The sequence below is a fragment of the Alosa alosa genome, chromosome 13 (genome assembly GCF_017589495.1).
Source record: "Alosa alosa isolate M-15738 ecotype Scorff River chromosome 13, AALO_Geno_1.1, whole genome shotgun sequence".
Taxonomy (NCBI): Eukaryota; Metazoa; Chordata; class Actinopteri; order Clupeiformes; family Clupeidae; genus Alosa; species Alosa alosa.
In genome coordinates, this window is record NC_063201.1 from 3,006,911 (window position 1) to 3,073,402 (window position 66,492).

Consider the following 66,492-nt stretch of genomic DNA (forward strand, 5'->3'; position numbering starts at 1 on the left):
CGAGTAATTTTTGTAATCGAGTTATTCGAGTAACTCGATGAATCGTTTCAGCCCTATTGGAGTCCCATGTGAGAGATGATTAGATGATGCTGGTTGACTTGGGATGTCAAGTATTGTTTAGTTGTACCTTATATAGCCATATGATTTCAGTTTATTGTTCAAATGTCAGTTGGTTTTGTTTGTGAGTTGGGACCCCATTTCACTGATTACCTCTTTTTCTGTTTGTTTCCTCTTTGATGCAGCACACATACAAGTAAAGAACAGATGAATTGAAACTCAAATAAAGTTCACTTGTGTTGCACCGAAAGCTGCCATCTCCGTGTCATCACTCCATACCATTGAGCCTTCTGACCGAGTCTCTGCCTGCTCGCCACACTCACTCTACCTCAACCCACATCGCCCCCTACAGTTCCTTCAGTTGGGTTGTGGAGGTTAGCATACTAGAATAGAATACTGTCAGAATACTGTTAGGTTGTGGAGGTTAGCACACTATAACGTTACGAGGATACAAGGAAGTTTATTGTCACATGCATATAGTTACTGGAAGTAAGAAATGCAGTGAAATTATGTCTGGTGTCAGCCTATTTGTGCATTTATGGGGTGTGTAAAAAGGGCAGTAGAAGGGGTTTAGTAGATTAAGTGGCAAGGGCTGCATAAGAAAGTTGGGGGAGGATTGGGATAGGGCGGGGGGCACCAACAAGGAGCACCCTAAGAGCAACAGGGCAAGGAAAACTCCCCTTACCAAGGAATAAAACCTTGGGCAGATCCACGGCTCAAGGGGGCAACCCAACTGCCAGGGGTCTTGGTGTGTGTGTTGGGGGATGACAGGGGAGATGGGATAGTGTGCTGTGTATGTGGGGAGAGGGCAGTGTGCAACATGTGTGTTGGAGAAGCTTCCCATGAGACAATGTGCTGTGTATTGGGGTCAGTGTGCTGTAAGTATGTTGGGGATGTGTTGGAGAAGCTTCCCTGATGAAATAATGTGCTGTGTATAGGGGGGGGGTGTACTGCAAGTATGGTGAAGGGACTTACTATTGCAGAGTACTGTATGTATGATGTATGTGAGTGATGACAGTGAAGATGTGTGTGTGGGCGGAAGGGGAGTGGAGCAGTGACTGTGTGTGTGTAGTGTGTGCAGTGTGTGTGTGGGTAGGTGGGGGCAGTGTCCTGTAAGTATGTAGAGGATGTGTGTTGGAAGATCCTGAAGACAATGTGCTTTGTATGTAGGGAGGGGGGCAGTGTGCAGCAAGTATGTAGAGGAGGCTTACTGCAGCAAGCAGGGTGTGCTGTATGTATGTGAGGTGATGACAGTGATGATGTAAGTGTGTGTGTTTTTTTGTGTGTGTGTTGGGGATGGGGGTGGGGTGGGGGCAGAAAGGCTAGACAATCAAGGACATGGGTAGATAGATGGAGGAGAAATAAAAATAATAAACAAAAAAGTTCTATGGAGATGTGCAAAAGTTGGAGAAAGTCAGATATATGTGTGTGTGTGTTTTGACGTGTGATGAAATAAGAAAATAATAAAAGGTCTGTAGCATAGGGAGAGGGATGCAAAAGTGCTAAAAAGTCATGTAGGTGTGTGTGTGTGTGTGGGGGTTATGAGTGCTGAGAGTGAATGAGTGCAAAGTCAGTATAGTGTGAGTTCAGAGTTGGGAAATGTTTGAGAGTGCTGAGGAGTGAATGTGTGCAAAGTCAGTATAGTGTGAGTTCAGAGTCCGGATGGCCTGGGGATAAAGCTTCTCCTGAGTCCTCTCAGTTCTGGCTTTGTGACTACATAGGCGTCTTCTTGATTTCAGCGGTAGGAATAATCCATTGTTAGGATGAGAAGAGTCCTTCAGAATCTTTTGGGCTCTTAGGAGTACTCTTCTGGAATAGATATCTTGTAGAGCAGGGAGTTGAGTTCTTATAGTAATGCCTCAGCTGAGCCCACTACTCTCTGCAGAGTACTACAATCTCTAACTGTGGAGTTCCCATACCAGGTGATGATGCTACCAGTTAGAACACTCTCAACCAGCTGAAGTGTAGAAGGCCTTCATGATGGATGTAGAAACTTTGAATTTCCTTAGCTGACGAAGGAAGTAGAGTCGTTGCCTGGACTTCTTCAGAACATATTGAGTGTTAACAGTCCATGCTAAGTCTTCAGTAATGTGGACACCAAGGTATTTAAACTTGTGACTCTCTACAGGTTGCCCGCTGATCATTAGTGGGGTGTAACTGTAGTTCTGCTGCTGCCTTCTGTAATCCACTACCATTTCCTTGGTTTTAGTGATATTCAGTGTCAAGCTGTTAGATTGACACCACTGTGCCACCTCATCAACCTGATCCAAGTAGAGCTGTTCATTGTTGTTACTAATCAGGCCCAAGATCACTGTGTCATCTGCAAACTTGATGATGGAGGTATGACTACTGTTGGCTTTGCAGTCATGTGTGTAGATGTTGTACAGCAGTGGACACAAAACACAGCCTTGGGGAGCACCAGTGCTGATGGTTAATGAGTCAGATGTCAGACCCCCACTCTAACCACTTATGAAGCGGTTGGTGAGGAAGTCAAATATCCAGTGACACAGGGTGGTGTTCAGTCCTAAGGCCTTCATCTTTGTGACCAAGGTGAGAGGTACTATATAAGTGTTGAATGCTGAACTAAAGTCAATGAACAGCATCCTCACATAATTCCCATTCCCTCCTCCAGGTGAGTTAAGGTGGTGTGCATGAGGTTTGAGATGGCATCCCTCTGTAGACCTGTTGGCTCTGTAAGCAAACCTGGGGGGTAAAAGGAGGCAGGAGGATGAGCAGATAATGTTTTCACAAGCTTCTCAAAACACTTTATCACTGTAGACATCAGGGCTACTACGGTAGTCATTCAGACATGATGGACTTTTTGTTTTTCGGTACTGGAACAATAACAGACTGCTTGAGGCAAGTAGGAACTGTCTCTTTGAGACAATGATGTGTTAAAGATATAAGTGAACACATGAGCTAACTGAGCAGCAGGATTTCAAAACCCTGTTAGAAATTCCATCCGTCCAGCAGCTTTTCTACAATTAACCCTCCTAAAGGCATTGCTCACATCGACCTCAGAGACACAGAAAGGTGCATCCTCATTTGCTTCACCTGCTGCAGCTAGTGCAAAGATAGTCTGTGTTTTTCATGTCAAAGCTTGAGCATAAAAGCATTAAGTTCATCAGGGAGGGCTTTACTCACATTCATCATAGGAGGGGACTTTCTTTCAAAGCCAGTGATGGTTCGAGTCTTTTTCCACACTCGTGCTGGATCACCCTCCAAGAAATCAGCTTTAACTTTGTCTCTATATAGCCGCTTAGCATCTTTAATAGCTCTATGTGAAACTATAAGATGCTGCTTTGTAATCCCGGCCATATCCCCTGAAATAAGCCCAGCATTATAAGTCATGGTGCATGTCTTTAATGCCGTTCGCACTTCTCTATCCACCCATGGCTTCTGGTTAGGGAAGCCGGATCTTTACAGTTGGGATGATGGAATCAGTTAGCATATTGATGTAACTCAATGATACTTCCGTAAACTCATTGATGTCAGCAGAGTTCGTCTTTGAACATCTCCCAGTCAACGCTGCTAAGGGCGCCCTGTAGCCTGGCTTCCATTGGTCAGTCCAGCTTGACCTCCTTCAAGTCACTGGGGGTCCGACTGACTTCTCTGCTTGTACATAGGCAGTAGGAAGACAGCGGCATGATCTGATTTTGTCTATTTAACACTACTTACAGATACTTGTCAGAACTTGTCGTGCAAGGCAAGTATAACTGTATAATTATAGGCTGTTCATCTTATTGACTCTGACACAGAACCCCCTTCACCTACCACTACAAATACAATTAAATTCTGTGGGAAACACTGCATTCCATTATCAGACCCTTCATCTTATCCCACATACAAATAAAGTCCTGTAGAATAGAGTATTGTTAGAATACTATTGGGTTGTGGAGATTAGCACAATAGAATAGAGTACTGTTAGAATACTGTTGGGTTGTGGAGGTTAGCACACTAGAATAGAGTATTGTTAGAATACTATTGAGTTGTGGAGATTAGCACACTAGAATAGAGTACTGTTAGAATACTGTTGGGTTGTGAAGGTTGGCACACTATAATGTTACAGCACAGGGTAATCCTAATTTTATGGATCAAATTTTATTCCAAATCCAACTCAAAAGTTTTGAACAACACAAAGTGAAGGTTTTATCCAGATAAAAACCAAGAATAGATTATGTGATCTAATCCAATTTCAGGATCCTTGTTTCCCTTTGAATAACCCATTTTCAAGATTTGATCCAATCTGATAGCCGAAATCCGGTAACTGAAATCCGATAACCAAAATTAGAATTTCAACCCAAAGTTGGATAACGTGTAGAATTTTTGCTGCAATTTCAATATCCTTGTAATCAGTAAGGTCTGCTGTTTATTTAGATTTATGGTTTGCTATGTGTTGATCAAGGTGTTTGTGAGATATACCACTGAGAGTAATGGGTGTGGAGATAGACGAAGCGCTGTGTGCACAATGGAAATATGATTAAATGCCACGTACATCCAACGTTAATTTTCACGCATACGTTTACCACAACACCTAGCCAACACTCAACACACACAACACCGCTAATATCATGGGAAATCTCAGGTTCTACGTGTAATTTATGTGTGATAAGTACTCCGTGAGCAATTCAACAGAGAATAATGGGTGTGAATTTGGACACATTTTGTGTCTGTTGGCCACATAGCCAGGGGTGGCCAGAGTTTATGTCGATGACAAGGCATGTGTGTGAGCTTTTGATGGGGAGGATTTGACCTTGTTGTGTACAATGGCCTTTCCCCATTATATTGAATTCACTAAATGAATTCATTCTGTTTTTGCTTTCTAAATGCACATTAGGTGGCCAGAAAGTAAGACATATATGTTTTACTTTACATAAAGCACTGTTATGTAGTTGATGCAACTATTGTCCAGTTGTCTATGCTTGGTTAATGAAATCAAACTAAATGAAACTGCAGCCACACACTCAAATCTCTGCAAATAATCTTTTATTTTGCAAGCGTTCAGTCAGAGATTTTCACTAAAGCTCAACTGTGGCAAGGGTTGAGAGGAATGGCTTTGAGTGGTGTGCAGGAATCATGGATACACCAACACACAAATCCTTCAATTATAATTCAGGTATATACAGGAGAGGTGTTACATTCTTTGTGCTATAGGTAGGGGATTTCCCACAGCGGCCAATCAACATCCGACCTGCAAATTAAAGGCACTCTAAGTGATGTTACTCACTCTGTAAGCAAAAACATTTTTTGTCACATATGTAACCCTCATGAAATTAGGGCTACTATAGATGCAATTACATGTATCTTACTATGGAGGGCGCTCTATGTGTTAGAAGACTAGAGCGTCCTACTAGCAACAGTGTTGCCAACTTAGCGACTTTGTCACCATATTTAGCGAGATTTCAGACCCCCCAAGCGACTTTTTTTTGTAAAAAGCGACTAGCTTACAAATCAAGTTTACTTTTTTTGGCGTTCTTGGAGACTTTTTGAGACTCTGATGTGATGGCATGTAACGTCCCTTTTTACTCTTATGAGTGAGCAGTGAGTTCGGCTGTGCTGTGTAAGAGTCTCAGCGCTGTTTCGTTTGTGAATTACCCTACATCGAGTTCGCCCAAAGCGTTGCCCCATGATTATAAAAGTAATGACTGGCCATATGTAGTATCAGCCCATGTTATCCACGGAAGTAGATGTTCTATAGATCTAACAACTCAGACAACGTTTTTGGAAGGTGCAGCAACTTCGGGTGAGATGACAACTAGAGTCAACGAGACGAGAGCAATGATGACAGGGAAACAGGGACATGCTTTCCAGCACCGTTCAACAAAGTTAAGTAGGCTACAACTTCATTCACAGATAGTTCAAAATCGAGCATACAAGTTAGAAAAACCTAAAGCATTCGTTTAGGCTATGTAGCCTCAATGTTGTCAAAGCAGGACAGACTGTCGGCTGAGGGAAAAACAATTCTGTCAGTCTGACCGAGTGACACTAAATAAATCCAAAATATAGCCATTGTCGTAAGGTTAAATTATGTGTAGCCTATGGTGAACTATGGTGAAGTTGTAATCAGACTTCAAGCTGTGCAAAGCAAATGCAGCAGTTGGGAATAGGTTGGAAATTACTGATTTTCAGCCACTTAATGCTCATTCTGGTGTAGCCTATACTATGACAAGATGTACAGAAGTGTAGGAAGTGTATCAATTACCCTAATATACAAGTATAGTCAGGGGGCCTATGTGGTTTCTGTGGGTTTGAAATGTTAATTTTTGGAGAGTGGTTGGACTGTCTTTAGAGGTCATTGAACATGGAGAAAAATGATGTCTCCATTTTTTTGGCCTGTTTCAACCCTGTTTTTTTTAAATGGTATATTTCAGTTGTAATTAACACCATACATTTTGCCTAAATCACTGGCTATGTTGAATAAATTTCACAAAACAGTATGATTGTATGTTAGTATTATGATTGTATGTCAAACAATTAGAGAGAAGATCAATAACCAATTAGTTTCACCAAATACACTTACTCCATTGCTGAAAGATAGCGAAAACATAACAGAGTCACAGAAGAGACCTCAAACAACATTTAATTAATTTACATATACACAACATATTAGATCTCACCTCCACAATGTCCTCATCAAAATCTACAACTAGTCTAGACCCTATTCCTACTCACCTTCTTAAGACTGCTCGCCCCTTCCTGGATAATGTTTTGCTCTAGATTATAAATAATTCAATGCTAACAGGGTGTGATCGGGATGGCGTTGCGGTGATGGAAATAGGAGACAGTGGTGATGTTTCTCAAAAATAGCCAGGTTTTATTTCCACCTTAGCAGAGCATGCATGTACCAGTATGGAGAAATCGGAAAAACAAAAATCTCAAATCAATCACTAAACTTTCAAAACATATCAAAATTAACTTTGACCACCCTCTTCAATTATAGGGTAAACTGCTGCAGATCACAAAACAAGTTTTAGGCCTATAAGCAGGGGCAATCACTTGCTCACCTCAGACCATTCTACCTCCTTCTGCTCTCAACAATAGTCCCTCCAGAGAATTTAACTCTGCCGACTAAACCAATGCACAATCAATCAATCAACTAACAAAACGCATCTTCTCTATATAAATATCCAATAATACATTCCATACCATAAAACCCACTGTTTCATATCAAGGCAATCCTATTGTATCATTTCATAACCTTAAACACATCATAGATAACCAGAACGTCCCAAACACCCCTCTTGTCCTGCACACTTGACCTCTGCTTGTGCAGTACGTCACACTCCACTAACTTATAATGTTCCTTTGCGACTTTTCGCCGGGTCTTTTTCTCAGTCCCCAGACCAGGAAGCTATTGTCCCGGTTACAATTAAAAGTTTGCTGAATGTCCATGTTCCCTCAACCTTCAGTTGGCCACCCTGAAAGTAAGGCTGATAATTAATATTGTCCCGTATGTGTTTGTGTTTTGCAGTTGCCGTTGCAACCATGCTGGATGCCGTTCGTGTTTGTGTGTGCAAATAAAGTAGCACGTAAATAGATGATGGACAAGTGGCTTATTCAATCATATGCAAGCATTTTTTGATTAGGCCCAGCCTTCTGAAGCAACACTCCAATGGATTGGTCCCAGATGGATGACTGGAGCTAGGCGGAACGAAATTCATCTGGCGAGAGTCAGGTTAGCGATTTGTAGGATTGTTACCGAACATTCTGTAGGCCAAAATCAAAACACTGGTGAACGTTCTCAAGACTACCAGACGTGAGACTCTTCTGGGTTGCCAGATGTAATGAAGACTTAGCTAACGTTAGTTGACCTGCAGCTGTTTTAACGTTTCTCCAACCATGGCCCAGCTACACATTACGGAAACAGTGAAAACAAAAAATACCTCTCTAACCAACGTAACATATTGTAACGTCGGCGCACAAGACATTGCGTAGCGTTCTCCCACGCAGGGCATGCTGGGATACGAGAGCGAACATTTGGGGGTTTATGTCGTTATTTCTCCTAAGTTATAAGTGTAAAGTTAGCGTCTTTGTTGTAACATGTTCCCCTTTTAGTTCTCCCTCGTGTGTGACCCTTTTTGTGTGGGGGGCTGCGTCCTGTATGTGTAGTGTGTGTGTCTACTTGACCTGCTCCGTGTGTATTGTGTTCTGTGTCTGAGTCCGTGCCCTCGTACTCGCAATAAAGCTTGCATTGAACAACGCTTGGTGTCCTGAAACCTTCAAACGTTACAATATTTAGCTGAAGTTAGCGATGCAGATGAAGTTTAGCCTAGGCTACCTGTTGTGGAGAAATATGGCCAGCTCTGCGTCAGACTTGATATTCTTTTGTTTGACGAAGACGTCACCATTTCAGGAAGCTCCTCCAATGTCCACTGAATTTGTTTCTTGTTTTAATTTTGGAAATTTGCCTGCCTCTTGTAGGCGTTCATGACTACAACTGACAGCTGTTGACAGTTGGCCTTTGCTAATTTAGGCTAGTGACAAATGGTCAGAAAGGGCTTTAGTTTTTGAGATACCCCTACCAGAGGTAGAACTAAACCCAACAATGTTTTTCCTCATGTCTAAGGTCTCCCATATATGAAATGGATTCTTGGCTAAAAATATTTTACTGCTAAGATTGATAAATTAACAGATATTGTTATACACCTCAAAACCAAAAAAGGACTAAAATATAGCCTGTCTGTATGGGAGTTAATGCATATAAACTAGTGCAGATCCATCACACAAGCTCTGAGAACTTTGAAACTTGCCATGTTTATAGTCAGGACGTTGCTTTACCTACTAGAAAAGACTGGATGTGAATATCTTGATGTATGGAATGAATAGAGACATGTAAACACATACCTAAAATAAGCGGACATGCAAAAATGAATATCTATGCAGAATGTTTTCATTTACTTTGTGGCTGCTTTACCAGGGATTATCATAGAAACACATATGATGGCTTGTTGGAAAGGTGGGGTTGTACTGAATCCAACAATACCAAATTAGGGTGTTCTGTCACTCAATGTATGAGGTGTCCAAAATGAAAGAAAACAGAACACTGGCAAAATACAGTCTCAAGTCCAAATCACATTATCAGTGGTGAGAAGAATGTTGACAAATTCATTGTTACTGCAAGGTAAGTGCTGATCTATATTTACATTTAATAAGAAACACAGATCCAATTGAATCAGGTTAACAGACCAGCAGTGGACAGTTGAGCCTACACTGCTTACTTCACCCTAAGTAGCTAAACAGTTGTAAAAACTACTTTCCTAGCTAAGAAAGTATTTAGCCCTCTGACTATTGTTATTATGTAATTCAACTTGATTTGCATTTCAATGAAAATTTGAAATGTATATAATTTTTCCTTTTCACTAGTCTCTTGAATTATGGAGAATGTCTTACAGACATTGATCCAAAGCTTGTGGGGAAACATTTTGAAAAGGGCAAAAAAAAAGATCCCTATGTCCAAAACCCCACAGTAGAAGGCCTCCAACGCATACTTACCCTTACTCAGCAGAGAGAGAGAGATGGTGATGTCCATAAAACTCTGGCTCCATATACAGATGATATTTCCTCCAAAATCAAGTTTCATATCATGTTATTATTAACGGTATTTGTTATAGAGGGACAGTGTACACTAATGTGTGTGTGTTATGATTATTATTATTATTAAAGGAGAATTCGTGTGATATTGACCTAAAGTGTATTGAAACATGATACCAGTGTGAACGTGATGTCTCATAGCCCATCTCGGCTTGTCCCCTGCACTCCAAAATCTGGCGCTAGTTAGCCGATGCTACCAACAGCTTTTTCAATAGTGGTGCTTTCGCATCGGGCTAGCCATGCAAATAAATCACTGTTTTACACCCATTTACGAGGGCTCAATGTATCTCCACACTTCATTGGTAGACTTCCGAGGGCCCTGACATTTAAAACGAGACATTGAGAACTTTGAAAAAGCACTGGTAGTTTACTTACAAGACGATTTATACAGACAGTATCTTCACGAAGTTTAGCGTTTTGCAGCCATCTTGAATTTAGTCATGATAAGTCGAAAGCAACGAAAGTAAGAATGAACAGGTATGATAAGGGATCAGATTCAAAAAATAATTCAGTGGAAATGCATGGATTCCAGTTTCTTCCAGTAGCAGCAACTGGAATCCATGCATTTCCACTGAATTATTTTCTCCCAAGTCTCCCAAGCCATCCGGCAGAATAACGATGAGAGGCAGAGAGAGTGAAATTAGAAAAGTTATCAGAGATGTAAATAAAAGGGGGAGGGGAAGAAGGGGATGCTATTTATTTGCTATTAATAATAATAGTAATAATAATAATAATAATAACAACTAGAAAAGCATTTCCTGAAGGAAATACAGTGCATGAAAATGCAAAAATATGATGTAAAATATCATACAGAGTAAAAACAAACTATATTGGTTGCTAAGTAGATGAGGTTTAATATAGTTGGAATGACTGAATAGTTAAATAGGTGGATAGTTTAAATGGTTAAATTATTTAGGTAGATAGTTGACGATAACTGACAGTTGGAATGGCTCTAATGTTTGCTAGCAGTTATGCTAACTATAATAATGTTAACCAAGTTACTTAACTTAGTTAATTTAGCTAATGTTTTCTAGCAGATTTTTTATGTTAATAATGCTAATGTTGTTAACTATGTTAACAATACTAACTATGTGACTTAGCTAATAATTTATAGCAATTATGCTAAAATATTAAGAATGCTAACATGCTAACCATGTGACTTAGCTAACTTAGCTATTCGTTTTTAGAAGTTATGCTAACTATGTTAACCATGTTATTTAGCTAATACTTTATAATAGTTTTGTCAAAAATGATAACTATGCTAACAATGTTAACTAGCATGCTAACTATGTTAACCATGTAACTTAGCTAATCATTTTTAGCAGTTATGCTAACTATACTAGCCATATGACTTAGCTAACTTAGCTAATCATTTTTATCATTAATCATTACGATGTTAATTAGCATGCTAGCAATGCTAACCATGCTAACCAGCTACAGTGGGTAGGAGTCATAGTTGATGACAAGTAACAGTTACAATGGCTGAACAGTTAAAAAGTTCAGTAGTTTAAAGGGTTAAATTGTTTAACAGTGAAATATTATATAGTGAGGACTTTTATTTTGAAACAGTTTTTGGCAGAGGAAGCAGTTGAACAGGGTGTGTAGTCTTAATAGGCCTTTATCACGGCAGCCGAAGTAGGAAGTGAACAGCCCTGTTCCTGTGTGAGCACAGGTGTTTCTAATTAAGTGTCACCAAAAAATCTGGGTCGTGAAAAATCACCACAATAGGCTACTAGTATTAATAACAAATAAAATATATCTAAAGCATGTTAATATGCAAAAGCAACACAAAAGTAATATAGGCCTAGACCAAATTAGTCGAGAAAAAGGTGAATCTCCTGTGCAGCCCTCTCTCCAGTCTCCCTCTGGTGCCCCCCTCCCCCACCTCCCAGTGGTCTGTTCGATTATTAATCCCAAATTTGGCAGACAGTAGACATGTGGCCTTGAAAAGGCACTAAGAGTCGGGCGGAAAAAGAAGAGACAGCGGGATGATGCTCGCGCTTCACTTGCAGTTAAGACAATATTTTAAATAAATAAATAAAAGGTTTGTAGCCCTTGCGTGTATGCATGTCTATGCTTATGCCAGGTAATACTACTACCGTCAATACACTTTGTAACGTAAGCTCCTACTAGCCATGTTCATGTTCAAGTGTTAGGCCTACATTGCAAATTATTTGATGCTGGCTAGCTAGTTATTTTACGTTATGGATATGGATTATGAGTTATTGAATGCAATTCAACACTTTCCTTTAACGTTAGCAATCGGTGCATAAGACTAGCAGTCCTTCCTCTGGTTGCTAGCTAGCAATGCTATTTCTGATTATGCTTAATCTGGGTTTGCTATTTCTTTGAGCCATCAGAGATATAGTCAGGTAACGTTAGCCTATTAGCCTAGTTTGCTTTGCATTTCAGGACGCTTTTTTGGCGTTTGTTATTAATTATGATCAAACGATCTAATTGTGTAGTGATTAAAGTAACCCCCGACAGCATTTACATCTGTGCCAGATCAGTTTTTGAATCAGCAGATTCGCGCAGCAGTCGCACTCACTATGCAGATCTGCACCAACTTTGCGCCAGACTTGTCTGTAGCTTCTGACTGTGACAGTCCATCCAGCTGGTGCGGGGCCTTATCGGGGCAGCTTCGCAGACCAGATCCGCAGGAGCTGCGCAGACCTGACGCCACAACTAACGGAACTAATTATGCAGAGTGGAAGACTACAGGCTGCACCGTCTTTGTGATTATTGGTAAGTACATTATACAAGTATCATTTTAAATGTAAACTGGTGTTGATGTCATTTTAGTATGCTACTGTATTAAACATGAAAGTTTACAAACTTGGTTTACTCTGAAATTCTGACAACCTGAAACGTGCCAGACAAGCTGGGTAGTAGCTACTGTTAGCTTGTAGTCTAGGTTCTTTTAAACATGCATCCACAACTGAGCTATAAGGCTAAATTGGTGAGCTTTGCTTATTATTCACCAAAATTTAATATCGCGGTCCATTGTGTGTTAGCTGCAAAATTCGTAGCCATTAGCTTAACGTTACTCCGCTTTGTCTGTAGCTAGCCTTGCTGCTAGTAGCACTGCAGGTATTGCATAGATGGCCAGCGTTTTTTAAGCCTGTTTAAAATGGATTTAGAGTGGAAAAACTTGGCTGTATAGGCTTTTTATCGAAGGTCCACAAGAATTGTCGCTGTCCTCCAGTTTATCCGGTTTGGGATGCAATGCGTTGTTGGCGACTATACCGTTATAAAATAAATAATCTTTGGATGTTGAATCTAATATTTACTCTTTGTTTCTTTGCTTTGTGTGCTTTTTGTACGTCTCACAGGAGCAGTGAGGAAGAATTGCAGGTTGACGCCTAACTTTAACGTTAGTCCATTGGGCTAGTGTTTGCCCTGGTCCTCTGACATTCATCCGTGAACGGCGCTGCTATTCACCGTCTGAAAAATTTCTAAAATATTTCTCAGGACAGCGACTAGCCTCTGCGAGAGATCTGCCGCGACCAACGAACTGCTGCTGACCTGCGAGCTGCCATGATAGCAGCCTGCCCTGCAGTCTGGATTGAGTAGCCTAGCTAACGTCGAAGAACTCTCACGAAACAACAGTCGCTGTCAAAGTCCACCGACCCGCTGATCTGCAGGATTGCCCAACTGTTCTGTGCTTTCAGTGCTCCCCAGACTGTCAGTATCTTCCTCCGACACAGCTGAGCGCCGTCGTCATCATCGGGACATCAGCCGGTTAGATGCAACGGACTATGTTAACATGACATTTTCTTTCAGGTTGTTTAGCGGAATTTGTTTATCAACATAAGCCTTATATTTCACATATTGGTTTGTGTTATGTTGTAGGCCTAGGCCTAAGCTTAGGCTAGCGGACACAGTGTTCTCTTTTGCCTTTTTTTGCCTCTTTTGCCTATTAAGGATGACCCAAAGTTTATGTAGAGATTAAATGTTTATATCTAATTTGCATATTATGACGTCATATGGTGGCGGCCATCTTGGATTATAGAATTTTCATGAAAAGTCGCATGTTTGAATGATAAATGCACCACTTCTTTCTTAAAAAATGTCCCTCACCTTCTGTATGCTATATTGCACAATACTGAATGCTCAGGTAAATAGTAAATAGTGAACAAACTGTGTAAATCATTACTAATAAATGGCAGAAACAAACCAAATGCATGTAGCGGTAGACTGGCCTTTTGCTGTAGAGATTTTCCATTTACTACATACAGTAGGCACTCTGATTCCATGTATGGGGCACATATATATTATTCAGATGACACACAAACACAAGTAGACAAGACCTGTTTAATTCAAAAGCTCATTTGCCACGGCAAGGCACAGATCAGGAGTGAGATGCCCGAGACAAGACAAGAGACAATGTTAGTATTGTTTTTTTTTTTTTGTTGTTTTTGTTGATGTTTTTTTTGTTTTTTCTTAGCTGACAAAGACACACACATCACAAGGACATGAACACACAAAAAGGAACACATAGTGTACTGTATGTCCTGAATGATCAGGGAAGTAGATAGCAAATCAACACTAAATGGCTGACATTTTTTTTTATGTAGCAGGCCTTTTAGATAATGATAATGAATATCCCTATCCATACAGGGCCGGCATTCCCATCATCTTGTGATAGACTATGCATGACCTAATGTGTGTGTGTATGTGTGGGAGAGGGAGAGGAGAGAGCGGTCACCACCTCCACCATGCGAGCAGCATGGCCAGATCTGCCTCTGCGCGGCCGAGTGGAGAGAATTTGCGCAGCTCGGACAGGGCCTACTGTCATTCTCATTGCGACTCTCCACACTGCCACTACGTTACCCCCTAACTGTCCTATGAGCACTTCGACCTCGTCTAACATACCCAGTGGCATTAGACAAAGGCTCCACCACGTTACTGTCGCCATTGACCGCGGAGAGGCACACGCTCATAAAACAGATGCTAAGCTATGGACATTATGCTACCTCCAGCCTCGCTCGCCACACCACTAACACCCTGCTAACTTCCCGGATGAACACCAAACCGCGGAAACATTATTCCCACCAGTGACATTGGGCAAACGATTCAACGCTTGTGCTTGGTGTAAGCTAAACTATGGAGTACTTTGTCCAGCTGCATCATTGCAAGGCAGGGACGATCTGAAGCCTCACTAAAATTTAATCACCGCCATTTTCTGAAGGCAGATATTCCCCTTCAGAATCAGGGTCCGCGAATAGAAGACCCAACACTTCATTTCAGGTAAACTTTTTTGATGCCATTAGACGATAATCTAATGCAAATACTGCTGACGCTTGACAATATCGCCTCTGACAAAGTGGCTCACACGCGACACCAGTTCGTATTTCACGACTGATTCAATGCGCCTGTAGCTAGAAAGTTTTGTTTAAAGCGTGCCCTTTTTTTCGAGGATGACGTATGACATGTCTGCCATCTAGTGGAGTGGAAGTCGAACGAAATATGACGCCGTTTTATTCAGTACCGCATCTTGTCGACTGTGGCGCCTAGAGGGTTAATTGTCTGATAGTTTAAATATGAATCACAGACCAGGGCCAGATGAGCCCCAGATGTAGAATATGAGTCTGGGCCAGATCCGCACCAAATGCCATGGCAATAGTTCTGGCAGTTCTGGCCCAGATCTGTCTCTGATCCGTAATTCCAACCTGTTCCGGTATTGGCCCGTTGGAAGAAATGACCCCGGGGCAGGTCCGTTTAGAGGATCTGCGCCAAATGCTAATGAAGATCTGGACCAAATATATTTTGCTGTCTGGGACGCTACAAGTGACACTTTCACAACGTAATGAAATGATGATTGGGAACAACTCTTGGTAAGGTGAACTTTGGAAAAACCCTGCAACTGAACATTATATCATTTTGCCAAATTAGACAGCTTTAGGTAAATTTACTAGTTGTTGTTCTATGCGGTCATTTCCAAGAGGTTCATACTAGGCCAAGGGCGACATCTGTTGGTGAAACTGCAATTAGAAAAACAACTAACTAATAAATTCTGAATGGTTTTTATTCCTTTGGTGGTGGTGGTGGTTGGTTGGGGTATGTGTGTGTGTGTGTGTGTGGGGGCACCACCAAGCATTGTGCCAGCCCTGCGAATATAAGATACTTGCCTATCCCATTTCAATTAGGTAGTACTACACCACCACGAACAAGCTGTCATTAAGTTTTTGCGTTTAGTAGGCCTACAACTTGACGTGACGTTTCTTGGGCATTTAGCTTCACCATCACGTCAAGTTGTAACGTATGCGCAATGCTCATCTAGGCTATGGATCTAAGTGGCTTAAAGGCAGCAAAAGTGGGATATAGTGCAACTGCTTCCCCAAAACAATTCCTCCATAACTGTGTATTTAATCGTTTGATATGTGGAAAACTTTCAGTGGACTAAACAAAAGGTAAAGATTTTGTTATCACAAGGCTAGCTGGTTCGTTATATGGCGAAGCATATAGCCAACTTTGTTTGCAGCAGTGAAGCTGAGTTTGTTGTTAACATTGTTGGTAACTGTCAGGGAATTTAACCCCAACATACAAGAACCACAACTCTGGTACCAAGAGGAGAGCCTGCTAATGTAAGGAAGAATTCCTCACACCATCAGTCTCTGACTCTGCAGCCCAAAAGCTGTGTCTTTTATTGTACAGATGCACACAGAAAATAGAAAGCAAGACATAGCGACTTCATTGTGACATACTCTTATCTCACCCACCCACACACAGACAGGGTGCAGTTCCTGTCTGTCTGGGTGCACACTTAACTTGTACTCTTTGTTCTTAGAACTCAGCACAACAACATTTAACTTGAACTCTCTGTTCTTAGAACTCAGCACAAGAATATTTCTGCTTACACAAATGGTTATACAATGATAATAATAATTTCCTTACAGTAACCTAAACGTTTCTTCAGTTAGGAGCAGTAGCCTACTGTTTTTTTTTTATGTTGCATTCATTTTCATTGGCAAAAGCTAGCCTAATGTGCATGAAAACCTATATAGATTTGAGGGAGCTGCAGCTTAGCATCAGCACGGTCATATTAACACAGCAGGCACTAGCCCAGTGAAGGATCGTGTAAACCCCATCCCCAGAAACCAGTTTCAAACGAAGCTTGCGCCGATATGATGCATGATCACTGATCAAATTGCTATTTTCTGACAGGATGAGCACAACCATGCAAGTTCTCTGAATCTCAATTCTTTAGCCTAGCATCTTAATGCTGTATTCACAGCACGGTGAATGACAAACGGTGACAAAATGCTGTTGTTTAGGAGTTCATAGCTGGTTCTTTATCAAGGACTATATCACGTTTATATGTTATTATGATCACTCGCATCGCATTACCATGGGTGTTACGTGTGATTACGTGTAGGTAATGCTACGGTTAACTTAACATGCCCACCATTACACTGGAGAGATGTTGGAAAACTTTAAACTTTTTTTTTTTTATTCTCCCGAGACGCCAGCTACTTAAGGTAGTTCGCTCATTATCTCAGATCAGTGAAGAACTACCAGAGAAAACGTTGGGGAGAAAACTCAAACAAGTTAATGTTAGACTTAGACTAGCTCTGTTACAGTTTCTCGTTGCAAAATTAAAATCTCCATGCGCTTTTGTAGGCTACACGCAGTCTCAAAAACACTGTTTACAGCTCTGGAGTCACGCATAGGTCATTTTTTTATAACGATAATTTAGATAGGCCTAGGCTACACTTATGGGGTGGGTGCTACTGCGTTTTCTAAAGAATCTCCCGTCTTGGTTTTGTACAGAAATTAATATTAAGTGACACATACGTAAAAGCGAGAAAAAAAGGTCACCTTCCGATATTTAGCAGGATACGGTCTGGGATTTAATTTAATATTGTTGTAATGGTAGGATAACACCGTTTACACAATAATTACACTATGTTATACATATTGTATATCAATGCATTTATTGTCTGTCAATTACCCAAAATTGTGGCTCTGTCTCTCATTGAACAGTAGCTTATTTAATGCATTCTAATCCATTGTCAATCACTTCCAGGAACTTTTTGAAGTTATAACGAATTTTGAACACCCATTGTCGCAACTGTACCTTTATATGGCTCTGGCCTGGCCACCTGGCAGAAGATTCTAATTGCTGTGATGTCATAAAGGGCAATGTTAAGTCAATGGGGAAATTTTGATTCGTTTTTAATTAATAGTTTAAAAAGTATAAAAGTTACAAAGATGAAAAATATAAAGCCCCCATGTCCTAAGTAAGACCTACGCAACATAGTTTGAATGAAGTTTCTACGTTAAACTGTTGAAGCTGCATTAACTGCGTTAGAAGAAGAAGAAGAATCAGAAGAACTAGAAAAGCATTTCCTGAAGGAAATACAGTGCATGAAAATGCAAAAAATATGATGTAAAATATCATACAGAGTAAAAACAAACTATATTGGTTGCTAGGTAGATGAGGTTTAATATAGTTGGAATGACTGAACAGTTAAATAAGTGGATAGTTTAAATGGTTAAATTATTTAGGTAGATAGTTGACGATAACTGACACTTGGAATGGCTCTAATGTTTGCTAGCAGTTATGCTAACTATGTTAACAAAGATAATAATGCTAACCAAGTTACTATGCTAACTAGCATGCTAACAATGTTAAAATGCTAAGTATGCTAACCATGTGACTTAGCTAACTTAGCTAATCATTTTTAGCACTTTTGTTAAAAATGCTAACTAGCATGCTAACCATGTTACTTAGCTAACTTAGTTAATCATTTTTAGCAGTTATGCTAACTAGCATGTTAACATGCTAACTATGCTAACCATGTTACTTAGCTAATCATTTTTAGCAGTTTTGTTAAAAATGCTAACAATGTTAGCAATGCTAACTATGCTAACCATGCTAACTAGCTACAGTGGGTAGGAGTCATAGTTGATGATAAGTAACAGTTACAATGGCTGAACAGTTAAAAAGTTCAGTAGTTTAAAGGGTTAAATTGTTTAACAGTGAAATATTGTAGTGAGGATTTTTATTTTGAAACAGTTTTTGGCAGAGGAAGCAGTTGAACAGGATGTGTAGTCTTAATAGGGCCAGTTTGTATGCTTAAAGCCTGAGACTGGCAGTTGATCCAGGTGGCCTGAACACCTGCCATAGGATTCTAATTGCTTAACGGCCGATTGGATGTCATAATCATAATGTTAAGTCAATGGGACATTTTGATTAGTTTTTAATTAATAGTTTAAAAGGTATAAAAGTTACAAAGCTGAAAAATACATAGCACCCATGTCCTAAGTAAGACCTACGTAACATAGTTTGAATGAAGTTTCTACGTTAAACGGTTGAAGCTGCATTAAGTGCGTTAGAAGAAGAATAAGCATAAGAATAAGAAGCCTAGGAAGAACAGTACAGTGCATTTTCATGCACTGTAATAAGAAGCCTAGGAAGAACAGTACAGTGCATTTTCATGCACTGTAACTAGAAAACGCAATTCCAGGGAATTACCAGTGCATGAAAATGCAAAACATATGGTGTGAAATATATTGTTAAAACAGATGATGTGCTAATTGGCAACAAACATGATGAGGTCTAATATAGCTCAAATGACTGAACTAGGTAGATGAGGTTTAATATAGTTGGAATGACTGAACAGTTAAATAGGTGGATAGTTTAAAAGGTTAAATTATTTGCTAGGTAGACAAAGTTTAATATAGTTGGAATGACTGGACAGTTAAATAGGTGGATAGTTTAAATGGTTAAATTATTTGCTAGGTAGATGAGGTTTAATATAGTTGGAATGACTGAACTAGGTAGATGAGGTTTAATATAGTTGGACTGACTGAACAGTCAAATAGGTGGATAGTTTAAAAGGTTAGCCTGAGAGTGGCCTGCACCCTATAATTGCTTAACGGCAGTCTTAATAGAGCTATATTGTATGCTTAAAGCCTGAGACAGAGTATATAGTTTAAAAGTTAAATGTAGATAGTGTAATGGATGTTGATAGACAGAAAGTTGAATGGATGTTGATAGGCAGATTGTTTAATGGATGTTGATGGATAGTTTAATGGGTGGATGAGTGAATGGTTTGAAGAGGATGAATGGATAGAAAGTTGGATGAAATGTGTCTTATATCCTTGTAGAATGGAGAAACACAGAGAGAGTTGGTCTAGTTCAGTAGAAAGCAGTTGATACAGGTGCAATCAGTTGAACTGATTCTTTGATGGGGCCTAGATGAGCAGCTGGAAGATGATACAGGTGCAAATCAAGTTAATTAGTCCATTGTGATGTCATCAGCCCATGTTAAGTCTATGGGGAAATTTTGAGTAGTTTTTAATTAATAGTTTAAAAAGTATAAAAGTTACAAAAGAAAAAAATACAAAGCCCCCATGTCCTAAGTAAGACCTACGCTAACATAGTTTGAATGAAGTTTCTATGTTAAACGGTTGAAGCTGCATTAACCATCGTTAGAAGAAGAAAATAATAAGAACTAGAAAAGCATTTCCTGAAGGAAATACAGTGCATGAAAATGCAAAAATATGATGTAAAAAATATCATCATACAGAGTAAAAACAAACTATATTGGTTGCTAGGTAGATGAGGTTTAATATAGTTGGAATGACTGAACAGTTAAATAAAGTTTAAATGGTTAAATTATTTAGGTAGATAGTTTATATAGTTAAATGCTAACTATTTGCTTGGTAGATAAGGTTTAAGTTATAGTTTGGAATGATGTTTGAACAGTTAAATAGGTGGATAATTGAAATGGTTAAATTATTTAGGGTAGATAATGGCTGAACAGTTAAAAAGTTCAGTAGTTTAAAGGGTTAAATTGTTTAACAGTGAAATATTGTAGTGAGGACTTTTATTTTGAAACAGTTTTTGGCAGAGGAAGCAGTTGAACAGGATGTGTAGTCTTAATAGGGCCAGTTTGTATGCTTAAAGCCTGAGACTGGCAGTTGATCCAGGTGGCCTGAACACCTGCCATAGGATTCTAATTGCTTAACGGCCGTATTGTGATGTCATAATCATAATGTTAAGTCAATGGGACATTTTGATTAGTTTTTAATTAATAGTTTAAAAGGTATAAAAGTTACAAAGCTGAAAAATACATAGCACCCATGTCCTAAGTAAGACCCTACATTAACATAGTTTGAATGAAGTTTCTCGTTAAACGGTTGAAGCTGCATTAAGTGCGTTAGAAGAAGAATAAGCATAAGAATAAGAAGCCTAGGAAGAACAGTACAGTGCATTTTCATGCATTGTAATAAGAAGCCTAGGAAGAACAGTACAGTGCATTTTCATGCACTGTAACTAGAAAACGTAATTCCAGGGAATTACCAGTGCATGAAAATGCAAAACATATGGTGTGAAATATTGTTAAAACAGATGATGTGCTAATTGGCAACAAACATGATGAGGTTTAATATAGTTCAAATGACTGAACTAGGTAGATGAGGTTTAATATAGTTGGAATGACTGAACTAGGTAGATGAGGTTTAATATAGTTGGAATGACTGAACTAGGTAGATGAGGTTTAATATAGTTGGAATGACTGAACAGTTAAATAGGTGGATAGTTTAAAAGGTTAAATTATTTGCTAGGTAGACAAAGTTTAATATAGTTGGAATTACTGGACAGTTAAATAGGTGGATAGTTTAAATGGTTAAATTATTTGCTAGGTAGATGAGGTTTGATATAGTTGGAATGACTGAACTAGGTAGATGAGGTTTAATATAGTTGGACTGACTGAACAGTCAAATAGGTGGATAGTTTAAAAGGTTAGCCTGAGAGTGGCCTGCACCCTATAATTGCTTAACGGCAGTCTTAATAGAGCCATATTGTATGCTTAAAGCCTGAGACAGAGTATATAGTTTTAAAAGTTTAAATGTAGATAGTGTAATGGATGTTGATAGACAGAAAGTTGAATGGATGTTGATAGGCAGATTGTTTAATGGATGTTGATGGATAGTTTAATGGGTGGATGAGTGAATGGTTTGAAGAGGATGAATGGATAGAAAGTTGGATGAAATGTGTCTTATATCCTTGTAGAATGGAGAAACACAGAGAGAGTTGGTCTAGTTCAGTAGAAAGCAGTTGATACAGGTGCAATCAGTTGAACTGATTCTTTGATGGGGCCCTAGATGAGCAGCTGGAAGATGATACAGGTGCAAATCAAGTTAATTAGTCCATTGTGATGTCATCAGCCCATGTTAAGTCTATGGGGAAATTTTGAGTAGTTTTTAATTAACAGTTTAAAAAGTATAAAAGTTACAAAGATGAAAAATACAAAGCCCACATGTCCTAAGTAAGACCTACAAGCGCATAGTTTGAATGAAGTTTCTATGTTAATACGGTTGAAGCTGCATTAACTCGTTAGAAGAAGAAAAATAATAAGAACTAGAAAAGCATTTCCTGAAGGAAATACAGTGCATGAAAATGCAAAAAAATATGATGTAAAATATCATCATACAGAGTAAAAACAAACTATATTGGTTGCTAGGTAGATGAGGTTTAATATAGTTGGAATGACTGAACAGTTAAATAGGTGGATAGTTTATATAGTTAAATGATTTGCTTGGTAGATAAGGTTTAATATAGTTGGAATGATTGAACAGTTAAATAGGTGGATAATTGAAATGGTTAAATTATTTAGGTAGATAATTGACGATAACTGATAGTCGGAATCGCTCTAATGTTTGCTAGCAGTTATGCTAACTATGTTATCAAAGATAATAATGTTAACCAAGTTACTTAACTTAGCTAATGTTTTCATTTTTTTAGTTATGCTTATGTTAGCAATGTTAACTATGTTAACCATGTGACTTAGCTAACCTAGCTAATAATTTTTAGTAGGTATGCTAATTAGCATGCTAACATGTTAAGTATGCTAACCATGTGACTTAGATAACTTAGCTAATCATTTTTAGCAGTTTTGCTAAAAATGCTAACTAACATGCTAACTATGCTAACCATGTTACTTAGCTAACTTAGCTAATCATTTTTAGCAGTTATGCTAACTAGCATGCTAACATGCTAGCATGTTAACTATGCTAACCATGTTACTTAGCTAACCTAGCTATTCATTTTTAGCAGTTTTGCTAAAAATGTTAACTAGCATGTTAACTATGTTAACCATGCTAATCTGTGACTTAATCATTTTTAGCTAATCATTTTAAAATGAAAAGTGTTAACATGCTAACTAGCTACAGTGGGTAGGAGTCATAGTTGATGAAAGCGTGTTGACAGTTGATGACGAGTTAAAAGTTGTTGATAGACAGCCAGTGAATGTATATAGTTTAAAAGTTGTTGATAGACAGCTAGTTTAATAGATAGATAGTTTAATGATAGTTTAAAAGTAGACTGTTTAAAAGTTGAATGTAAAAAGTTCAGTAGTTTAATGGGTTACATTTTTTAACAGTGGATTATTGTAGTGAGGACTTTTATTTTGAAACAGTTTTGGGCAGAGGAAACAGTTGAATAGGATGTGTAGTCTTAATTGACCCAGATTGTATGCTTAAAGCCTGAGGCTGCAGGTGGCCTGAACACCTGCCATAGGATTCTAATTGCTTAACGGCCGTATTATGATGTCACAATCAGCAATGTTAAGTGGGGATTTTAAAAAATGGGGTTTTTCTTCAATAGTTTAAAAAGTATAAAAGTTTCAAAGTTGAAAAGACATAGCAGCTTGGCCCGTTTGAATACCTACAGTACGTTACAAAGTTTGAATGAAGTTTCTAAGTTAACTGTTCAAGAGAAATAGCGTACGGAAAAAGTGGTAAGCGGAATAATAATAAGAAGTTGTTGACTAGGAAGAACAGTACAGTGCATTTTCATGCACTGTAATAATGACTGGAGCCAGAGCCCTCAATAGCCACCCTGTTTTGAAAATAATATTGAAGATATTCAATATTATGGAAGATAGTATTGAAGATAACGCACAGAACGGTCAGCCTGAGCGGACAATTCCGTCCCCAACTCATCTAAAATGTGGTGTCTTTACTTTGAGTTGTACACCGCAGATGGTAAAGTAACGGTTAAAGAGAATGTTGTCTGCGGACTCAGCAAAAAACAGTTTACTTACGCATCCACGACATCCAATCTTCGCGCTCACCTGTGGAGTTACCATCCAAATGAGGCAGCGGTGTCAGAGGCACAGTAGACGGCCAGAGCATCGCCAGGCGTCCAGCATCGTATGATTGCATACTTTCCGTAAATCCTAAATTATGTCCAGGGTCTGCTATTTACTTAGGCTGCAAAGCACAGGTATTTATTTGAGGTAGGCTTATTCGAGGCAGACCTTTATTTCTTACATTGTACATTATTGTAAGACATGCGTTTTGTTTGTAGCGGCATACCAGGCTATCAAACGCAGACGATTTTCGGTTTTGGTATGGGATTTAATTAACTTTTTGACTTTTATTATATAGTTAAATGTTGAGACTGATGGGCATTTAAATCTAGAGAGTATTTGATGATCCCTGTAAAGTTTCGTGTAGTTGAAAAAGTGTTGGAATTTCCAGCTGTTTATTGCGAGACAAGGCCTTTCCTTCATTCATTTCAACGTGCGCTGTGCTCTAATGGAAACCTTATTGCATAGCGAAGTAGCCTAAATTGAGTTTTTTTTTTTTAATTATGCATGGTTTACTTTTTATTAAATTTGTAGGCTGGAATGCCTCGCGGCAATAATTGTGTTTAAATGTAGTAGCCTAGTGCTTCAGCCTCTGGCAAGCTCCAAAGGGGGCGGCTATACTGTAGGTTGAGAGCAACGTGTTGGAGACCCATGGTGTAACGAGACAAGGTCTTTATGCCGCTGTTGTGTAATTTATTGTCTTTAATCATGTTTAGGCTATGTTTCTTCGGGACAAACAACAATGAAACAAGATCAATACAATTTTCTTTATTTGTTTATTTGTCATATGATGGATAAACAACCATAATATGCACGTCTTCTCATAGGATCCTCAAGAAATACGCACTGAATAATGTTTGGCCGCCGGATAGGTACCCGCCCACCAACATGTACGCGCATGAGAGCTCGTGCCCAACACAGATTTTTCGTGCATGGAGCTGGTTCCAAATGCTCCATGCAGCGCCATATTTGAAAATGGCGTATGCTAACATGCCGAAGCTAATCTGCACGCTCTTGACCCCCTGGTCCAGACCCAACAGTACAGACAATAAATAAACAAACACACATGCACACAGACACACGTCTACACACACACACGCACACACACACCATCAGCCCACATGGCAGACATATAGCAAAGCCTGAAGCCTAAATAAATAGTACCCCCATAATGGAGGAGCAATAAATAAATCAAAAATAAAAAGAATCCAGTGTTAAAAGTTAGCATGCCGCACATCATGCCGGCTTGTCATTTGTGTAAATTAATGCTCACTAGAAATTAACACTTATCCTATTAGGCTATCTTTTCGGTGATCCAAGAAAGATTATCTTTGATTTGTTTGCTTTTTCAACATTTATTTTAACTAATGAAATAGAAAATACATATAAGAAAAAAATATATATTTAACACATTACCCATTATATATATATATATATATATATATATATATATTTTTTTTTTATTTATTTATTATTATTTTTTTTTTTTTACCACATTTGCCATGTACTGTACCTTTCCACATATTGTAAAGAATGATTCCCTCTTCCTTAAAGGAGGGGTGGCTCAGCTTACCCCTATGCTCAACTTAGCCCGTTCTCCCATACTGGGCCCAAGGCCCCATATCACAGGGTATGTTATTCACCCCTGATATCGGGCTCCTTACCCAGGGCAGATAAAAGAGAGAAGAATGTCCACTTCATTTTTGATTGATTACTGGGCCAGGATGGACATTCTCTTTGTCATAGTGACAGGCGGTCATCTGCCACACATCCAGGATGTAAACTCCCACGTCACGGAACACTTCTCGCAGGATTCGATCCAGCTGCAGGGATAGCCAGTCAACGCTACCGAAATCCTGTAATATACACACATAAACACATTGGATGGACATTTCAGGCCAACAGCCGACCAGATTATGCTCCTCTGTTCCAAGCGCCTGACCTTAAAGCAATATGTTGACTGGCTCAGTGTCAGGTACTCCAAGCCACTAAAGAGCCAGAACTGTATACGAACACAGAAAGACAGCTAGAGTGGTGAATTTGACAATGTGTCCGATTAGAACCACAGACTGCATCTTTGAGATGAAAGATTAAAAGTAGTTGGGATTTAGACTGAGACATATGATCTGGGGCCTATAATAGAGAATGTCTATCTTTATAGAGAATAGAGAGTCTTAATGTCTGTCTGACATAAGAACATTGAGTGTTTGGTAGTTTATTCATCTGAAAACTCTCTCTCTCTCACACACACACACACACATACATGTACATCAGTCTAAACCAGGGGTGGGCAAACTTTTTGACCCCCCTCCCCAACAACACACAAAAAAAAAACATTTTTTATATCCTATCATATCCTATCATTTAATCATTTCATCATTCAATCAATAAAAAGTCATTTTGTTTTTACATATTAATTGCTTAAAAAACATACTGCTAATTTAGTGCTGTTTAACACATTTATAAATTGTGCACTGTCGCTTTAAGAACAATTCACGTTTAGTTCTCAATGATCTTGTGCCAGCTCCGCTCCCTATGGCTAGTGCTGTGCCTATGGCTGTGCCCTCTCACAGTTTATAAATGGTCAGTAGTGGGAACCACTGTTGCGTTCATGATTTTCCTTTTAAACGTTTCTTATAAGAAGGAGATATCAATTATCAACATGACAAGCCAGCTGGAACCTGCCGCTCTCTCTCTCCCTCTCGTGAGCGCTCAGACGCGTTCCCAATTAAATGGAGGAGCATAACGTTCAAGTTAGATCTGCTGCGAAGGAGATAACAAAGAGTAGGCATCATCTATCATCGCTATAACATGAAGGAGATAACAAAGAGTAGGTATCATCGCTATAACATGTTTTGACATTGACATTGTAAACATTCTCTAAGAAGAGTGAAAAGCAGTTTGCTGTAAAGCTAACCAACGTCGTCTCAATCGCAGGAAAAAATAGCGAGCAGCGTGATGACCAAATTAAATGCTCGGCGGGCCGAATCCGGCCCGCGGGCCGCAGTTTGCCCACCCCTGGTCTAAACTGATCCCTGCATTCCAGTGTATGTGGTTAGAGAAGGGAACTTGAAATATTCACCGGGAAGCCTGTATTAGCCGTCTTGATGATGACCTTGGTCGCTGGCTCACGTCTCAAGAGGTCCACGACTGCACGGCGGATCTGAGACACCCGGTGGGCAAAGTAGGAGTGTGGGAATAGTTTGAAGTGCGCCCAAATGTTGAAGACGATAACAATGTGTGGGCCACCAGCAATGCCATCGATCTCGTTACTAATGTAGTGCATATCCGCAAACTTAGCCCTGGGGTTGCGTCGGGGGACACCATGCGTGCGGTAGTTCAGGTCGATGTTGTTCCCCAAGTCCACAGCCAAAAAAGGCCCATTGTGGGAGTGTGAATGCATCTCCATGCGCCTGAAACCTGTGAGGGGACAGTGTGATAACATGCTTTAGTGTGATGGACAATTTATGTAATGTTAGAAGTTCTCTTGAGTACTATGACACTAAAGAAAAGGAGCAAGATTTACCCAAAAAACCTCCTGGTATTGGGTTCTGGTGGTGGATGTTGTTGACACATAAGAGTACTTTAGCTCTTAATGTTTGTGGGTGTTTTTGTAGGAATGTGGATTTTTCAGATCATTTCCAGTTTTTCCCACAGAATTGGATTCAATTTGTGGTGGTAGCTGATTGTCTTTTACATTGTCTTGGTAGTGTGTAGTAGGTCTAATTGAATGTATGTCACTTTAAGAAATTCGTGAGGGAGGAACTCTTTAGTTTTAACACACTTAAAGGTGCCATGTGTAATGTCTGCCAAAAATCAATTCATACTTCACATTCCATAAAAGATGGGGGCAGTATACCTCCAGAAAGTGAGTTGGTCTACCCTAGAGTAACAACCAAGAAACGTGTATTGCAGTTTGGCTGGCGGTTATGTTGCCCGCATGCCGCCTCCCATGGCCGAAACTGGTATTATGACACCTGTCGGGCTGTGGCTAGTAATTTAGCATGCTAATTCAGGTTGATATCTCTGCAGCACTATACATTGTCATTTTTTTAATGACATCATCACCCTTATTTCTTCTCATTCTTTTGATGTGTGTAGCTCATTTTTTTGGATATTCTTACCTCAATTCTTACACATGGCACCTTTAAAAGGCTACTGATATGTGTGGATGCAATTCATAATTCATTCGTTTAAGTTAAAATAAAGGTTTGTAGTTCTTCTCCTTGAGACTAGCTCTTTTGAATTCTGGAAAACACTTTTTCCATTTACATCGGGATTTTGCAAACATTCAGTTAATTAAATGAATAGTCCTGCACCTAGTCGAAATTGATAAGCAGCTGTCCATATTGTGGGTCCATTACGAGAGAGAGCAGGGCGGGGCAAGGAAAGGCTGCGTGCGTAAAAAGCGCAGCTCAATGAAACAATTTAATCTAATTTAAATAGTACAACATAAAACATTATTGTGCGGCAGCCAATGTTGATCTTGTGGCGACCGCCACAGATTAGTCAATGTATGGGAAACACTGATTTCAGAGAATCATAGAAATTCCTATGGCTCACACCTATGGTAGCCTCTGTTTGTTGTTGTTTCATCCTAAGTCATGCAGTGTCAGGCTTCCACTGATCTTGACTCAGTTTTGCCCTGCCTTGGTCTTGGCCTTGTCTCAGTTCAGGTGGTCTTGAATACAACACTAGTGGCAGTATTATAGACAAATGTGACCCTGCAAGGCGAAACCAGTCGTCTTGCACACAGTGCTATTTTGAGAAAATCCACGATAAACAAACGTACGGGTTAAAATGTTGAATTTGACGTTTTTGCATAATTCGACAGTATACAGTCTACACTTTCATATTGTGAACAAATTTCACGGATAAACATATGTTTTGACTGTTAAACCCTGACTTTATTTAGGTGAAGATTAAACACATTAGCAGTCATTCCATTTGTCCACGCCGCTATAAGGTTTTACGGAAGGGCTAAAATGTAGCCTACTCATTAGGCTACTCGTTACTCAATGTGCAAGCTCTCTATCGTTCTTGGCTGATGTAACCGAATATGAATGTGAAAGACTTGCCTTTCAGGGCACGAACGGTCAAAAGCATGAACTTTCAGAAATATCCTGGCGTCATTTTACGGACCAGGAGAAGTTTTCCATTGACGTAGCAGTAGCACATTTTAAAAGTGGGCCTATAGCCTACACAATCTGTGTACATAGAACTTCTTCTCCCCTTACTCCCCCCGAAATACATTAATTATATTCTATAGTGACACATTATGACCGTCCCTGGTATTAACTAGGGGGCAGAAAAAAGACACTCATTTCGGTTGATAAATTGGACATAGTTAGTCATCCACTTCAAAGTCACGCTACCGTAAGGCTAATAATAGCTGTGTCCTCACACTATCGCACGTGACAATTTACTTAAAAGGGTGATTTTCTCCTCTTCTAGCGTATCGTGACAGGAGAACCATGCCAACTTTGGATGCGGTTAACTTAGCGATACTTTTTGCAATACCCTCGATATACATATCATTGGAAAGCTTAGTCAATGGCCGTTCATGTGAGCAATTTTTAAATTTGTAAATTTTACCAAAACGGTCACAAATGGTAAATGTAGTATATGAGTTTTATGAGAAAAACATAACATCATGAAGGCATGATGCAGATCTCCTAGGCAGTTATTGACTTTGGACTATACTGAGGCGAAGCACTGCTATCACGCAACACTACTCATGTGTTGCGTGATATCTCTGCACCCAAGTAGCAGCACTGCAAAAAATGAATTCTAACCAAGTGTTATTGATCTTATATTAAGATTAAAAATCTATTTGGTATTGTTTTTAGTATGAAAAGACTTACCTAGCGCCCTCTCAAAAGATCATTTTGACTTAATTTAAGAAGACTTATTTTAAGGAGTCTTATCAAGACAAATTTGCTCAACGCACTGGCAGACAAATTTGCTTGTTTTTAGGATAAATTTGCTTAACGCACTGGCAGACAAATTTGCTTGTTTTCAAGATGAGATGTCTTACTTGGTACGGAATTGATGATAAAGTTGTACCACTGTAAGAGAGTGGAGTCTCCCATCATGTAGATGTGTTTGTCCTTCAAACATTGAGTTTTGTCATTGGCAGTGTTGAAATGACGGGTGGCACACACAAATGACGTCCAAACGTCATTCATGTAGAATCCTGCTGGGATCGGTGTGGGCATTCCAGGTTTACATTTCTCTCTCTGTCCTAAAGGTGAGACAGTATGAGGAAGTATGATGAGTGGAGGTAGGATTTATCTGGGGTCTCCTCCCACTCACTCACATGCTCTCATAATGCTCCCACTCACTCGCATGCTCTCATAATGCTCCCACTCACTTACATGCTCTAATAATGCTCCCACTCACTCACATGCTCCCACTCACTCGCATGCTCTCATAATGCTCCCACTCACTCACATGCTCTGATAATGCTCTCATAATGCTCCCACTCACTCACATGCTCTCATAATGCTCCCACTCACTCACATGCTCTCATAATGCTCATAACTGTAGATAGTTCTTAAATTACCTTTAACATCTGTCAAATCACTAAATTACACTGAATAAAATACTTCTAAGGATGTGAAAGAAAAATAGACAGTGACTGTGTCAGTTTTCATATGAGTGCATAGTGTGTGTGTGTGTGCACGTGTGTATGTTTGTCTGTGTGTGTGTGTGTGTGTATGCTTGACACTGATACACACAGATCCAAAGCAAGAACATACCAATAGTTGAAATAGAGGCAAGGACTTTAATTACTCGTGAATCACCCTTGATCCAACGCTGCACATATTGTCTGAGGAAACATAAAGTGGCATGACCTCTCACAATTTTTTTCCTGTAGCTTAAATCTCACAGCACCAATAAAATGGGTTACAGGTTTGAGTCCAAGTGAACATTTGTATCCATTTTAAAAAGCATTTTTAGTTGCCGACTGTGAAACCAGACCAAAATCATACAATGTTAGGCCGCCATAAGACGGGATGTGAGAGTGCCACGGCCATCGATCACCAGACTCAGGGGCACCTGCAGGAATTAATGCTATGGTATGCAATGGACAGAAACAGAAGGCTGAAGACAGGCAAGCTGCACGGTCTGGCTCATCCAAACCACACACTACATATGTGAAACAAACACTATCATGGAAATTGGACATCACAATAAATGAGGATACCCATAAATAATCTGCACTGATAAGAGGTTTAATTGACAGAAATGCATTTTGTGTGTGTAGGCTATCATCTAGAAACTACAACAGAGCCTTTCTTAGCAGCCCATCGGTGGTTCTCAAGTCTAAGTCTGTCTGGTGATGCGGGTGGCACTCTCACCTCCTGTCTTACCTGCTGATCCAGTAACAGGAGACCTTTAGCTTCGTTTCTGGTCAAAACGTGTCATACTGTATTCTTAGCATGTAAGCCTGTCTGCATTAGACTGTAACACGAATGAGAAAAGGCTAACCATGTCAGCTAAAATGACATCTTGACATGACGAGTATAGCCTAGTCTGGATGTTATGAAATGTTTCAACGTGATCGCTCGCACTCACTCACTGACTGACGGCAGGCGGCATTTGTGCAGGCAGCTACACACACTGTTTTTGACGTAATTTAACATAATATTTTGATTGAACAGGTTGCACAATCTGCGTATGATTAGGGAAGTGAGTACTGCGTTTGTAACGTAATCGAAAGTAATATTTTGACAGGAAACAAGCATGTGGGTCTACCGTGGGGCAGCCGTGGCCTACTGGTTAGCACTTCGGACCTGTAACCGGAGGGTTGCCGGTTCGAACCCCGACCAGTAGGCACGGCTGAAGTGCCCTTGAGCAAGGCACCTAACCCCTCACTGCTCCCCGAGCACCGCTGTTGATGCAGGCAGCTCACTGTGCCGTGGTTAGTGTGTGCTTCACCTCACTGTGTGTACACTGTGTGCTGTGTGTGTTTCAGTAATTCACGGATTGGGATAAATGCAGCGACCAAATTTCCTTCATGGGATCAAAAGAGTACATATATTTATACTTATACTCATACCTTTGTTGTAAATACATTTCTGCATTTTTCGACGTTTGCAGGCGTTGCTACTTCTGTTTATCACAATAAGTTTTGGTTTCGTCTTCGCACAACCTCATCGTCATCATTCTCAGTCATTGGACAGGTAAAGATTGGCCGGGAGAAAACCCGCAAATATACCGCAGACCCAGACGACGTACTGAAGGGAAATTAAAATTGAGCGGAAGTACGAAGGAGGGCAGGGCCAGGCTAAGTATAGGCTACAGCACCAATATTACGATCCATAGATACACATAATCAATTCTAACCACTAAATTTATATTCAAAGTGTACCAAATTGATACATTTAAATGTTAAAATATACAAAATTGTCTTACGGGGGAGCATGCCCCCGTACCCCTCTAGGGGGTCTTCTGTCCCAGTGCAGCTCGAGATCTAGTGATGCCCCTGTTAGGGGCTGAGCCCCCCAAAAGGTCTGATCCTATAATTGACCATTTGTGTTATTTCTCACAGATAAGCTGTTTGTAACTGTGAACCACTACGCTTTTAAGAAATACCCAATTGTTAAACCACAATTGCAATGATGGACACAATGTTGTGACGATGGTTAGACAATGTTTTTAAGAAATGTACTTTGGGCCAAAATATATGACTACAAGAATAAATAGAAATATAGCTGCAAGCAGCAACGTGGGGGCCTAGCAGTGCGCTAACAGGAATGGCGTTGCCATGGCATGAGCAAGCACTCACAGCAAGTTTGATGGCAGTTGGATAAAGAACGGCTGAGAAATAAGCTTATTTACTTTGTTACAGTGCCCCTAGAGGCCAAATTACACCAATGTCCTTGAGCGTTCTCACAATCAGCTACCATGTCCGTCTACCAAGTTTGGACTTCATACACCAAAGAGTTGCTGAGATGTGAGCTCACTTTCTTTATTACAGCACCCCCAGAGGCCAAATGAGACCACGTTCCTTGCATGTCCTCACAATCAGCTACTTTGTCCCTGTATTAAGTTTGAGATAGATAGAGGTTAAATTATGCCAATTTCCTAGTGCGTCCTCACATTCAGGTCAACCAACCAAGTTTGGACTTCATACATCAAAGTGTTGTTGAGATATGAGCTCACTTCCTGTATTGTAGCACCCCCTATAGAGGCCAAATGATGCCAATTTCCTAGTGCATCATCACAATCAGTTAACAACTGCTCTTACCAAGTTTGGACTTCATACATCAACGCCTTACTGAGATAAGAGCTCACTTCCTGTTTGGTGGCTTCATCGCCATATTTAATTGGCTGTTAAAGGCAAATAAACTTGAAATTGAAAAATCAGACAAGTTTCGTTTGTCCTTGGTCCAAGATCATCTCCGCCAAGTTCTGTGAAAATCGGATGAAATTTGTAACCGCTGAAACTTTTCGTAGAGTTTGGACTAAATACAATATGACGGAGGTCCAAAATGGCGGAAAGTGACGCGATAGGGCTTGATGAACTCGGGATGGTCCAAGGATTGAGACGCTACCTCAATTGTGAAAATCAGACAAAAGAGTCAAAGATCACGTGCATGAATGTATGCAAGGATTCCAACGGTGCCTGATGCATGCAAGGATTCCAACGGTGCCTGATTTGTGAATATCGGATGCACCACTCAATGGTCACATGTGTGAATGCGAGTCCAGTTTTGACCCATTGGTGGCGCTAGAGTGTTGGGCATAGAGTTCTGTAAATTAGCAAGAGTGATCATGGAATGGTCCTGAATCAGTGCACCGAATTTCATACTGTAACTTTCGACCCAGCGGTTCAATTTTCGGCCAAATTTTACCTGGTGGTGGCGCTAGACGGCTGGGTTTAGAGAGTAGTAAATGAGCGTGAGTGGTCAGTGCAGTGTCCCGAAACTTTCTGCCAAATTTCAGCACTTTTTAGCCAGGCATCTATGGGCTGCCATAGACTCCAATGGCAGATATATAATAATAGGAAAAGCTAGTAACTCAATGGGTGCCTTTGCAGCTTCGCTAGGCCCCCAATAAATAGAATAGAATAAATTGTCCTTACAGAGTCACAGTTTGTATATGTTTATGGTTATTGCTGATGATTTGTTAATTTCTGTTATTACACACGGCTTTTCATAATGCTGCAGAATGCTCCATTCATTTGAATGGGCCTTCCCAACGTTCGGTGGTCTGATTTTTCTCGATAACAGACCGTTGCTAAGTATAACAGACCGCTGTCAAGGAAAATGGGTTTTGTGCTTCTTATTCACGTCTTTCATATCACTCCGCAAGTATTGGAACTTCATTCAAAAGTGAAAGCAGATGGTTGATCAGCTGTATTCTAAAGAATGTTTGGTAACACTTTACGGTAAGGGTACATGAGGTACATGCATGAATTAATTCATGATTTATGCATTACTTCATTCCTTTATCTTATGAATCATCAGGAATTTACATGAGTTCATTAATGCTCATTAATGACCTCATGAATGAACAACACATCAACTAAAGCATTAGGTACGGTTAGTCCATCATTATGATTTCTTAAGCATTATTATCATGATATGTCAGGTTAAATACTCATGAGTTCATCATGTTTGTGGCCCCTCAACTAAAGTGTGAACAATGTCATGTGTTTAGAGAACTGCACAAGTTGTGTTCAAATCAGAATTTGAGTAGTGATGACATTTTTGGCAGAAAAAGAAATCATCATGATCATTCTTAATAACTCATAAATCCTAATATGGGAAGAGCACTGCAGCGAGACGCTCTTGCATCCCTTTCCCCACTTCCTACAGACACCTGCTGATTGTGGACTCTGTCTGGGACATGACCAAAGCTGTCTCCATAGCAACTTGCCAACTTTGACAATCCTGCGGACTGAGGCACTAAGATTGTGGTACCAGGCGGAGCGACTCACCAGGCCTACACATACATCTAACACATATACAGACATGCAGTCACCCCCCCACCACCCCCATCCATCGCCTTCGCCGCTTTGTACCCCCAGTCTGTCAAGCGGGTCTGTGACCAGCGCCGCAAATGGCTGCAGGACCGGATGGCTGCCTGCCTGCACTGGTATATCCCTCCACCCCACCCCCCCCGTTGCAAGCCGTGTGTCTTTCACGTTGTTGCAAAGTGTATGTGCTAATGTTGCTGAGGTGTTTTTTTCCTGTTCCCACACTGTTCCCCACAGGAGCATAGTCTGAGGGTTTCTTTTTTCTCTTCATGTTATGCTGTATTCTTCCTCAATGCCCTGTCTTCCTGTCCTGTCTACCCCCCTTGTCATATTATATGTATGTTTGTGTAATGTATGTTTTTCCTCACCCGTTCATGATTGCCTTCTCAAGGTCTGTCCAGTGATTGATGTAATAGGTACCCATACCATGGTGCACCAGGGTATTGCATGGGAGAGTGGGGGGTTTACGGCAGCGCCACGTCAGCTTTGCGTTTAAATCTGGGTATTCACAGCAGCAGGGCTCCTCGCCTGGCAGTGCCACCCCTTCCCATTTGACATTGCAGGCCGCCTTCTCCTCCACTATAGCACCCTGAGAGTTCTGGCCATAAAAGTAGCCATAGTAGAACCCACGGTCAGGGTCTGTTTCCCGGTGTCGCTTGAGGACCTGCACAGCCTCACTGGAGTGAACCAGAAGGACCGCCACCGATGCCTCCCCCACCCATGGTAGAGTAAACCGGGCCAAGTAGGTGCCATTCTGATGATCCAGTACCTCTCCAAACACACTAGCCTACCAAGCAGGGGAAAGAGGAAATATTTAGCAAAAATTCACTGGACAGACCTGTTTTCAGATGGAGTCACCTTACATTCAGTAAAAATAAAAAAGTGTGTTTTTCCAGAACCATGACCATATACCAAGGTGTTGTTAGCAACTTGCTCTACCAGTTGAATTAAAGGCAAGAGTTAATTTGTGCCGGGGCACACTCTGTGACCTAGATTTGGACCTATTGGATTGAACCTAGCTCTGAGCTCTGTCACTTCACAACTGAACAATAATGATGTCAGGAAAAAACTAGGAAATGAACACTGAATCTAAATGATCCTACTATGTGCCTTCTAATGGCTTTCAATGAAAGCATCCAGTCAGAGAATATCAAATAGGAGATCCTGCTCATGAAAAAATGTCAGGTGAAAGGGAACATTGGGTAGATGTCAGGCAGTGGCCAAAACTTACCAATGAAGGTAATTTATTGACAACATAATGTATTAAGACGTGTATTAATTAATGACAACAATAAGCCGAATGCTATCATTAGTAGCTGTGTTGCTAATATCACAAGCTTCAGAAGTTGCAAATAACTATTAGCCACGACCACTTGTAGCAGTTAAATACATGTTCTTACAGGTATTCAGGATTATTTTATTAATCGTATGTATTTCATCCACTTTTAACGCACATCTTGGTCCTCCACTCGACAAGGAACTCTGTGTAATCCGTAAGCCTGTAAACATGGGCACTCAATGTGCAACAAAGGTTTGTGAATTTCACAAACGGTTTAATTCTAGGTCTGTATATTCTTACTGTTGTTAAAACAGCTGACCACACAACACGCTTTTCCTGGCATCACTGGACAGCATACGTACTAAATAAAAATTAAGAAAAAGAAGATTTCGCATCTACAGCTAACGTCTGCTACAGCCGCCTACAGGACCAACACATTACTTCGCTACTTCCTTAGCAGCAAGGCAACGCAATAATGGCGGCGCTGCTTTACTTCCGTGTTTCGCCGGATTTGTGTATAGGTCAGCTTTAGGTGTCTGTGATAATGGCATGTGAGGCTAATTAGTAGGACATTATTTTCCTTCAATTGCCCATCTGTGTCAAATAAAATATTTGGGCAATTGCATGTCTATTCGCATTCGGGGTACCAATAGCACACATGGCTTTTAACACCCATGGCAACAAACTCAGTGCACATGAACAAAAAAAACCCATGACATTCGTTTTGTTCTCTGTGGAAGAAAAATATGTTTTTCACTTGCTTCTCTTTTTGCAAATTTGGAACATGAACTAAAGTCTGTATGAAGATCATGAAAAGAAAACACATATTTTCCACTACAGGTGTCTGACTGGGGGGCAGTTTCTGGGAGTGAATGATTGTGGATTACATCATATCTGTCTACACGCGATGTGAGTGAGCGATCAGTTTAATTACATTGTTTTCAATTGGAATGTTCTAACTGTGGGCAACGCAAAGCTGTGCTATGCAGGGCAATGCAACACAATATTTTGAGCAGGACGTTTGTCGAAGGCCCCATCTCTATTTTCTTCCTTTCAGCCACTTTGCTCTGATATTTTGAACAAGATATATAATGCTTTATAAACAACTAAATGCATATAAATGTGTTATAAACAACTAACCTAGTTAAGTGTTATCCCCTCATTAACACAGTGGAAATTATACAAAGCAAAATTATTAAATCATGAATTATGAACTGAATGGGTGGGGAAAATATGAAATTACCTTTAAATTGTCTGAAAAAACCTTTACTTTGAAGAAATCTCCTCCATAGCGTTTTGGCTTTCCGGTGAAGTCCTTGGCAACAATGGTGACATGGAGCTCCTCTCCCACATAGTAACTGTCCTTAACGTTATTAATAACAAAGGTGGTGTGGTCCGGACTGGTGCACATGTTTACAGTGGTAATCTCCTGGTCCGGTCCACCCCATTGAACTGCTCTCTGTATCTGGTCCCACTCCTCCGCGCTTAGGTCCTCTGGGGTTTTGAATGTTTGTGTTTGTACTTTTGCTTTGTTATCGAGTCTCTCAACTCTGTCGTTGGCCTGCGGCAGGAGAGGCTCAAAGCCTTTAGTGTTTCCAATAATGTAAAACCACCACAACACCTGAGAAGAGATAAACAAACAAAAACATTACCATAGTCGTACAACCCCCATGTCAGCTATCGTGTAATAAAGCATTATGTAGGATGATCGCCATAATTTGGGCCAGTAGTTACACAATCAACAGATTTCTTAACTGTTTTTATATTGAAATATAGTGTCACATATTCTACATCTTACATGTCAATTATATTACAAGGGCCACTGTCTCCAGAGCAACTTGGGGTTAAGTGCCTTGCTCAAGGGCACAACGGTGGAAGTCAGTAATTGAACCCACAACTTTTCAGGCTACTGCATGCTAGCCCAGCTCCTTAACCACTACACTACACTACATGCTATTCTAATGCTTACTTGAGTGCTCACAGTTAGTGCTACTTAGTGCAGGGGTCTTCAACCTTTTTCAGCCCAGGGCCCCTTGGCTGAGAGAGACACTGAGCACGGACATCACATTTTAATTAGGGAGTGACAAAGAATTAAGCTTTAGTATTACCTTGGTGAGTGCCTGACCCTGGTGAGTGGTACAGAGCTAGTTTATTCTGGGGCAGATGGAGGTAACATGTTTTGATACAGGATAGCTAAATGGTGCACATATTCCCACGTTGATTGCTTACAGACTCATGGGTAGCCTATGTGTTATTTTTATAAACAATTATTATACGGCTCTTCACAATACAAGTAGAAATTGACGATAACAAATAAAATGGTCAAAATGGATTTTCATTCAAAATGAACACGGTTGATCATGAGGAGTTTATTTTTTTGCAAACGATTTGTTTTTCAGCAAAAGCCACAACGAAACGATAACAAATAAATGGAAAGAGAAATACAGTATCATGGAGTTTATTTTTTCGTTTTGGCAAGTAGCCGTATAATAAACGGGATAATGTATAAGTAAGTCCCTTCAGGGCACATCGGGGTCCAGTTCGCCCTGTTGGGACTTATTTTCCCAATAATGACCGGCATTCTATACATTATCCCTTACATAGAAAGCATCTTTTCTACGTTCTGTTTATGTTTATGTACATTGGACATTTCAATTTTTGGAAGAGGGAAAGTTGAAGATCACTGAATTGGTGTATTATTTCATAGGAATAATGTTACAGCCAGCATTATATTATTAGCATCCCAGGCTGCAGGGTGGGTTCTCAAGTTTTGAGCTCAGCTTGGAGTGAGATTTGGGTGGGGGGCACTCACTCACTAAAATGTTTTGCTTGTGTGTAGAATTGATAAAAGTAAGTGCATTATTTACTAAGATGAGTGCACCATTTATTAAAATAAGTGCGTTAAACTTGCACACTATGTAGCAAAAGGTGTGCACATATGGGCAGATTATCAGATGTAAAATGGGCCCCCCAGGCACATATGTGAAATGGGCACCACACTTCAAAAGGTTGGTAACTCAGCTTAGTTAGGTCTGGGTCTGGGGGCATGCTCCCCCAGAAGATTTTTTTTTAAAAATAACCCCTTAAATAATAACTTCTTTTTGGAAAGAAGCATTAACACTTTGAGACCTTGAATTTGTCATTGTATACATCCTATATCTTGTTTTTGTTTATTTTCCAGGACAGTCTGGGATTTGTACCCATCTTGCATAGCTTATGTCTCTTATGTCAGCCTTTATATCGAGGGGAAACCATTTGTGTTTTTATGTCACCAGGAAGCAGGTCAGTAGAAATAACTTTTGATATTTAGGTGGGATAGATTGGAATTTTCAAATATTATATTAACTTGACAGTGGGATATTCTATGGCTCACCAATTTACGAGATATATGTAGGCCTACTGAGTGAGACAAATATTTTATTTACTAGGCTAATTGCTTTTTTCACTTAGCCTATTGCCACTGAACCATTGGATCAAGAATGGGCATGCCAAGACCAACTTTTTATTTTTTATAAGGACAGCAAGTTCATTATTTTGGGTATCTATTACATTATGGTGTTTTCTTAATGTCCGACAGTTTAGTTTAGTTTATAAATAGGAAAATAATTTTGCCATAAAGTAAGCTAGGCCTACAGCGTTACAAGTGTTCGTAGAAAGGCCTGATTTACACACACTGTTAAAGTGCCATAAGTAGGCTGGTTTACCAAAATGACAAACAGTTGAATTTCTGAATAAAAATAATTTTGGTGCAGTTTTGACATCTTAAACGTGTAACCCCACATAAGTGCACAAACATAACGTGGTTGCAGGGAGGGGATGTCCTATTTTGGAATTTTACCCAGATACAACGAACACTATTTTTTGATTGGATGTCGGTGGCTATTTATGTTTTTGATTTTGCTGGTGAGTGGTGCGCTAGTTCTGAACCCAGCGAGATATCCTCTCGTATCCCTGCATGTCCTCTAATCATTTTGCAGATACCTTGAAATCCCTAGTAATATTTCTGCGTGAGAAATGCAAGGTGTGGTGTGTGAGCGTGTGAACTTGTTGAATTGTGTGTGTTTGCCCATTGCGTGAGACTTGAGAACCCTGATCCCAGGTCATGCCAACCGCTGCACAATCTGTGTCCAAAATGGGGGAAATGTTGCCTTTTAAGATAGCGTTCGGTGGCAGAAAGGCATGTCCAAGTTTTTAAATAAAAAAATACAATTTGCTAAAGTTTGGTAAGTTCCAACCTCTTACGCGTATGTGTCCCTTAATATTCATTTCTATACAAACCAAGATGGCGGATTCCTAAAGAAACGCAAGCAGTGTTAGAAGTGTTTCTAAATTAGCTTCTAAATTAGCTATGTACCAAAAATTACATTTTACCATGACTCGAAGAGCTGTAAACAGTCTTGTAAGGCTGCGTGTACAAATCCGCTTGGAGCTCCAGTGGAATTTTGAATGGAGATGAGAATTCTCGGGCTAACCATTGATGTGCCGTGAGAAGGTTGGGAATATGCACCCACCAGCCCAGCACTAAACTCCGAGCGTGGTACACAAAATCAGATATTTCAGGCAGTAAAAGCCCCGGTAAGAACCAAACTAGATTTTGTTCAAATCTACACACCTATGTCTACTGAAAAATGTAAGGTTTATTTATCAAATGTTATTTTGAAGTATTAAAAAACATTGTTGTTGCCCTTGCTTGCAAACATTCTGGGAGGCGGTATTTACATCACTCAGGGACGCTTTAGGCATTGCTATTGAAGAGGAAACACTGGGGGAGAAAGTTAATGTTTCTACAATAAACTAGGCTAGGCTACATCAACACGACACAGCAGCAGTGATGTTTAGCCTACTGAGTGTAATCTTAGGTATGTCATGTATGAAAACTAGCTGAAAACTGTATATATGTAGCTCATATCATACAGAGTTCATAAACAAGTAGCCTAAAATATTTTGTCATTTAAATATTTCATATTTTTAAACTTTTTAACACCTTTAATGTCATGATTACACTGTAAGTCTAATTAGGTGCCTTGGACAACATGGGTTCACAAAATTGTCATGAAGGCATACCCCAATTTTGAAAATGATCGGTATGTCAAGATAAACTATAGCCCATGGACAGACAACTTAGATAATTAACTTTAATATGTTTGTATTATTTTATTCAAATACAAAGAAATTTTATGTGAGAGAAAGGTATTTGTGTTTTTGGTGTTTGGAGTATGGTGTTTGTGTCTGGTTTCCCTAATGTATTTGTGCTAATTTCACATCTTGAGCCTGTTTCTGTTTATCTGGATGTTTTGCCTCATAGTAGAGGGGCCTATGTGTCTAATTTGGGGGCTTGTGGGGTTCGCATGTTAATTTTTGGAGAGTATTATATCTTTGTTCTATGGGTTCTTAAGAGTAAAAAAAAACATGTCTCCATTTTTTTGAAGGTTTTGAAGGACCCAAATCAAAGGTCAAATTCAGAATAGGTCAAATTTGGTGTTTTGTCCATAAACCTCACATTGCTGGTATTATAGCATAGGGTTTGGTGCCAAAAAGCAAAGATATTCTACAAGGTAGTGTGCAAAAGTGGGCCACATAAACAATACAACATTATAAAACATTTTTAGACTGATGATTGATCTCTTTAACAAGAAATTGTGCCTAAAATTCTCGAAATTGTCCGCTTAAAAAATAATACTTCAATATCAATACTATCAATTCATGCCTATTAGTGTGCTTGAGTTTAAGCCTAGCCTGCTCTGTCAGTTATTGTCTACACCCATTCAGAGCACAAAGTGCAGAAATCTCTGTTAAATCAAATTTAATAGACTTTTACATAGCACCTGCTGAAGTCTGTAAGGCCTTCCTAAGCCTAAGTGTGAAGAAAAGAAAGGGTAAAGGATCAGATAGACAAACAGACAGGTGTGTGTGTGTGTGAGAGAGAGAGAGAGAGAAAGAGAGATACCAGCATGGACGGATTATGAACTTTCAGGCCCCTGGGCCCAGATATATTAAGGGCCCCCCACTAATTGTTGTGGGGGACATTTTTTTAAATTGATTTGATGTGATTTCCTGTATTCTGGTGCATTTTAGGGATGGTCAATACTTTAGTTCAATCAGATTCCTAGCCTATGTGTTGATATGATTATTGAGGCAATGATTTCATGCAGTGGCTTGGGCCCTCTGACTCCTTGGGCCCCTGTAGGCCTGTGCAGTAATCCATCCCTGACTACAGTACCAGTGACAGTTGGCTGATGATAGCTGGCAGTGATAGAATTTAGAATATCGAATAAGCACATAGTGCTCTGTTCTTCATGGTTGGTGATATTAGTGACCTTCTAGCCTTCTTCATTTTTTGAAGCACATTTTCATAGTTCATGGTGGCACAGTCTAGTTATAGTTGGTTATATTCTGAGGGGTGTCTTTCTGTTAGTCAGGTGATGGTACACATATTCTAAAAGAAACAGATTTTGGGCTATGTATCCAGTGGCAGATATGTGTGGACTGGTGAATGACCCATCACTAGAGACATATGCCAAATTTCTTGTTTTTGTCCATGAGAGAGTATGGAGATGGGGATCACAGATCAGCCAACGATTACATTGTTACAATGCAGTTATTTTACAACAGAACAAAGCAGTTTGGCACAGGAGCTGCTACAAATCCACCTGTAACAGTGAGCATCTGCAGCATGCTAATATTCGCTACTAGAAATCATGTGAAGCAGGCAGGACTCGGTGTCTTCAGAAAAGACGTGGTAGACCATCTTCTGAACCTGCAGCAACACCTGCAACTGCATCAAGTCCATCTAGAGGGACTTTGTACACTTGTTTAGCAGCAGCTGCTGCCAGCATAGATAAGTGCTTCTTCTGTCAGAAGCAGACAAGAGAGCGTCTTCATGAGGTGTCCTCTTTCAATGCAGGCAACCAACCAAGAACTATAAGTAATATTTTGAAGTCAATGACTTTTAACAGGTAGCCAGTGTAAAGATGCTAGGATGGGGGAAATATGTTCATATTTTTTGTGTGTGGGAGCAGCTGCATTTTGAATAAGCTGTAAGCTCTTTAGACAGGTATTATTACAGCCAGCATAATAGCACTGCAATAGCATTGCAGTAGTCTATCCTTGAGATGACAAAACATTAATTTCTCGGCATCTGGTAAGGATAAGGACTTCCTTATCTTTGAAATGTTCCTTAAATGGTAAAATTAAGTTTTGGTGATCTGTTTTATGTGATTACTTAGTGCTAGGTCCTGGTCAATTATAACTCCCAGGTTTTTAACACTTGTGGATGAGGTCAGTGGAAGATCACTATATGTAGCCTGTGATGTGGATAGGATATCCCTCATCTTTTTAGAACCTAAAACCATGACTTCTGTTTTATCTGAGTTCAAAAGCAGAAAATTATTCGTCATCCATGTCTTTATAGCTCTTATACATGTGTCAAGTTTGGCTAACGTGGTTAATTCATCAGGTTTTATGGAGAGGTATAGTTATGCATCATCTGTTAAACACAGTACTGAGCCTTGAGGCATTTTTACCATAATCTGGGTAGATGGTTTATTATGGACCTGTAAAAATTGTTGACGGTTAGGAAGGTATGATCTAAACCAAGCGAGTGCTGAGTCTTTGATGCCTATCAAATTTTCAAGCCTAAGTAGTATGTCATGGTCTATCTATGGTGTCAAAGGCAGCGCTGAGGTCCAGGAGGACCAGTATCGATACAAGGCCAGGTTTTTTGAGGTAGGGCTTAATAACATATGTCTTAAACGACTGCGGTACATGCCCTGATAGAATTATTTATAATCTAGAGCAAAACATTATCCAGGAAGGGGAGACCAGTCAGAAGGTGAGTACAAATAGGGTTTACACAAGTTGTAGATTTGATGAGGAAATTGTGGAGGTGAGATCTACAGTAATATGTTGTGTATATGTAAATTAATTAAATGTTGTTTGAGGTCTCATCTGTGATTCTGTGATGTTGCTATCTTTCAGCAATGGAGTATGTGTATTTGGTGAAACTGATTGGTTATTGATCTTATCTCTAAATGTTTGACATACAATCATAATACTGACATACAATCATACTGTTGAAAATAAGAAAATAACTGTTTTGTGAACTTTATTCAACATAGCCAGTGATTTAGGCGAAATTCATGGTGTTAATTATAGTGAAATATACAATTTCACAAAAATAGGGTTAAAACAGGTAAAAAAAAAAATGGAGACATCATTTTTGTTCAATGACCTCTAAAGACAGTCCAACCACTCTCCAAAAATTAACATTTCAATCCCACAGAAACCACATAGGCCCCCTGACTATCATGCCACCCTTGAATTAATCAGTGCCTCACCAGTGCCACCCTTGTTAAACATTTCTAAAATCGCCACTGAAGTAGACAAGGGTATTTTAAGAAGAACATTGTTAAACCAAACAAATATGTGAACTTACCCCAACAAACAGAAGTCCAAGTGACACAATCACTTGCCATATCTGACAGTACCCGCCAACTAAAATAACAAATACATACAGCAGTTAATTTTCATGTTTAAAATACGTGGAATTCAGAAGGGAAAAAAAGATCTGTTGAGTCTGATAACCCTTAAATGAGTACCGTCACACCGGTGTGACGGAATGTTGGGAAATGAACATTCTAAAGAATATCTAGGTTCATTGACTTTAAAGGTCCAGTATGTAGGAAATAATGGAAAATAAACTGTAACCATTCCAAAAATGATCACCATATGTTGTCAGAGAGTGAGGAAACACGATGAATTGAAGTAATGGCTTATTTGACAACATTACTCTAACCCGTGAAACCCCGTAAAACCCATGAAAAAAAATCAGTTAGGGGGCGGAATCTCTTGGAATTTTCGTTTATGTTTTGAACGATTAATTCTAGAATAGCGTATTAATAATGGCTAGCGCGTCCTCCTATTTGGGTTGCCAAATTAGCAAAGGCCAACTGTCAACAGCTGTCAGTTGTAGTCATGAACGCCTAAGAGTCAGGCAAATTTACAAAATTAAAACAAGAAACAAATTAAGTGGACATCGGAGGAGCTTCATGAGATGGTGACATCTTCGTCAAACGAAGAATATCAAGTCTGACGCAGATCTGGCCATATTTCTCCACAACAGGTAGCCTATGCTAAACTTCATCTGCATCGCTAACTTCAGCTACATATGTTACGTTGGTTAGAGAGGTATTTTTTTTGTTTTCACTGTTTCCGTAATGTGTAGCTGGGTCATGGTTGGGAGAAACGTTAAAGCAGCTGCAGGTCAACTAACGTTAGCTAAGTCTTCATTACATCTGGCTCGCGTCTGGTAGTCTTGAGAACGTTCACCAGTGTTTTGATTTTGGCCAACAGAACGTTCGGTAACAATCCTACAAATCGCACCTTTAAGTCTTATTTAAAAAAAAAAACTCCTGGTGTGTTTACACACTTTTCAATGCCTCGTTTTATGAGTAAAGAACATAGTTGTACTATTGTAGAAGTTTCGTACCATTCAGGGCATTATTAGTGGGGTAATTTACAAGATAAAAGTTGGTACCATTACGACGGCAGAAACTCATTCGTTTCTGACAGCGCTACTCGACCAGGGTTCGACCAAGGGAAAACAGGTTCTGGGAGGGTGTTTGGCTCGGGGTCATGGTGCAAAGGACCCTAGGGTGAAATTACTCCGAACCATCGCTATAAACTGTTGCACAGACGACCTTAGTAGTCCAAATAGGCCTAGCTTCTATCAGAAACATGCCGTATTGTTATTGTGTAGTTTACGTAGGCTAACGTTAACAATTCATGTGAATGTCTTGTTAGCCTATGAACTTTGGTTCGCTAGGCAAAACGTTCGTGCACTGATGACAGTCATCTCTAACTTGCCAACTAGTATTGTTCAGTTCATGTATATAACATGCTTTACTTGCTACCTGGATAATTTCCGCGAATATTATTAAGGTAAGATTAATGATACGATCATTAAGCTTTAGCCTACTGTGTTCGGTGGTTTAACGGCATCATGGCAAAGGCAACTAGCAGCCTACAGCGTTGAACAATCTCCGTGGAAACCAAACATTCTAGAGCGGAGCAAGACAGATCAGTTACATCATAGGCATGAAGTACGCTCTGCATAGGCAGGGGTGGGCAAACTTTTTGGCTCATGGGCCACACTGGGTTTTTAAAATTGGCCGGCGGGCCGCACAACAACCACCCCCCCACCCCCACCCCGAGACGACCCACACATAATTTTTTTTTTTTTTATAGCCTATACTTTAGTATGACAAAATATTTTTTTAAAAATATTAATTGCTTAAAAATACTGCTAATTTTATGCTGTTTAACAAATGTATAAATTGTGCACTGTCGCTTTAATTCACGTTTATTTCTCAATGATCTTCCTGCTACGGTATGGCCCTCTCACACTTTTTAAATGGTCAGTAGTGGGAACTACTGCTGCCTTGATGATTTCCTTTTAAAAGTTTCTCATAAGGAGATATCAATTATCAACAATGACAAGCCAGCTGGAACCTGCGGCTCTCTCTCCCTCGCGTGAGTGCAGACGCGTTCCCAATTAAATGGATCGCATGTTCACGTTAGATCTGCTGCAAAAGAGATAACTAAGAGTTAACTTAGTTTAACATAATGTTATCTCTATTTAACATGATGTTTTGACATTGACATTGTAAACGTTCTCTAAGGAGAGTGAAAAGCAGTTTGCAGTAAAGCTAACCAACGTCGTCTCTATCGCACGAAAAAAATAGCGAGCAGCCTGATAACCAAATGAAATGCTCAGCGGGCCGGATGAAAGTGCTTGGCGGGCCGCAGTTTGCCCACCCCTGGCATAGAGCATCACAGTCCCGCCCACAGGAGTTTCCGGAAGTAAGAATTCAATGCAATTTCTCCATTGACAATTCGGGTGTAAGCCATAAAAACTTAACTGCACATGGTAGTCTCAAAACCAGCTACGGCTGTACTAAGCGATTGTGTATGCTCATATAGACGCCAAAAGTTCACGGGGCACTAACCTTGTTTTGAGATAAATGTCTTTTATTCGCGATGTCTTGGGTGAGTACTTCATTACCCACAATCCTGAACATTCCCACAGTGATGCCTCTGATTGGTGGAAAGGCCGTTAAGGTCATAGTTTGAAACTTTATCAGCGAAAATTATTGACAAAGATGGCGGAGTCTTTTACTGCCTATGGCGAAATTCTTAATGTGAATAAAAACTTTCTAGACGAACATTGGTACTTGTATCAACAAGGATTGTGGTTTATATATCACACGAACTTAGTCAGGGCCAATACACCATCAAATAGAACACTGGAAATGCTAGTTTGAACACTTAACTTTTCAGGTAGCCGATAGGCTAATCATTAGCCTTTCAGACATTAGAATGTCATAATGGTGCTAACATTAGCCTACATGCTGCAACACAGGTATAAATATATTATGTTTTAGTGACCTTGTTGTTTCTATGAATATGAATTGTTGTTTATATGAAACATCAACTTAGTCGAGGCATAAAAAGCCCTGTATATCCCCATTAAGTACTTAAACCTTTGAACTAGCTAGCTAGCTGATAGCACAAGCTGGATGCTACCACCAGCTAGACACTGCAGTAAAATGGTTAACAAACCGTCCATGCCCCCGTGAATATTTCACTGTTTCAAGGACGAAATCAAGAGTGTCCAAAGGGGTGAAAACCACTTTAAATCGGATCACATTATTGACTGTTGTGTGTCGAGGGTCAGCTTGTGGGTTTGTAAGGGCCAGCATGAGGGACAAGACCTATTAAACCTACGGAGTGTGGTAAGTTTAGCAGGGAGGTTGGTAATGCTAGTTAACATTAGCCTTCATACTGTACGAGCCATATCATCAATCATTAACCTAGAAATACTTCTTCGTACATTTAATGAACATTTTGTGTATTCACAGCAAGTTAATAAACTGAATATGGTGGTCCAAGAGCAGACCATGCACCGGTCCATGCATCAGGATGGCAGTCAGATATGAAGCACTGCACAATGTTGCTAACGTTAACGTTAACCGGTTTCACACACACGATATAAAATACACGATGGTAAATATAACATTCAATACCAAAACACTATTACACGATTACTCCTGAAATAACTGCTATTAACTATATAAAAATCACTGTTTGGAGGAAAGGGTTCGCGTGCTGTCGCCGGTTGGAAATGATTTCGCGCTGGTTTGTGCTGCTTATATATTTTTCAGTGAGGCGCGGTGGTTTATGGGATGAGTAGTTCCTTCGCTCGGAAATGAAAATATGTACACAGTCTTGTACCTTTGACTTTTTTTGGACTTTCTCTTCGTTTTTTCACTCTAAATGATATGTTGTATGCTTATGAGTTACGCCGTAGCTGATTAGCCTAAGACATGCTCTAAAACTCTTTAGATACGGATTTTTTCCAAAATGTCAATGGGAGAAATGAATAGGAAATTTACTTCTGGAAACTAAGCTCTCTCGGAGGAGGGGCGGGACTGTGATGCTCTATGGACATCTATGACACTCTGAGCCTGACAAGGCGCCATTTTAATAAGCTCAGCGCAAGATTTAATATAGGCTACAGTTCCAATTCTATGAGCCCACCTAAACAGCTGTTTTTAACATTGCCAGCTGTTTTTCTTTTTTACTCGGTAATGAACTGCAAGAACTGACATTGTGAAAGGCCCGACTGATCTTTTTCCAAGTTTACACTGAATAAGGAGCCTATTTAGGACAAATAGGCCTAATTTAGACAGAACTGTATAGCCTACTATTGCACTGGTAAAATCAGAGAATGATCACGGGAAATGAACTGGTTGCAGTTCCTTTTCTGGCATACATAATAAGTGCCATGAATGGAGGCCTATGGACTGTATAGCCTACTTGGCGGGCCATCCTATATCATTGAGATGTATAGTCTGGCAAACTTTAATCCAAGGGGCGGGCAGAGAATTGTCTTTCAAACTGCCTACGTACGACCATATCATCCGGGTCGGCAAACGGCAAATACATGTCTAATGATAGTGCATTGTGTTGCTCAACTTTCAAAGAAAAGCACAAGTCCAACTCCTCCAAAGTTGACGGAAACTTCCAACCTTCCGATTTTCATGAACTTGTTGTTTCAGTTCAGGACTGTTATCCTGTTAAGCCCGCCTTTAAGACTTCTAACCTTGTGATTGGAGAACATCCACGGTGCTAAGCCAATAGAAATCCCTATGGTTCGATACTAGACGTACAGGCTGAGCAAATTAATTTGGAGGCCTATGGCCTAGATTTCTAGGCTACCTCAAATCCACTTTTCTCGGGATATAATTTTTTGCCCAGAAATTCGAATGTTGCAGTCAAAAGAGGGGGCAGAGAAAATACAAACCGCTGAGTATTATATGTTTTGAGTCACTTATTTGTTCTAAAAAGCCTTTCAAATGTGTCAATGACGTCATTTATTAGCAGAAAGCTAGTGTGTTGTGGGCAACAACGACCCAACCTGTAAGAAATCAAAAGGACGTGACTACTCGTTCATTCAACTTTTGACCTATAATCCATATTGAGCTTGCAGAAACCACAATCAAATCCTCAATTTCTCAACGACAACCAGGTGAAAGAGACAAATTTAGCCGTCTAGCTCCATAGACCCCCATTCTTTTGCACTTATTCGTGATCGCCCCTAGCGGAACTGCAACATATTGCAGGTACAATGGAGTTAATAGGGAGTGATCCGGCTCTCCGTAAACGTGCTCTGGTTATATTATCACTATTTTTCTTTTTTCTACCTGTAGGCTATAAGTTAACCCTTTGTTCACGGCCTGCTTAAACAAAGCGCATAAGATAGGCTATCAATCACTAATAAGGTTGAGATTTCACTCAAGCGTCTGATGTTCATAACTTAAATAAATGCAAATGGTAGGCCTAGGCTAAACATAACCGTGACACTAATTATGACTGCCGCTAGCGAAGCTTTGATTGTCAAAGTTTTTTTTTTTTTTCCCCCGTCATCTACTTCCTGAATTTTTGGTCAACGATACCCGGGGCACATGAAATTTAGTGGGTATGTAGAAATTTAGGGTTTTAGCCGGAAAAATTTTTTTTAGTCCCCGGGGCCACTCCCCCGTGCTGGGCCCCGAACCCATAAAAAAGCATTTTTTTTCCTAAATAACCGTGGCACTGAGGATGAAGAATCTTTTATGGTATGTTGGTCTCAAGGGCCCACATGGCTGGCCCATAATCACTCATTTGTGATTGGCACCCCCCCGGTAAAAAATGAAAATGCAATATTATTCTGCTTTAATCGCCCCTATCTTCAGTTAAGATGTTCAGAACTGCACCAAATTTTTGTGTATGATTGACCTGGCATTCTCTGGGGGTATGCCAAGTTTCCTGTAGATGGCGGTGCACACATATACACATGCACACACACACAGGCACCCACATACTATTGGTATTAGAACGGCCGATACATAATTACAAATTCAGTAGGATTAAAAGAAAGCCAAAATAAATATTCATCATCATCATCATGGCTGCATTTCCAGTATTAGCGTTAAGTAGTCGTTTGTCCACTAGATGGCGCATCGTTGCAGTGAGACATAATTTTGTTGGAAGTTAAAAGTGGGTTGGAAAAACAATGGACGCTTCCTACAAGGACTGTACCGCAGAGAACGTCTAATAAGGATAGGACAATGTTCACATGAAATGTAATTCCCATTTCTTCTTGAAGCCGAAATAAATCTGAGGATGTTTATCGGACATGCTTGGTTTTTACTGCAGGTACGTTAATCTTATAATATCAATAAGGACCTAGGTAATGTTACCGTTGGTTGAGTGATGGAGGCCAATTTGATTGATTGCATTTGTAGAAAACTATAAATGCGGTTATAGACCTCTCCAGAATAAGTCCCGCCTCCTAACTTCCGTATCCATCCAACCTTCGGTCGTCAAATGTCTATGGGAAATAACATGGCGTTTTGAAAGATCGTACATGTCAAACTCTGTAGGTGACAAAGTAGAAAAAGCTGCTGGGCAGATTGGCCTACACACTTCTGCCATCTAGTTTCCACTGGATTTTTTATTTTCGGTGCCATTTAAGTAGTATAGTCTATAGTATACCACTTAAACGGCACCGACAATCAAAAAATCCAGTGGATTTTTGGAACCAGCTTTTTCTACTTCGCTACCTACAGATGTTTTACCGGTATGATATTTCGAAACGCCATGTTATTTCCCATAGACAATCGACGCCCGGAAGTTGGATGGATCGGAAGTTACGGAGGCGGGACTTATTCTGGAGAGGTCTATACCAAGCAAATTGATAGCAGCACTGTAATTGTATCCTTCGACTGTCATTTGTTGCACGTGCTACAAAAATCATTCTGTGCAATGGAAGATTTACCAACGTTACACCGGTCTGATACAGTTTTGCCTATACATGCGTGAGACTGAGACGCCTGTTTATTTTGTTTTAAGTGCGTGCAGGGTGTGAGAGGGGAATCGATGTGCTTTGATTCCAGCTTGGTAGTTGTAGTCTGTGAAATTAAAAAGCATGTGTGTGTGAAGTATCCAAACAATGACACCTTCATTTCATTATGGCTGCTTTAGCAACACACCTTAAGCTACTGTGTAGTGGGTCCCATTTAGAAGTGGCTACTTCATTCGCGCTTTCCTTGACACATGGAGCTGCGTGAATTTTATTACAACTTTTCGCCACGATATGGCAGTTTAAGTCCGCTTGATACTATAAGGCGTAAGCCATTGGTTTCCAAAGGAGATTTTTATTTGTGTCGCCAGCATAGCCTATTGACAATTTATGTTGTAAATAGGCCTACCTTATAAGCCTACCTGTAGCTTAGGGAAGCTAACAGCTTTCTATTAGGATCTAGTTTGTTAGTTACAGTTTTGTCATAACTCCCTGATGCATTTTTGCATTTAGAATAGCCAGAGCGTGGATATCTCAATCGGAAAATTAAACAATATCGGGTGCCTATGGACTAGACTGGGTGAACCCAGCCTGATCTGCCCACTATTTATTTTTTGATTTCTTAAAAGATTGAGCTTGGTCTGGTGAAAGCCAGACTAGCCATGGACCTCAGTTACACAATGCAAGTGAACATGAATCAGCCTATATTTGCACGAACAATAACGGATGTTAAAATGTGTATGAACAGTCTAGCGACACATTTCATCAAGGCCCATTTGGACATGTCAGTTATTTGCACCACTGGTTAGATGTAAAACAGCATTTCGTTTCAGACTACTGTTACTTAATTTGTGCATTAACAATAAAGTATTACATGAACTAAAGATGACTAAAATCTTATGTAGAAGAAGAAACATTCACAAAAAATCCATCCATCCAAAAATGACCTTTGTTTTTGATAGCTGTTGATGGACGGCATGGAACTGACAGAGATGTTTTTGTTTATAAATAAATAAATAAATAACATTATGCTGATACCTTTTGCTTTTCCCAAATACAATGTAGCCTACAGGTGTAAGTGACCTTTCATCAATCCAGTTGCAATGGATGAACTGTGATGAACTGCCCTACTTGTGATTGTTTAGAGATTTTAAAGGTTTTATAACAATGCTACATCTTCTTTGGCTATTCTACAATCTATTCACCTTTTCAGCACCAATAGGCTACTTTCTGTGCAGCCGCACACACACACTCAGGCATGCCAAACAAGCATACACAAATGTTTCAAGAGTGGGGGATGGAGTAAAATATGGAGACAAATTGAAGTATGATTTATTTTCACGGAACGGATGTACAGGACTGAGCGGCGGTCAGATTTTGTACCGCTATGCGGTACATCTAGTTTGTATCGTTTCCATGCAGTCAAAAACTCCCAAATTGCCCTGCTTGCCTATGTAAAATGCATATGACCACAGTTCGTTTTCAAAAATCATTAGCCGGGTCATTCCATGAAATCTGTGCCTTTTCAACTTTAAAAATGTGAAAAATATAATTGTTTCAAACTGATTTTTTTTTTCAATGCCCATTTAATTAACACATCTTAACATGACAAGAAATTGTGTTGGGCCATCTCAAGCTATGCATTTATTTTTTACCATTCACTTATTACATAGAATATTGTAGGATAGTAACAGGACTGATGATTTCATGCTAAATTGCTCCTTTCTAACAGGTCAAGGTTAGGGAGGCACATGGTAGGCCTATGCAATCTGAAAGGTTATTACTTCTAGATATTGGGTTTATATATACACTTTAAAAAATGGTAACAGGACTGATGCTCGCCCCTCTCTCACAACCCTGATAAAACATGAAAAATAGGACATTTAAGAAGAGAGAAAGTTACCCTTTCTTACACTGTGGAATCTGCTTCTTCTAAATGAGGTCATTTCCTTGAAATTATGTCACTTCTAGTTTGTACCATTATTTTATAAGGGGTTTTAGTGAAAGTAACAGGACTGAGATAAAATTAAGGGACAATGATAAATGACTTATATTTTCTAAGAAAACATATCTATTTATGTCAAAATCATTGCTTAACAGTGAGATTACACTTAAGACCATATAAAACGGTGAAAATTGTATCATTTTACCAACATTTTACAACTGAGAAGTGCTGTTGAAAAAGAAAAAAACATAGCGTGGGACACGCCAAAATCAACCAAAATCCTTACCCATAGCATATATTTATGTGATTTTAATCATTTGAACTTTTTGGGTTTACTTAGTCTTATATTGATGCATATGATCTATAGTAACATTAAGTTTTTTTAAATTACACATGTATTTGTTGTTAAAGCTACTTTAGAACTGATTATATGTTGTGGGACGCAAAAGGTGCGGTGGAACGGCCCAGCCTATTTACAGGCTGCAGCCAACTTAAAACACGTCCAGATAAATCTAACTGTTGAACTTAATTTGTGCAATGATATGTTAATTGAAAACAATTTGCTTGAGTTATAAAATTAGCTGTAGTCCTATTATTTAGACCACCTCATCTAGGCCTGCTGTAAATCCTCAAATTATGGCAGGGCTCTTTTATTTACTTATAGGCTGAGTAAGCACATGCCTTTATTTAATTAAGCATTATTTACTTTTTATTAAATTCGTAAGAGGGCAGCACGCGACTGAGCTTGAGAGCCATGTGAGACCCGTGGTGTAAATATTAACTTTCAGTGTTTTACGATGTCTTTCAGCTCTCCTTTGTCAGATCGTCTGCAAAGCTCACACCCGGAACCTGTTTGCTCGCGCTTCTTGCTGACTCCTGTTTTGTGACCCCGGACCTGCCTGAATCTTGACTAGTCTGCATTACCCACTAACCTCTCCCAGTATTTAAAGCCCTGTCTTTCAGCTCTCCTTTGTCAGATCGTCTGCAAAGTTCACACCCGGAACCTGTTTGCTCGCGCTTCTTGCTGACTCCTGTTTTGTGACCCCGGACCTGCCTGAATCTTGACTAGTCTGCATTACCCACTAACCTCTCCCAGTATTGAAAGCCCTGTCTTTCAGCTCTCCTTTGTCAGATCGTCTGCAAAGTTCACACCCGGAACCTGTTTGCTCGCGCTTCTGGCTGACTCCTGTTTTGTGACCCCGGACCTGCCTGAATCTTGACTACTCTTCTGCCCCAGAAAACCAGACCTGCTTTCTGCCTTAACGACTCCTGACTACTCTTCGACCCCGGTAACTCTGACCAGCCTTCTGCCTTGCAACTACGATTTTGGATTTCCCTTGAACTGTACTTCTGCCTTGTTTCATCCGCCCTGTTGTGTCTGTGCTCCCCCCCCAGGACTTCCGGACCACCCACCACCGGCGTCATAGGACGCATCACTGCCACTGGGGGGGGACACAGACACAGCACATTGATATATACAAATCAATCTAACCATTGAAATCACCATTAGCGGTGGCTTTCTTAATCTATTTCAATAATTTTACAACGTTTCTAAGATGTTGACATTCCAGAATTAGAGGACATTTTGGCATTTACACTTCTTAAATAATTATTTTCTATTTTAACATTTTGTTGAATATTTAAGAAATATAGGTCATAAACTACTAAATTATATGATTTGTCAAGCTCAGGCATCAACGGTACTTTTTCCACCTCAAATGTTTTATTTGCTGTGTACATGTAGTTATACGCTACCCTGCTACAAATACAAAATAGCATGAAAAAAGTATATTTTTTAAATATTTTTCAGTAAATAAAGGAAGTCATTTTACACTGAATAGTCATATGATTTCAGGTAAGATTGTTAATATATATTATATATGTTAATTAGACTAACTATCACAGGCTTAATTATCTTCCATTTTAACAGTGACACAGTTTTTTTAATAATTCCAGTATCTATTCTCAAATATGCTCAGATACATTGTGCATATAATCATATAAGCTGTTCTAAGGACTATTGATGTAATTTTTTGTGTGATAGCAAAATTACTTACCATTATTTATCCTTATTTTAATAAAAATGTTTTTGTAACAGGGTTGCAAATTGAGTCATAACATCATAAATCTGTAGAAATCCATTAGAAATTCTGATATTAGGCCTATCTATTGCAAATAATCACAAATATCTAACCAAAATGTGTTTATTTTCAGCTGTAATTGAATCTCAACATGTATTGTAGCACACTATGCTGCAATGACGCTGTACTAACAGAAGAAAATCTGGCAATTTATTTAAAATATGTTTAATTATACAAATAAATTCATTTTTATAATTTAACTCAGCATATTTAATCATAAATATATCATATTTAACAAAAAATACCCTGATAACTATGATAATAACCATGTTACTTTAATTAGAGTAACAGGGTTGCGAGTAACAGGGTTGCGAATTAATGCTAATATAGCATCTACCTTATGAACAGAAGCTAGCTGTAAAATTTAGCTATTTTACCAAGGTCAAGGACCAATGTGGTTATACAAATACAGAAAATAAAAATTTAAATTATTCAACATTAATCTTAAAACATGAGTAACAGGGTTGCGTGGTTAAGCTTTACGTACTCAATTATCCCAGAAAAGTTTGAAAATATATTAAAATTGGAAGAGGACACTCACCTTTTGTCTACCCATGTTTTTTGAAAATGATTGGATGATGTCATTTCTTGTTTGTCATATGACATAATATTTTAACCCTTTATCAGCCAGGCAAAAATGTTATTTTGGTAACAGGGTTGTGTGCACATTCGGGAACACAACTTCATGGCACAATAAATAGTATTCAAAATATGTTATAATCAAAGAAATTCTTTTTTACAGATACAATAGAAATACTGCAAAAGATAATATATTAAAGACTTATTTTAGCTGTTCAATTTGGTTTAAAAGTTGGTCATCAGGAGCCGGGGACAGGATAAAAACCCCATTTTAAGGGGTGTTCCAGAACTAATCGGTATTTTTAATCATGTAAAGGAACCACTTTTCCCCAGCAGATTATTATGTTTTGCTTTATGACAGTTTCACTTGCAGGTTATGTAAACATTTTTGTTATTTTGGACTTGAGTATTTGAAATATCAGGGGGGAACACCAAATGTCCTCTAATTCTGGAATGTCCAGTATATTTTTTTAACACTGTAGGAATCACATACTACAACATATGGACCCTTTCAACAAGGTACACAAAAACAATGCTTGAACGTTCTATTTGGACCCCAATCTACTTCCTCTGCATTAAGATAACATATGGAATGTTAAAAAGGAAGTCTTGTGGGGCCAACTATGATGCTGATAATGGAACTCTCTTGAAAAGGTCCATAGGCCTATTCATACCAACACGATCAAATTCGTGACTACAGAGTTTTATTTTAGCATGGGTTTCCTCTGTAAAAGAGATCTGCATGTAACTTCACAGCATGCGGTTAAAATCCTTAAATTCACGGACGTATTTTGGCTTTATTTTTTAAGCAAAAAACGTCACTCTTAACAGCCGCCAGTCTTTGAGAAGACGTGAAATATACACTGGAATTTTGTTTCTTTATATTAAACCTGCCAGGGAATCTGTGTTATGTGGGTAAGCTGCTGCCTATCAGGTAAAGCACGTTTAAATGGCCATAGCCTACATTTAAAACGTTTTATTAGCTAGAAATTATGCCACATGTCTACATTCAATGCTATTTAAGCCACTTCGAAAGTTTGTTTAGATCCAGTGATTCTGCCGTCATGGAAACGCTAAGTCAGACTTCGGTACTCCAGTGAAATTCCTGCCTTGGCAACGCTACATCAAAGATCCTTGATTTCCGCTTTAACCCTCTCTGGCTACATCATGGCTTCGGGACTCTTCGGGAACCAAATAGAACGTTCAAGCATTGTTTTTGTTTTTATTGTTGAAAGGGTCACATAGAATTTTAGAACCTTCAATTGTTGCGGAACTTATAATGTATAAAAACCTACACCATACATTTGACATTCTAAAACGATAGTTCCGGTCCATGATTATGATTGGCTGAATCGCATTCGATGCCGTTGTAAAACAAGCACAGCACAAACACCTGACCAGAGAGGGTTAAAGCGGGTTATAGCTAGTAATCAAGGATATTTGACCTGACTGCTTGGCAATCATTCAGAGAGAGGAACAGGAAATATATTTTATCGTTGTTGTGCCTTTATTTTATGCAATCTTGCTAGATAAATTAACCGTTTTAAAAAAGCAATAAGCCAGTTGAGTCCGTAGGTTATGGTTATTATGTTTAGGCTATGGGATTTGACAGACGCCTTTGTCCAAAAAGCTCCGCTAGCGCATCGTGCCCAAGGCTCTGATCGTGCCTCTGGTCGCCCCTTCGCTGTTCTGAAATCAGTGAAGGCCCTAGGTAGGCTACTACGGACTCCATTAATATTGATTAATTTGTTTAATCTGCGCCTATAGCTTTTCTATCACTACACTGCATAGGCTACATATACGACGGAGTATTAGGGCCACACATGAAGAGAAAAAATATTTTTGCCATGGCGAGATTAAACACGACATGTTGACTTTAAAGTCGCCATGTCGACATTAAACTCGACATTTCGAGAATAAAGTTGAAATATCATATCTACTTTAATCTCGACGTGTCGACTTTAAAGTCGACATGCTGACATTAAACTCGCAATAGGCCCTACTGCCTACACAGTTTAAGCTATGTAGCCTACACTAATACACAATATGTTACATGAAAAATGGGCTTCAAATAGGTGTTATTTCAGATAGATTGCAGATATTCAGATAGATTGCGTCTTGTCTGTTTGCCGTCATCGTGAAGTGCTGTCTCGCGGTTATGGAAACTATGCCGTTTAGGCTAAATAGCTAGAAAAAAATTTGTATCCAATGATGTTTCTATACAAAATGTTATTTCACTCTGTTTTACGTGGTTAAGGCCACTGCATATCCAAATAACTGCCCTTCATGACCCACGGGCGTCACTCTCCATAGGATAACATGGCAAAACTAATTTTTCTAAAACTGCTTTTCCATGTCTCACCTGCAATACGTAGCCTATAGGAGGCTAGAAACACAGGTATAGCCTAAGCATATATACTATTTTGATCTCGTGAGAGAATATGTGTGCATGCACTTTATTTATACACTTTGTGTGCATATGTGTGCAAGTAGGCTACTAGCTTCATTCGTCCCTCCATAGACATTCAGCAATGGGCTGTTTTGCATCCATTACAAACAAGCAACGTGAAAGTCTAGAATTGGAGAGCGCCTAGTATGCCTCTAGTGCATAAGCAGGAAGTTGAACATTTAGATGCAACAACTAAATGTTTAGAACAACACTTTAAAAATAGGCCTACAATAAATAAATAAACCGCAATGACGTTTAGGCTACTTTTGACCATCGCATTTGACCATCGAGTTTAATCTCGTCATGGCAAAAATATTTTTTTCCTTCATGTGTGGCCCTAATACTCCGTCGTACTACATACCTAGGCAGAACAAATAATGTTTTTTTTTTTTTTTGCTTAGCATATAGTTCTTGGCCCACGAATTTTCTAACATTTAGTCTAACAAGGAAATAAACATTTAGCCTAGCCTATATAAAAATAAACAGTTTAAATTAAATTCATATAGCTTAATAGAAAATATTAGCCTAAACAAAAATAACGAAAATAACCATAAACCCCAACTCTGCAAGAAATAATGAATACACAACATACTCACGCCTCGAACATTTGCGCATCAGTGAATTGTGGATATTTAGGTCCATTTGATTACTTGCCATTGCTTAACACTGGCATACAATTCTCCCGTTTGCTGTGGGCCTATCGTAGGTGGCGCTTTTTATTACAAATGGCATACCACTTGTTAGAGTTAAGCAATAAGCCCCGATCAGGACGTAGGTTATAATGACTTTCGAACAGGTAGATGATCCGCATACCATATAGCTCCCATGAAAGTTTTTTTTATTATGCGTGCAACGTTTCGAGTCCCTGGCTCTTCCTCAGGCAACAGGTAGCCTGGGCGTTGTCCTACTACGACGCGCAAGCGGCGAGCGCAAACCCCCGCCCAGCGTGCCGCACATAGCCCATTCATTTCCTAGGCGTGGTTTACGCTTCCGGACGGGGTGGGAGGGGGGCCCATTCCGATTTTGTGCCCAGGGCCCGTGGTCATGATAATCTGGCCATGGAGACTAGCATATGAAAATATTTTTAAAAGGACCTACGAAATGGCGTGCTGCACATATAGGCATTAGGCCTACCGTTTATTTTTTTCTATTCAACAAAGTGGTAGGCTATCATACCTGTCAACACTCCCGTTTTTTCCGGGTTCTCCCGGATTTCAAGGTCATCTCCCAGCACCCTCCTGTTTTGTTATTTCTCCGGAAAACTCCCGTAATTTGTATGACCATCAAACTTCCGAATCCTGACAGCAAGCAGCTTTGGAGTTTTGGAAGTAGGCATAGGATGCAGGCAGGCAGCAGCTGGATACATTCTGGCATGCATAGGCTTTCGGTAATGTAAAAGCAACGACCGAAATGCAGTGTTGAAACACGTGGATGAAACATGTTAAATATGCAAACACTGACCCCTCCCCCCCGGAAAAATATATTCTCCCGTTTTTGGAAAGCTAAATGTTGACAGGTATGGGCTATGTATTCATAAAACATTGGCAAAACACAACTGTAAGAGCTTGGGTCTCAATACGGTTCCTTAACTGCTTAGTAAATAAACGTTGCATATATTAACTTTCTTTAGGAAAGCTGTAGCCTTTCTGGATTCTGCTATCAAGCATGAGTAGACATACATTGGGTTTACATTCCCACTAGTCTAAGCCAATTATGAGTGCCTGGCCAGCTGTATATAACTAGAAAATGCAATTCCAGGGAATTACCATTGCATGTAAATGCAAAAAAGCTGCTGTGTATAACATTATATTAGGCTACTTACAGTATGATTATTCAGATTACATAGTCTTACAGTATTCTTGAAAACCACTTACTTGGTTAGATGTTAGCTTAGAGTATATGACAGTCAGTAAAAATAAATTGTCAATTCAATATTGATCAGTGGTGGAATGTAACGAAGTACAAATACTTCGTTACTGTACTTAAGTAAATTTTCTTAATGATTTGTACTTTTACTTAAGTAAAATTTATAGTGCATACTTTTGACTTTTACTTCGTTACATTTTACAGCAATTATCTGTACTTTTACCCGCTACATTTCTACAACACCATCGTTCCTTTTACGATACATTTTATGATTTTTTTTTTCTCTCTGACAAACACGTTTGTTTTACCGGGGTTGCTACCAAAGATTCTGGAGCGCTACGTGCATTCTTAGAAACATAACCTTCTAGTCTAGACCAGGCAAAGCGTGAGCTTGTAGCCATCTGCATTCGGTAGGCTATATTCACCAGACCCATGGCTACACTGTACATGCAACTGTGTTCTGTGCCTTTCTCTGTCTGTTATCTGCAGCGTTAGGGCCTCCCTCTCCGATGAGATTGCTATCCGCGGATCAGCGAAGTTACAGGCTATGCCCATGCTTCTGTCACACGCCTGATCATTTGCGGCACAAAATGAATGGTAGACTATTAATGAACCGGTGGCCGGAAAAGATTTAAAAGAACATTTTCCAGATTAGGAAATATTCCTTAATTGTGTGTGATTAAATAAAGATGCATAGCCTACAATTGTGGCGTAACGTCAGCGCTCATTCAATGTCTATGCGTCTGCGCAAGTGAAACTGAACTTAATCATAAAGACACCTTTCTCAGCAACTTTTCTGTTCAATCAGCATAATTGGCATTACGATCCACCCGACGTTTCCCTTGTCTACCCCGTTAAACTTCAGGCTCGTGTTTTGCTGAATGATATTACTCAGCAGATCACCCTAGTAGATAACCAGAATTACAGTCTCTAGAATTGTAGGTCAGAATGTAATGGGCCACAGATGGTAAGCACAATTGCATTAACTTAAAACTATCTAGTCGAGTATAACCTAAAACTAGCTTAGAAACTAACTAGATTAAAATGCCACAGCCCATACTGATTTTTCCTTTTAGAATATAGATATTAAGAGAATAAATAATATGCAAAAAATAAATTATGCAAATACTTTTACTTTTAATACTTAAAGTACATTTAAAAGCAGGTACTTTTTACTTTTACTTAAGTAGGGTTGTCATTGTGGTACTTTTACTTTTACTAAAGTAAATATTTCTCTGTGTATTTGTACTTTTACTTAAGTACTGAGTTTCAGTACTTCCTCCACCACTGATATTGATCAACATTCTTTGTTTTAATACAGCAGAATGATACTCAGAATACACTAATGAACACTTACCAATGTAAGCTTGAAGTAAAAATCACAGTTGTGTATATTACAGAACTTGATAATGCCAATCATATTATCCTAAGACAGATCTATTTATCAGTGGTAACTCTGAACTGGCAGCAACAGCTAGAGGCCTCAGTTAAAGGTATTAGGTCAAATTTGATGGTGATATATACACTGAAGAATAAAGAGTCAGCCCTTCAGATGATCATTTTTAGACAGAACTTAGGTTAGACAGGTATGATTAAAGTTTAAAAAGTGTAAAAGTTACAAAGATGAAAAATACAAAGCCCCCATGTCCTAAGTAAGACCTACGTAACATAGTTTGAATGAAGTTTCTACGTTAAACGGTTGAAGCTGCATTAAATGCGTTAGCGGAAGAATAAGAATAAAATGTCATAAGAAGAAGCCTAGGAAGAACAGTACAGTGCATTTTCATGCACTGTAATAAATCGGATAACAGTAGAGTGCATTTTCATGCACTCTAATAAGTAGAACAGCGATAATAGTCGATTGCATTTACATGCAATGCAATTAGAACTAATCAAGTATCTGGCTAAAAACTGTGGGTTGAACCTCTGTTACTGTGATCTGAGGAAGGCCGAAACGTTATCACTAATAAAGAACCTCAAAATGATGGACTCGGAGTGTGCGGCACCTCTCTAACCTACTGACTAACTTTAGGCGGCCAGCACCTCGCAATCTGGTGTGCGTCTGCATCTTCTCACAAGTTTGCTCATTGGGCCACCACTTGGATTTTCTTGTGAAACCACCTTAGGAAGCTGGTCATGTCGGTAAGTGTAATGTTTTATGTTGGTCATGCTGGTGACCAGGCTATCAATCTTACATTGATGGTTTAAGATGGTCATGGCTGGTTTGACCAGCCATGAAGCTGGACATTGCTCTATTGACCAGTCAACCTCCAGTTAAAATGATCAGCCTAAACTGGCCCAACCAGCTAAACCAGAAAAAGTCTCGCAAAAATATTCAGCTGGTGACTGTCATAAGCTGGGTTAACCAGCTAAACCAGTAAATGAAAACTCACAAAAACATAGCTTAAACCAGCAAACCTGAGCTGTTTTTTTCAGCTGGGTAGTTAGACTCAGAGCATAGACACACACACACACACACACACACACACACGTGCACACTCACACACAGGCCCACCTCCCCTTCCATCACCAGTAGAGTTAAGCCCCCCCCCTCACCAATTCATTTTGAAAGATGTCCTGGAAGTGGGCGACCAAAAATCGCAATCAATATGGATTATGTACAGTACAGCATCTGATGGAAAACGGACACCCAGTGGTCACAATTGCCAACTTTCTGGGGGTGTCCCGTGCAACACTCTATAGATCCATGGCTGCCCATAACCTGCCTGGCAAGCGAGCTCAGTACAGTAGGTGTTCAGATGCTGAGCTTGATGAACTGGTGTCTCAGGTAAAACAGTGGTGGCCACACTCAGGCTACAGAACAGTGGACCATGGCTGAAGTGCCCTTGATCAAGGCACCTAACCCCTCACTGCTCCCCAGGTGCCACTATAAGCAGGCTGCCATCTGTAATGGGTTAGTGTGTGCTGTGCACCTCACTGCATGTTTCACTGTGTGCTGTGCTGTGTAAATTCACTAATTCACAATTGGGTTAAAGGCAGAGATGAAATTTCCCTCATGGGATCCAAATAGTATAGGTTATTATTAGGGCTGTCAATCGATTAAAAAAAATAATCTAATTAATTACATACTCTGTAATTAATTAATCTAAATTAATCGCATATAAGATTTTTGCTGTGAAAGTATTTTAAATATTTAAATTCAAATGAATCATTGAATAATCAGCATTAGTGACATTAAAGTTCAAAAACTCTTTTATTATTATTTTAGTAATGGCCATAATAATCTATGATATGATCTAATATGCTGAGGAAATAAATTCAAAGGTGCTTCGGGAAGAAGTTTTTTTTATCACATACATTGCAGAGGAATTCATTTTAATCAACACTTTATTTTTATCAACACCATCAAGCCATTTTTGAAAAGTAAATGTTCCAATCAATGATCTAGGCAGCACATTTTCTTCTCTCTCCTTCATTTTACAGTCTAATGGTTACTGACTACAACGGCTCGGTCAAAGGTTATACAAAATCGATTAATCTGTGTTAATTTTTTTAATCAGTTATTTTTTCTCAAATTAATTAAATAAAATTAATCAGTTATTTTGACAGCCCTAGTTATTATCGGCGAGCGTCATATAGGTTTAGTCAGATTATTATTTTTTTTTTTTTTTTTTTTTCGCGATGCCCAAATTTCCGTCAATGATTCCCGGGACACTGAAAGACCGGGTATAACGAAACTTGGTGGGCATGTAATCCCACATGGATAGCATGGGACCATCATTTTTCGTTTTGATCTGTAGCCCCCAGCTGGACTGGACCCCTAAAGGAGGGTAGGGCAGACACAGTTTTCTGTGAATATCTCGAAAACCGTAGGGTTTAGGAGGACCAATTTTTTTTGTATGTTGATCTCAAGGGGCCATGTCAACCCATTCCATAACCACTCATTTCATGTATAGCGCCACCTAGTTAAACACAAAAAAGTAAAAAAATGAGGTGTTGTAATTGAAGGTATCTGTGACCTAACATAGTCAAAACTGCACGAAATTGGAAGTGTAGGATCATTATGACACCCTCTGTATGCACGCCAAATTTTGTGGAATTCCGTTCATGGGGGGCCACACAATAAATTAATTTATGTTACTATACACCAACTGGCCTGTAGGTGGCAGGAGACAGTTTTCTGTGAATATCTCGAGAGCCGTAGGGCCTAGGAGGTCCACCTTTTTTTTTTTTTTGTTGGTCTTAAGGGGGCATGTCAACCCATCCCATTACCACTTATTTCATGTATAGCGCCACCTAGTTAAGTTAAATAATAAAAAGTGTAGGATCATTAAGACACCCTCCGAATGCATGCCAAGTTTTGTGTACTTTTGTTCATGGGGGGCCATTGACCATTTTTTTTCCGTATGTTTTCCTCCAGGGTCATGTTAACCCATTTCATGTGCACACATGTGCACAAACAGATACACACACACACACACATACATTCACAGTAATCATACGTATGACACATACTCACACAGTAGACATATGTACGCTTGCATGCACAGGCACATATGCAGGCACACACACAAGCACGCACACACACACACACACTCACACACACATAACATAAACATAACACAAACAATCAAGAATTTCTCAGAATTATGAACAGGCAAGATGGAGGTGGGGTTGTATAAAATGAATTTTACATGTGAAATCTATGAACTAATCATGTTTTGGTACTTGTTGTCTAGCAGATACCAGTAAGAATTGAGTGTGGATAATGCAATTTAGTGAGACAGTTAGAATCATATAGGCCTTTCAGCGTGATTTATTTTTGTGGGAAAAATGTGCTGGACTGGGCGGCAGTCATATTTTGTACCGCTCTGCGGTACATCTAGTTATTATTATTATTTTCCCACTAGTAGCCTAGTTGCAAGCAAGCCAAACAGGTCAATGGCAAGATACCTGGCAAGACCTAACCCATTTTACTAGTAAGATAATATGACCTTCAGTAATTATGTGGTTAAAATGTTACAGATAATGTACTTGAATGCGGATGACAACAACAGGTCCGACACAAACCTTGCCTTTTTCAGCCAGGCTGTTCAAGAGTTTGGATATCCTCTCAGGTAAATTTGCAGTGTGGTACGAAGGACTGACTGTTTTTGAGGTGTGTTTACTTTACCATTAGAGTGTGTTCACCTTGCTACTGCAATTAGTTGTGCTACTTCTTGTAGAGTGATTGATGTTCACCATGCGTGGACCAGAGAGTGGGTGCTTTATTGCAGGAAAAAGTGTTCATAACCAGAGATTTGCTTGGTCTTAGTTTATCAGTAGTTTAACTTTATTGAGAATTGTTATTGGAAAATATTCCTAAATCTGAATAGCAACACAAGCAGTCAGTTGTATTGGACTTTTTATTGACCTGTGTCAAAGTATTGACCAGTAAGCCCTCTTCCTGCATACACACAGCACACGAAACTCTTGCCCTTCCACACCATTCATCACCCATCTCTATGCAGCCTTTAAACAACAATATCTCCCCTGTGCCTGTCCACTTTACTGTTGTCCTGTCTTGTCTAGTACATTTGAGGAAATTGAAAGTAAATCTGACTTTGACAACCGGAACATAGAATCTTATTTAAATGTCAATGCCAAGAATTCCATACTCGGGATAATATGAAAACAAGCTATCCATTAAAATGTTACTACTACTTATTACTACTTTCAAATAAGTTACGTACTTGAAGTTGGCAGATGATGATATCCGTGGGATCTTACAACTTCTAATGTTAGCCGCTTGGCAGGCAATTCCCATCCGGTCCAAAACTTCATCAGCTCTTTCAGGATGTCTGAAGATGCTATGCCAGTGAAAAACTTTAAACACACATTAGGTTATGATAACATAGGTAATGACTTTAGTATTTATATTATTTGGGATGGCAACAATAAAGCTATGACTATCCCTGTGGTTTATCTTCTCATACTGTACATCTTCTTTGCTGTAGGTATACTGTTCATGGATAGATCAATGGATAGATAAATTCTTTATTGATCTCAAATGGAAATTGGGAAATCAAAACTTTCTTCGACAAAGGTTCGAAAGAACCCCGAGATGATACTGGTATTCGCTGTTGA

The 66,492-nt window shown here is 39.5% G+C and overlaps 1 protein-coding gene across 1 annotated transcript; it reads right to left on the bottom strand.

Annotated features, from left to right (window-relative positions):
- Positions 1–25,175: 25,175 nt before the first annotated feature.
- LOC125305470 (NXPE family member 3-like) lies at positions 25,176–59,422 on the bottom strand. The gene is given in 9 exon segments (XM_048260201.1): positions 25,176–25,461; positions 25,463–25,609; positions 26,836–27,173; positions 29,791–29,997; positions 30,515–30,585; positions 35,112–35,530; positions 37,266–37,643; positions 44,457–44,515; positions 59,136–59,422. Coding segments are annotated over 9 exon segments (1,728 nt in total). The 5' UTR covers positions 59,197–59,422; the 3' UTR covers positions 25,176–25,413.
- Between the last annotated feature and the right edge of the window lie 7,070 nt (positions 59,423–66,492).